This window comes from Schistocerca piceifrons, chromosome 8 (genome assembly GCF_021461385.2).
Source record: "Schistocerca piceifrons isolate TAMUIC-IGC-003096 chromosome 8, iqSchPice1.1, whole genome shotgun sequence".
In the NCBI taxonomy this organism is placed as follows: Eukaryota; Metazoa; Arthropoda; class Insecta; order Orthoptera; family Acrididae; genus Schistocerca; species Schistocerca piceifrons.
The window spans coordinates 12,854,588-12,926,676 of record NC_060145.1 but is presented as its reverse complement, the minus strand read 5'-3'; the positions used below and the strand labels follow the sequence as shown (position 1 = coordinate 12,926,676).

General features: G+C 41.3%; 1 protein-coding gene and 1 non-coding gene across 2 annotated transcripts; one reads left to right on the top strand and one right to left on the bottom strand.

Annotated features, from left to right (window-relative positions):
- Positions 1-42,567: 42,567 nt before the first annotated feature.
- On the top strand, positions 42,568-42,642 carry Trnas-cga. Its single transcript has one exon. It is a non-coding gene; the product is annotated as a tRNA-Ser (tRNA).
- Positions 42,643-43,765: 1,123 nt separating this feature from the next.
- LOC124711435 (3-oxoacyl-[acyl-carrier-protein] reductase FabG-like) lies at positions 43,766-61,818 on the bottom strand. The gene is made up of 6 exons (XM_047241507.1): positions 61,660-61,818; positions 61,441-61,580; positions 60,308-60,400; positions 59,858-60,037; positions 50,403-50,573; positions 43,766-44,340 (listed from the first exon to the last, which is right to left on the bottom strand). The coding sequence occupies exons 1-6, from the start codon at positions 61,691-61,693 to the stop codon at positions 44,182-44,184; spliced, it is 777 nt and encodes a 258-aa protein (XP_047097463.1). The 5' UTR covers positions 61,694-61,818; the 3' UTR covers positions 43,766-44,181.
- Between the last annotated feature and the right edge of the window lie 10,271 nt (positions 61,819-72,089).

Here is a 72,089-nt window from a genome sequence, read left to right as displayed (position 1 = left end):
TGATAAGGGATCTATCTTTCTATATATTCGAAGCACATTACACTCGTCTACATTGAGATTCAATTGCCATTCCCTGCACCATGCGTCAATTCGCTGCAGCTCCTCCTGCATTTTAGTACAATTTTCCATTGTTACAACCTTTCGGTATACCACAGCATCATCCGTAAAAAGCCTCAGTGAACTTCCGATATCATCCACAAGGTCATTTATGTATATTGTGAATAGCAACGGTCCTACGACACTCCCCTGCGGCACACCTGAAATAGCTCTTACTTCGGAAGACTTCTCTCCATTGAGAATGACATGCTGCGTTCTGTTATCTAGGAACTCTTAAATCCAATCACGCAATTGGTCTGATAGTCCATATGCTCTTACCTTGTTCATTAAACGACTGTGGGGAACTGTATCGAACGCCTTGCGGAAGTCAAGAAACACGGCATCTACCTGTGAACCCGTGTCTATGGCCCTCTGAGTCTCGTGGACGAATAGCGCAAGCTGGGTTTCACACGACCGTCTTTTTCGAAATCCATGCTGATTCCTACAGAGTAGATTTCTAGTCTCCAGGAAAGTCATTATACTCGAACATAATACGTGTTCCAAAATTCTACAACTGATCGACGTTAGAGATATAGGTCTATAGTTCTGCACATCTGTTCGACGTCTCTTCTTGAAAACGGGGATTACCTGTGCCCTTTTCCAATCCTTTGGAATGCTACGCTCTTCTAGAGACCTACGGTACATCGCTGCAAGAAGGGGGGCAAGTTCCTTCACGTACTCTGTGTAAAATCTAAATGTGATATACCACCCTAACTATGACCATTAAGGAAATGGTGGGCATTTCCCAATGGGTTTGACATGTAAAGCCGTCTGTAACGCAAACATCACGTTTTTTAACAGAATAGTTGGAGGGAGACTGCAGCGTGCGCGCGACTTCGACTTGGGCAGCGCAGCGCGCGTCATCTGCCATCATTTCCGGGGCCGACACCGGCAGGCAGTATATGCCCAGTATCTACCTGACACAGCGCCACCCCACAAGGCAGGCTGCCGCTGCGTGCTGACCCACCGCACAGCGAGTTTCCCGCGCCGGTTCAAGCTGCCTCCGCTACGCAGGTAACACGCTTTCTGCCTGTGCCCGTACAGTTAACAGCAGCAGGGCCTCTCAGCTGGAGGCTAGCACCCGCATGGCCAACGGTGGACATCTTTGGGGATCGTCTAGCGACCATAAAAACACTTGTTTTTGCTGATTTCTAACAATATCCTTATGACCAAACTGCAGTCGAAGGACATTAAAATAAAGCTGTAGTTGAGGAGGGGAGGTTATACAGGCTTGGGTAATTGCAGGAAAATTAACGTCGTCGGTTGGAATAGCGGTGCACAACGTACATGCAGTAGTATGCAACTGAGTACACTGACAAATGCAGTCAAGTGGTATTACATTTGATGTCACTAAAGCGCGCGTCATTTACGACGGCGGCCGAGTTTAGGTTCGTTCTGCGCATCTGATGCCACAAAACACAGTCAGCCAGTGAACAGAGAACGACGTTGCCAGAGCTTGACTGGAGTGCAGACCACGGACGAGTGCCTTCACTTTTAGAAACGTTCAGTCATAAATAAAGTAATTGAACAAAAGCAATGTCTTGATAGCAGACTTTCTTTTATAGAAAGCTTGGAAAAAGCATTCTTTATACCAATTGCTTCACATTCTCTTAATTAATTAAACCAAACAAGCAATAAGCCTCCTAATTCAGGTGATACCGAGGAAAGGTGTTTGTACCATTCTCACGAACCACTTTTTCGCAATAAGAACAGCGGTAATTGTTTATTTCCTATTGTACTTCGACGAAACGTGAATAATTCGTAGTCATACCAACAGTGTTTGTGGGCATTTTGCATGTTTTAAAGTCCTCCAGGAATATCCTTTAAAGATGGGCTGCGTTAGCGTGCTGGTTAAGGTGTCTGACTGCTAAGCGAAAGGTTCAGAGTTCAAGCTTTGTTTGGTGCATAATATTTTCTTTATTTAAAAACAATACCGAAGTGTCTTACTTCATGAACTTTATTCGTTTGATTGTAATTTTTTGAAATTTCTAGTTCTTTGTCTCTTCATTACAATCATAATAAGTTTTCGGTTTTTCTAATTTTGAAACTTCCTGGCAGATTAAAACTGTGTGCCCGACCGAGACTCGAACTCGGGACATTTGGCTTTCGCGGGCAAGTGCTCTACCAACTGAGCTACCGAAGCACGACTCACGCCCGGTACTCACAGCTTTACTTCTGCCAGTACCTCGTCTCCTACCTTCCAAACTTTACAGAAGCTCTCCTGCGAACCTTTTCTAATTTTGTCCTCCAATATTTGTTTTCACAACAATTAAAAACAATGAAAAGGCACACATACAATATTCATGTTATCTGTTTTGTTTGTGTATCTTCTCTTCTGCAGTCGCTGTTTTACTATTCATATTGAGATATATTCTTTTGCGACAGTATCTAAAGTATTATTTAGAGCAGAATTTCGGCTCGTACGTTGCAGAGCTACTTGATTGTCCGACGCAATTCTTTGCTTCGCTGCTTTGGCAACATTATCATATTCAATGTTTTCGTCAGCTGATAGATGTATTGGCAAGTATTTGCTGTCCGTTGTGACAAACACAAATTTTTTTGCGCATTGCGCCACACTGTCAATATATTTTAGTTTCTATGTTTTATTACGTCCACAATTCAGTTTTGTGTACTTCGCCAATTTTGTTTTAGTCAGAACTTTTTAGAAAAAAGCGAAAAGACTCTGGTATAAATAAAACTTTTATTACAGTCTCGAAAGATGGAACATTTCTCAATATTACATATGACACGTATCTGGTACTTAAATTAAATGAGATATTGTAATACAGTAAATTTTATATGAAATTTAGGTATCTTGCCCACATTTCATTCTCAACATTGTGGCAACTAAAATCGACCATACAGAAAGTATATACTATGGACTTTTACCTCTGCAAACTCTTCAAAATTTTGTGCAATGGTTTACTACTTTTGATGCTGCACAATAACTGCGTTGAATATCGAAACAAATTTAACTCGTTTATGGGGGGGAAGATATCAGTCAAGAAGATGTGTAAAAATCAAATTTTTGGGCCAAATAGTTTTTGTGAAATCAAATGATAAGTGTGTCAAAGCAGTGGGAACACCATGTCTCAGCACAGGCGAGCAGTGCAGTGATGACAAAATCGCGCACAGAGCGGAATGCGGGGAGCACGTCTCTGTAGCGGCGAAAGGGTTAATGCGGCCGTGGTGGCTTTACTTCATAAACTGCGCGCTCCCCCCTAAACGTAAGTTTGCGAACTATACTATACTATGGCGCTGCTTCTCTTGGCGCGTGCGTCGTTTGCAACTGGCAACGCAGCAATCTCCAGCACCTGGGCGGGCATGCGCGAGCCGCAAAGATAAAAGAATTCAACTATAGCACAGTACATAAGAAGACATCGATGATTCAGGTGCTAGAATGTGGAAATTTGCATAAAGACAGTCGGCTCTGTGAGCCTATATGCCTTTCCTGCAGACAGTGCAGTCCGCTTTGTGGACATAAACCACAATTGTGACGATGCCACACGGAAAAGTTATCATGTCATGAAAACGCAAAAATCCGTGGGTACAAAGACACTCTCATCATCAAATCGTCCGCCCCTGGTAGCTGAGTGGACAGCGCGACGGAATGTCATACCTAATGGCCCGGATTCGATTCCCGGCTCTGTCGGAGATTTTCTCCACTCAGGGACTGGGTGTTTGTGTTGTCCTTATCGTCATCATTTCATCCCCATCGACACGCAAGTCGCCGAAGTGGCGTCAACTCGAAAGACGTGCACCAGGTGAACGGTCTGTCCGAAGGGAGGCCTAGCCACACGGCATTTCCATTTCCATCGTCAAACCTCCGAGAAGCTGAACCGTTCAAATACAATGACTAATAATTTCGTTAGACTGGGCGCGTGATATGGACAGATGGGCAAAGTAGATAATTATCTCAGGCATCAAAACAGTTACTTTTGCACTAAGCAAAGGCCACAAACCGTTATTCTTCACAATTTGTTGCTGATTTTACAGTCACCAGTAACTCACAGAAATGTACCACATATTTTGTCACGTGCCAAATATCTTGCATACAAGAAACGACTGCAGAAAGCTGCTCTAACATCCAAACATAAACAGGCTGTATTGGAGTGTGCTGAAAAACACATGTCACTGATTTTAGCATGGGCTAAACGGATCTTCAGGGAAGACAAGAAATTTAATTTAGATGGACAGAATTGATTTCAGTATTACTGGCATGTTGTGAGAACAGAGCAGCAGGTAAGAATGAGCAGAAACTTTGGTGGTGGAAGTGTTACGATAAGGGCAGCATTCTGCACTAAAAGTAAACCACGCATTCCTTGGCTGAACACGAGAATGAACTGTAACATCTACACTGAGGTGCTAGAGACAGAATTGATTAGAATGTATGAGGACCTAGGGGTTGAAAGTCTAAAGACTCTCGCATCTGTGCATCTTTCTGCTATAACAAAAAAGTGGTTTGAAGATAAAGATATCGAAGTCTTGCCTTGACCTGCACGTAGCCCGGAATTGCAAGAGACAGCCGCTGCTTGTGCCTCGGCAAGCTCTTGCGCACACGATGCAGACGACGCTTTCTTGTGCGGGTCGACGCCTACGACTGCCCGTTTGGCTCCGAGACTGCATTGTTTTAGGCATTCGCGCCCTGCACCTCCATCCGTCACTGAGGAACGGCCCAGCCGAGCCTTACTTCGAGACTGAACACAATACAGCTGGACACGCGAGCTTGCCGCGTGGTTCTTCCGATGCCGGCCGACCGCCACATCACTCTAAGCGACTCCACACCAGCCTCGTTAGACCCTCCTCTTCTCCACGCTCCGCGCGCTAAGGGGGGGAAGACAGGGCCGGGTGCTCTGTGGCGACTATCCACAGTGAACCGAACATCTTCGACAAAGGAAGTGAAGATCTTTGCCTCTAGTTTGCTTTTCATCACTTCTGTGTATACATGTGCTTACTTGCAACTTGTTTGAGATACAAGTAAATTATTGAGTTATATCGACTAGTTGGATTTCTGTGTCAGTCTCCGCAGAATTTGGAGCTGGAACCGACGAACTACTCAACAAAATCATCGACTCTCTTCATTAATGTGTGGCTGGCCGGTGTGGCCGAGCAGTTCTAGGCGCTTCAGTCTGGAACCGCGCGACTGCTACTGTCGCAGGTTCGAATCCTGCCTCGGGCATGGATGTGTGTGATGTCCTTAGGTTACTTAGGTTTAAGTAATTCTAAGATGTTAAGTCCCATAGTGCTCAGAGCCATTTGAACCATTTTTTCATTAATGTGTCCAATGTAGGTTGATCAGTTTTGGTCTCTTGCTTACAATAACATTGTCATAATCTTGTAAGGATTCCAACTCCAGCCCTGCAGCAAACTCTCATCATGTTCCAGATGTCAAACAAAGTGTTAAAGTCCAATGTGCTTGTTCTTTTACACGTGCAGCATGCCTCACCAGTTTTACGTTTTGGTGATAAACGCATAAACATACGTTATGCGTTCCACCACCGTTTATAACAATGTGTAGGCAGTGGGGAGCAGGCGTGATAATTATGACGATAAATAGTCACTCACATTCCCGTCACTACCTATGAATACTTTTACTCTCGCAGCGTATACATAATGCATTTAATATAGAGCGCGTACTAGAGAGAACTGATCTGGCAAAGATACAGTTGTTCTTACTGCGGTAGGGCAGCGATATTATTGGAGGTAGAGCCAGTGGTTCTACATCTCCACAAATGCATTCTTTCACTCGAAGTTTATGAAACTTTGTAAAATCAATGTTATTGAAGGGGACAGGTTTCAGATTATGCAAAATGAGTCATTTGCCTTTCACACTCTTTCGTCATTTTCTGAAGGGACGGATAGACGGTCTCCCTTCTTAACAGGAATTTTACTCGATTTGTGTGTCTAGACACGAGTTTCTCCTGCATCACTCAGTGGCTGTCACAGAGCATGGAACCAGAACCGGGACCCAGTTGCAGATTGCGCATGTAACAGCTCTTCCAGGGGCAAGCAAATAGTGACAGAATTTGAAAATTTTATATGCTGTCATATTCTACTCACTAAGAGGTTTAATCGTATGTGAAAGGTTCAACACAGTAAAATGAGGCTTACGGTTCTGAGACTGAGTAGAAGTCTTGAGGCAGCGTAAGTCATCGCATTCAAATACCCCGACTGTGTTCTTCCAGTATCAGAAAATGGATGAGAGCGCTGACTTGCAACAAACTTCATACATAATTTCAAAGCTTTCTTCAACTTTTTCCCGCCGACACCTCCGAGAGATGCTGAAAGGAAACAAGTTTATCGCCGACTGCACTTTCGCTGTTAGTGCAATAAGACCGCCACGTCTGGCACGGAGTTCTCTTTATTGTTTCTTCACTGCAAACTGCGTTCACAGTGCATTTCACAGACAGTATTCACTCATAACACTGAAAGTACCGGCAAAATTGTAGTATGACACATACTTCAGGAGATACATCATGAACAGTGAGACGAATGAAAAACGAGTTTTTGCTTAAAATCATGTGCAAACTACCCACAATATATTCATCCAGTGTTTGATAATAACAGCATTTAGTGACTTCCAACAAACCTTAAATGTAATTTTAGACCTTTTCTAAACTTTTTTCCGTGCTTATGAGCTTAATGTCAAATAATTAACACATTATCTCATTTATAAAGTAATCAGAACCTGTTTTACACATTGGAGCTCAATTCTTCCCACTTCATAGCTTCCTTTTGACAAAATATACCACCTTCTTTTAATAACACCCTTGAATTCTTCACAGCATATTCAGCAGTGTTAAAAAATGTTTGGATTTTTCATTATTCCGTGAAGTTTGTGCTAAAGGTAAGTATTTGTAGATTTTCTTTAACACAACTTCTGGTAAATTTCTCTTGAAGTTTTTTCCACTACACTATTCAACACTACCATGCTCTTCACACACACTTTCCACTGTAACATGTAGCACTTCTGATGCTGTTTGCTGGAATTTTAATGCTAAGCAACAAGATTTTGTTGAGTTGTATTTTGGGCCCCTATCTTGTTTTCCTTTGATAACATTAAATGATGAAATTTCAAGTAATGCACAAGGAAAAATATAGATTCTGGATCTTCAACTCCTTTCATCCACCCATGGCGAGCTAAATAAGGTAGGAGATGAAATAAATTGCCTCATGCCATGTTGTAAAAATCCTAGTACCAGGTATAAGTTCAAGAATTTTATATTTTCTTGCCATGATTAAAGAAACAACTTTCAATGATTTCTTAATAGTTTGCTTACCATGCTTCTCAAAAGGGTCACAACAAATTTTTACTATCTTGAAATATTCCCAAATAGGACCTTTGATGAGAAGAACTAATACTGTCAGTATTTTCATAGGTACTTCTTAGCTTCTGTAAATCAATACCAGATTAACTCAGACTTGACGTATCTACCAAACCAATCTCTTTGCTACTACTCACTCATAGTGTATATACATTTCTCTGTAAGACACACTTTTAATGATTTTTGAATAGATTCAGTTCCATTAGTTCCTTACTCGATTTTGGTAGCTTATTGTAAAACCTTTTGCCTGCTTCATCAGGAGCACACATTTTCAGTTTGAGTTTTCGCTGTCTTGGGTAATAATTTTCCCTTCTTCTTGCGTGGTCACATATGTCTCTGTTTAGGAGGTGTTTATCACTTACTCTCGCTCCCATAATATTCTGATATACAAGGCTGTAGCAGAGCAAACTGGGACCCCATCCCATTTTGTTCTGTTGTTTGCCTTCTTAAATAATTTTTTTATTATTTATCTATTTATTTTTGCTTTCTTAATTATCATTAGTGTTAGCTGAGATGTGCCATGAGATAAAGCTGTTATTCTGTAAACTCTATATTTCAGAGTACAAGATTGGGCTGAACTTTGCTAAATTACATTAGTCAGAATAATTTCTTTATTAATTTGAACAATTTGAAGTAACTAGTTTTGCTAAAGCTCAGTTCAACTAACTAAAAGTAATTATTTTCTATTCCAGTCACATTATTGACATATAAATAGATGTAATTACTATATTACTAATAAAATTACGAAAATAACCCATAGAAATCTTTAAATTATTCATGTAGCTAATTTCAAGACATGGTAGGAACATCGACACTTAATTACTTTCCAATAATTAACACTTTTATGTATGATATTGTTTATTTTGCTATTTTTGCAGTTTTGTCATCAAGAACGCTTATTTCAGTGAAAACTGTTATTGTAAAATAAAGTTCAGACCAAAATCAATTTTTGTGCACTATTCAATTAATTTGAGATGTAAAATTCTAGTTGTAAATTATCGAAATTGCATATTTAACGATGTAAAACTTTAGAAACAATTTTTGCAAAACTGTGTAAGCACTGGGCCTGAAGCCGTGATTTGGTCAGTCTGCTCTGAGATTTTGAGTGTGGAACCTGTGTAAAATGGAACCGTAATAATGGTGCAATGCTGTGCTGTTGTGAATAAGTAGATGGACAGTGAAGTAGGACAATTAACAATGATTACTGATTAATACGAAAGTGCCACACCTATTGTTCATCTGAGTGGTGTTGTAGGTTGATTAAGTTACACTGCAGATTGACTATTTGTTGTATAATTAGAAGATGTAGTATGTGCAAACCTGGTAAAAGAGACTTAACTACATAATTTAAGACATGTACTGGTCGTAGCTAACTCAGTGAGATAGGTCTGATGTCTATGGAAGTAAAACCTATGAAACCAAATGCGTGTTTGTCGACTACATTATTGAATGCAGATAGTGCTCCACTGCCCACATCTACAACCAATTTGTCACCGTGATCACTGCCACCAAGGAACTAAAAGTTGATTTATGAACAGGTATGGCACAAGATGATTCAAAAGTCACATGACATATAACAACCCCATTGTTCGTGCAGATACAAAAGAGAGAAAAAAGAGATACAGGGCACAATTGTTGGCATATATTTTAAATCGTGACCTTCATGTTGAATTTTTTCTCTTTTTTGTCAGTAAACAACAACAATGTCTCAATACTCAATTCAGAAAAGGGTGGAGATGGTTGTTAGACCTGCTGGAGGTATGAGTCTACAGGAAGCTGAAGAGGTATATCACACATGGCATTCAGTTCAACCACCCACACGTGGAACAACCACTGTTTGTTTATGGGGGCAGTTCAAGGCAACAGGCAGTATCCGTGACAAACAAAGGGCAGCGCAGTCACATGCAGCAACCCTAGGTAGCGTACTAGCTAAGCTGATGGCCAGTCCAACATGAGTCCATCACATTTACCTGTTTTAGGTTGAAATATTAAACTACTGCACTGAAAATTACGATTATTTCACATTGCGCAAGACACACTTCTGTAAACAACTCGGTTATATTTCTTGTCTCTCCAAAGACTCTGCAGCAGAAGTGCTGCCAACCTCATTTCAAACTTAATTAAATACAGATATACATAACTGTAACTCCATCAGACCTACAAGATAACCCTTGACAGCTTTCATATCCATTTTGTGTCTTCTTTCAACCAGGATGTAAGCATAGCATGTAGAGCGTATTACAAATAAATGTTTTATTATCGGTGTCTTACATAACCACAACTCAAAAGGACTGATTCCTTCCACAGACAATTTTGCTGTTTGATTTAGAATGCACACTGACGCTCTAACCAATTCTGCCCACATGGCTGCTGGGAAATTAGCTTCTTTATGTGAGTACTTGATGGTTCTTGACATTTCAACTATAGTTCACATATCATGTTCACTTCCACCATTTTTCTGTGATGTGTAGGGTGTTGTCAGCCTTTGAGTAACACCTGCATGCAGTATGTCCTGAACTTCCTTACTGTCGAATTCTCCACCATTGTTACTTAGCAGCTCTTTGGCTGTATGATATGGAAATCTTATTTGGATCCTAAATTTGGTCTCAGTACTTAACTGTCCAACACAAGTGGATAAAGAGAGAAGGACCCTTATTGGTAACGTTTTCTTAGGTGAAGCTCAAGATAAGAAAATAACTTTTTACCTAGTAACAAATGCTTTCTCTGCTCATGATGCACAGTTTGGTAGGATAAGGAACTAAATGCCTTACAATATGGATACTCTTCAGTGGAAATCAGTTAGAATAATTAATGACTCCATTACAAATGTTTTTAAGAACAGTTTACAGGAGATGACATGGGATGTAATTTATAACAAATGAAGTGCTAACATTAAATTTAATCTATTCCATGATAAATTTATATCATTATTTGAAAATAGCTTTCCACGTATGCTAATCAGAAAGAACATAAATAGCCATGTAAAAAACAATGGATCACTAGAGGCATTAAAGTATCTTGTGAAAGGAAAAGTGAAATTTATTTTTTGGCAAGAACAAGCAGGGATCTCGCAGTCGTTTCACACTACAAAAGCTACTCAAAATTACTAAGAAACGTTATTAAAAAATCAAAGAACATGCACATAATGTCAGAAATCAGTTCTTCCAACAACGTAAAGATATATGGAATGTAGTGAAACGAGAGACAAGACAACCAGCCATAGAACAAGATAACATCACACTGAGCTGAACGGAAGGGCTATAAATGGTGAATCACAGGTAGCAAATGCATTTAATTATCATTTCTGAAATGTAGTTGAAAGCATAGGGCAGACAGTTTAGGAGCAAAATCACAGCAGTATGCTGAAAATGTAACTTTCACAAAATTCAGTCATATGAATGTATCACCAACTTCTCCTTCTGAAATTAAGAAAATTATAAATTCTCTCAAAAACAAAAGTTCATCTGGTTTTTATGGTGTTTCCAACAGAACACTAAAAATTTGTTCCCATGTAGTAAGCCCAGTCTTACCTGAAATATGTAATGCCTCACTAACTCAAGTCGTTTCCAAAGAGAGACTGAAATACACCATTGTTAAACCCCTCTTTGAGAAAGATGATAAGGAAGATGTCAATAACCACCAACTTGTTTCACAGCTGACATCATTCTCCAAAATTTTTGAGATGATGATGTATTCTAGAACAGTATCTCGCCTAAGCAACACTAGTATCCTTAGCATATCACAGTTTGGGTTTCAGAAGAGTTGCTCTACTAACAATGCCATTTACACATTCACTCACTACATTTTACAAGTATTAAATAATAAAACAGCACTGGTTGGTATTTTCTATGACCTCTCTAAGGCATTTGACCGTGTGAATCACAGAATTCGCTAAAATAAAATGATGTTTTATGGGATTGGTGGTACGGCCAACCAATGGATAATATCATATCTAACCAAAACAAGGCATAAAGTTATACTTAGGAATTCAAGCAATATAATCCAGGGACATAATTCTGACTGGGGAGAAATCGCATATGAGATTCCCCAAGGTTCAATCTTAGGTTCACTACTGTTCCTCATACATGTAAACAACTTTCCATCTAGTGTACAACGAGCAGAATTAGTTGTTTTTGATGACACCAGTATTGTAATCAATCCAAGCACACATACAGAAAATGAAGAAGTGGTAAACAAAGTTCTTAAAAGTATCATTGACTGGTTTTCTGCAAATGGTCTCACCTTCAATTTTAAAAAGAAACAACATATTCAGTTCTGCACATCTATAGGTACTATACCAATGATAAGTGTAACACATGGTGAGGAAATAATAAATAAAGTGGAAATTTCAAAATTCTTAGGGTCCATATTGATAAGAATTGAAACAGTAAAAAGGAAACGCATTTTGGAACTCCTAAAACAGGTAGTTCAGCCACATTTGTGCTTCACATCATTGTAGACATTCGTTTAAGGAGTTCGGCATTCTGATTGCTGCTTCACAGCATATTTATTCCCTCATGAAGTTAGTTGTAAATATCCACTACTGTTCAAAAGGAACAATGAGGTTCATAACTACAATACCAGAAGGAAAAATGACATTCATTACTCTACATTAAGGTTGTCTTTACCACAAAAGGGGATGCACAATGCTGCAACAAAAATTTTTGATCACTTACCCAGTATAATAAAAAATCTCACAGACAGAAAAGAAAAAATTGATAACAAACTGAGGAAGTGTCTCCTTGACAACCACTCCTATCCCGCACAAGAATTTTTATTGCTGTAACCACATAAAAAGTAGTGGGTAGGAATTCTAACATCTGTATATCTTTTTTCCCTTTTTGTAAAAATAAACAATTAATTAATTAAAAAAATAATAACTTAGAAATGTTCATAACATAATAATATGCACAAATTAATTTGCAATGTGAATGTGAAGTGACTCGTTCCACATCATTATGATCTATCGTGCAAAATGCTCCATGGAACATCTAACTAACTAGTTAGCCTTCATTTCTCTGATGAAACTGCAGTACTACTACTTTTTTTATTTTGTACAAAGTATTACACATTGCTTCCCGTTTTTCTGCCACTAACATCTTTTTTAATTGAATTAAATTTTGTGAGTTTATCTACCATTATTGCTCCCGTATCTTCTGCTCACTTCCTGCAGTCTTTATATTAATGTCTATCATGATGGCAAAATGATCTGCTAGTGTGGAATTTATCATCTAGATGTCACAATAGCATGAAGGAATATTTGTTATTGTCAGCAATAGTAGTTTCACTGTCCTTAATTTCTTTCGTGGGTTTATCTATTTTTATATTCAAAGTATACATTAATTCCAATAATATCTTACTGTTATGTATTTTTCCAGTCATTTATTTTCAAATCCCCAATAATTATTAAATAAGCATATTTTTGAGAGCTCTTAGTTTGTTCCTTCTAGCTGTTCATAGAATGTTTTTATTTTACTATTTTGTTATTGCCACAGGCCTAATACATGGTACAATTGCACTGCAATTTTCATTTCCACTGCTGTAGCTTCAAAGCTCACTCCTTCAACAAATTTTGGGATGTTCTGGATGCCTAAGGCCAACTTTTCTAAGATATGCGTAGGTGTTGACATCAAAACATGCCAGTACATCATCTACATTGATACTCCGCAAGCCACCCAACGGTGTGTGGCGGAGGACTTAGCACATCAGCTGGCTGTGAAAAATAGTCTGAAATTTCTTGAGACAGAGGGAAAGGCAGGTGTGGACTGGTTCTATGGGTTCATGAACTGTCCAGAACAGCATCCTTTAATTGTTATAATGTTTTGATTTTCTATGAAAACTTGGAAGAGCTCTACTGGACAGATCCTGAGTTTCCTGATGGTACTAGTGTCTCTAATTTACGTGAAATGAGTACCTCAATTATACAAGAGAGGCTTCCAAAGACAGTGGTACAGAAAGGAACTGAAAGGTTTCTCAAGCTATTAGTGGTAAAGTTGGTGTCGAGGTCACCACCTGCTGTTTAATTAGTGACAGAGATATGTTCTTGCTCCTGCAAATTGTATTTCCTCAAGTACATTTTAAGAAACATATGACATATCATGCACAAGCAGGCATCCAGGGTTAGTCAGAAGGATTGGCTGGATGAATAGAGGACTTTTTGTTCTTCTCATGAAGCATTTCATTCATACATCCAGTAATGGAAAAGACAATCCTTCGCTTTTGATTTTAGGCAATCACGAAAGCCATCTGTCTATTGATGTGATTGATTTAGCATGGGTCAATGGACTAGCATGCTAATTATAATCCCCCATACCTCACATAAAGCATTGCCTCTAAATGTGCGCATTTTCTCTTTGTTCCAGGAAAGTTATTATTCAGCACTAAATTTCAAACAACTGCAAAGTAAAGGTACTCTTCTTAATTCATGTCATAGTTGCATGCACTAAAATTGCTCATGACAGATCTATGACACCCACTAATGTGTACTCCGCCTTTAGGAAAACAGGATTTTTTTTCCTTTGATAAAGACAGATTCACCAATGAAGATTATGTACCATTGAGGTTGAAGGAGATATCGAGGTGGTAAGGTAATGACCACGGTTCTCTCTTCTAATCATCAACACTTTTATTACACGACATACGTACAGGTCCAAGACTAGGCCGGAACTGAGGTCCCGGAAGTATACAAAACAAAGATCAACTCGAAGACATAATAAACATATGATGTTCTGGCATATCGATCCGTGGATCAACGCCACATAGCCCCCCCCCCCCCCTGGAGTATGGAGTACGTACCCGAAGGTGGAGGGGGGGGGGGGGGGTTGGCGAATGTTTAAGTAGGTTACAGTGAGTTCCTCCGCATCTAACGGCACAGGCCGTGTGGGAGGAGAGCATGGAGCAAATCCTGGAATGCTGATGCTGAAGTCTTGAAGCGATGTCAGCGGTCGTAGTCATCGGCTGGTGCGGGAGCGCTGGTGTGGAAGGGTGTCGTCGGCAGGGAACCTAATGATCACCTTTCCACTTGGCCTAACGTAAGCACGTAGGTTGCGACACGTAGCACTTCGAGAGATTTTGAAATGTTGTGACACACCACCTAATGAGTCACACGAATCGTCAAATGCAAGCAGCACTAATGCGGTATCACCACTAACGATGACAGATAAACCACAAATGTCATTAGGATGAACGTGGGTAGAGAGCTCGTAAGTGGTGCCTGCTAACAGAGAGGTATGCTGAGAAGGCGGGGTGGGGAAACCGTAGCACGGTGAGGGCGGTGTGCTGCAAGTAGAGGGGTGAGTGTCAGACGGTGAGGTCTGAGTGGGTGTGGCAGGGACATGCGGGCGGGCTGCACCAGTCAGAAGAGCGGCATGGTGTGCTGTCGCACGAAGATGGAACTGTTATATTAGAGCCCTGGGAGCTGGGGCCTCTGCTATGGGAGCTGGGAGGTGGAAAACCCCGGAATGAGTGTGGGCTCATTGATGGGGCCAGTGTAGGCGTGAGTTTACTCGAATCGTGAGCAGAGGAAGAAGGCCGAGGGTGCTCTTCAACGGTGGGTGAGGTAGGGGAAAACTCGACGCGATCAGGTTTAACCCTATTGAGGGAGACAGTAGTTACTGAGCCCTTAAATACAATGTCCATTGTGTTATTGGTTCGTTTGACAACTCTATACGGGCCTGTGTAAGGGGGCTGTAACGGGGCTTTTACAGTGTCGTCGTGAAGGAACACAAATTACGCAAGTGTCGAGTGCCTTGGGAGCATATGTGAGCGGCGGATTTCCTCTAACCTTTACATAAATTTCCCTCTTTTTCTTACACAAGATTTTAATTCCCTCAGTATTCCATGGCTTACTTTTTTTAAATAGATTTTCTGGATAACTTTTTAGGAAAGCAACTGGACAAACTTAGTAAGATGGAAGCATACACGCAAAGAAAGTGGGAAAAGATAAAAAATGTTGTATAAGAAAATAAAACGTAAGGAAAACAAGAAAGGAGCGTCAAGGATGCCACAGGAAATTGTCACTGGCTGGCTATTCGTGTAAAATATGGGCAAGCCACTCACCCTGTGAACAAATTAAGCCCACTCCCTAAAATCTTGGTAAAAACATTGGACAAGTCACAGAACTAACCACATTCATTTGAGTATTTCCTAAAAGAGATGGCAGATCTACTGGCAAGTCAAGCCCCGACCCACTGGTCAGAAAATAAAACGCAATCCAATAAAACGTGGCGAACAGTGATCTGGATGCTACAAGCACCACACATTGCGGGGGTCCCCTCCCCAGAGCAAAATGCCATGTGTCATAGGAGTGTGGCCTATGTGAAGACGAATGAGGAGGACCTTGTCCCATCTATGTGGCTGGAAAGACGTACACCAAACACATGTTGTGGGCTTCACTAAATGGAGCTTACTGTCAGTCATTTCCAGCCACTCTTCCTCCCATCGACGCAAGACTCATGAGCTCAACAGTGAGGTGAGTGTGTGCAGGGTGATGGCACACTGAAATACTTGCAGACTGAGACACACCTCCTTGGCTACGAAATCTGCCCTTTCATTCCCAGCAATGCCGACATGCCCTGGAACCCAGCAGAAAGCTGCCACCTTCCCCAGTCATCGTAGTTGGAGGAGGGCATCCTATTTTAGCTGTTGGATACAAATGTTGCAACGAGTGAAGGGCACTGAGTGAATCGGAATAGACATGAAATTTAGGATGGGAAGAGCGTCTCATCCACTCCAGTGCCCCCAAGATCACAAAAAATTCTGCATCAAAGACAGTAAACGCTTGAGGCAGTCGGGCCTTGAGGACACGATCCAGAAAAACAGTGGAGCAACCAACGGAATCCCCCTATTTTGACCCAACCGTAAAGACAGCTACATAGTAGTGGTGCTCAGATAAAATGGCAGAAAATGTTGCATTAAAAATGGAAGCAAGAGTGCAATCTCTCTTGTACCGCACCAAATCTAAAATCATTCTGGGCCTCTACAGAAACCAGGGTGGCAGGTGGTTAAAACCCTGGATTTGAGGCCGGACAAGCTCGACACCGGGGAACTCGAACACATGTTGCATGTGGATCCAAAACGGCACCGGGACTTGGAGACGGGGTAGGAAAAGTGATGGTCCAAAGGCAGATGAGCAACAATATGGTGAGTGGGTGAAGCTGGAGCTGCAAGAAACTTACATACCTGGCGCACCAGGAGGAGCTGCTGTTGGATGGTAAGTGGCGGTTCCCCAGCCTCAGCACAGAGGCTGGGTGTGGGACTGGTCCAATAAGCACCCGTGACCAGTCGAATCCCTGCATCCCCGCATGGTGGACAGCGTAAAGGAACCACAAATAAGACAGCCTCACTGACCCATACACCACGCACCCATAGTCCAGCCGCGAACGCACAAAAGCCCAATAAAACTGGAGGACCTATGGCTAATGCACTTGAGGACGTTCAGCGCCTTCAGGGTTCTGGCTTTCAGGTCTCGCAGGCGTAGCAACCATGAAAATCTGCAGTCAAAAATGAGGCCCAGAAACCACACTGTGTCTCTAAAATGTAGGATGGTGTCCTCCACCTTCAAGGCAGGTAAATTAAAAAGATGACGAGAACAATCAAAACGAACACACAGCACACTTATCAGCAGAAAACCAAAAACCTGTGTTTGGAGCCCACTCCTCTAACAGCTCCACTGTAAGTTGCAACTGACAGCTCACCATAACAGCAGTGGAGGAGGAGCAGAAAACAGCAAAATCATCCACAAATAAGGAGCACTGTACAGGACTCCTTACCGTAGACACGATGCTGTTGATGGCTATGGCAAAGAAAGTAACACTTAACACACTGCCCTGAGGAACACCATTCTCCTGCTCAAATTGATCAGAAAGCGTAGCACCAACTCGGGCTCAAAAAAACCACTGAGACAGGAAAGACTGAATGAAAATGGAGAGGTGGCCACGAAAGCCCCACTGATGCAGTTGCGCGAGTAGACAGTGTCTCCAAGTAGTATCGTATGCCTTACTTATATTGAAGAAAATGCCAGTACAGTGATGCTTACGGAGAAAAGCCTGCTGAATAGCTGCCTCTAGGAGGGTCAGGTTGTCGACAGTGGGTCGATATCGGCGGAATCCATACTGAGAGTGGCTATGAAGTTGCCTGGTCTCTAACAACCAGACCAGAGACCGGTTAACCATTCGCTCCATGGTCTTTCTGATACAGCTCGTTAGGGCAATGCTCCAATAACTACTTGGACATCTACATCTACATGATTACTCTGCAATTCACATTTAAGTGCTTGGCAGAGGGTTCATCGAGCCACAATCGTACTATCTCTCTACCATTCCACTCCCGAACAGTGCGCGGGAAAAACGAACAGCTAAACCTTTCTGTTCGAGCTCTGATTTATTTTATTTTGATGATCATTCCTACCTATGTAGGTTGGGCTCAGCAAAATCATTCGGAAGAGAAAGTTTGAAATTTCGTAAATAGATCTCGCCGCGACGAAAAACGTCTTTGCTTTAATGACTTCCATCCCAACTCGCGTATCATATCTGCCACACTCTCTCGCCTATTACGCGATAATACAAAACGAGCTGCCCTTTTTTGCACCCTTTCGATGTCCTCGGTCAATCCCACCTGGTAAGGATCCCACACTGTGCAGCAATATTCTAACAGAGGACGAACGAGTGTAGTGTAAGCCATCTCTTTAGTGGACTTGTTGCATCTTCTAAGTGTCCTGCCAATGAAACGCAACCTTTGGCTCGCCTTCCCCACAATATTATCTATGTGGTCTTTCCAACTGAAGTTGTTCATAATTTTTACACCCAGGTACTTAGTTGAATTGACAGCCTTGAGAATTGTACTATTTATCGAGTAATCGAATTCCGACGGATTTCTTTTGGAACTCATGTGGATCACCTCACACTTTTCGTTATTTAGCGTCAACTGCCACCTGCCACACCATGCATTAATCTTTTCTAAATCGCTTTGCAACTGATACTGGTCTTCGGATGACCTTACTAGACGGTAAATTACAGTATCATCTGCGAACAACCTAAGAGAACTGCTCAGATTGTCACCCAGGTCATTTATATAGATCAGGAACAGCAGAGGCCCCAGGACGCTTCCCTGGGGAACACCTGATATCACTTCAGTTTTACTCGATGATTTGCCGTCTATTACTACGAACTGCGACCTTCCTGACAGGAAATCACGAATCCAGTCGCACAACTGAGACGATACCCCATAGGCCCGCAGCTCGATTAGAAGTCGCTTGTGAGGAACGGTGTCAAAAGCTTTCCGGAAATCTAGAAATACGGAATCAACTTGAGATCCCCTGTCGATAGCGGCCATTACTTCGTGCGAATAAAGAGCTAGCTGCGTTGCACAAGAACGATGTTTCCTGAAACCATGCTGATTACGTATCAATAGATCGTTCCCCTCAAGGTGATTCATTATGTTTGAATACAGTATATGCTCCAAAACCCTACTGCAAACCGACGTCAGTGATATAGGTCTGTAGTTCGATGGATTACTCCTACTACCCTTCTTAAACACTGGTGCGACCTGCGCAATTTTCCAATCTGTAGGTACAGATCTACCGGTGAGCGAGCGTTGTATATGATTGCTAAGTAGGGAGCTATTGTATCAGCATAATCTGAAAGGAACCTAATCAGTATACAATCTGGACCTGAAGACTTGCCCGTATAAAGTGATTTGAGTTGCTTCGTAACCCCTAAGGTATCTACTTCTAAGAAACTCATTCTAGCAGCTGTTAGTGTTTCAAATTCTGGAATATTCCATTCGTCTTCCCTGGTGAAGGAATTTGGGAAAACTGCGTTCAATAACTCCGCTTTAGCGGCACAATCGTCGGTAACAGTACCATCGGCACTGCGCAGCGAAGGTATTGACTGCGTCTTGCCGCTTGTGTACTTTACATACATGTACAGTCCTTTGCTGGTTTCAGGAGGGGGATCTGAATTGCCTCCCTCAACAAGTTGGGGAAGTTGCCTGCCTGCCATATTAGATTAAAACATTCGAGGAGGATTTCCTGGGATGCTGCTGGCAAATGTTGAAGCATGCAGTTCCAGATGTGGTCGTGACCAGGTGCAGTGTCAAGTCTCAGCCAGTGCCAATTTGAGTTCCTACATGGAGAAAGGGGAGTTGTAGGCCTCATAACTGTTGGACCTGAAGTCCAACTTTTCCCTCTCTACAGTTGCACGGTAGTGACAAAGCACTGGATCCTGGCTTGCATTGGTAGTAGTCTGTGCAAAATGCTCGGCCAGCGTTTGAGCCCCATGGGACATGATGGGTACTGAAGTCTCCCAGAAGGAGAAATGGCCAGGGGAGTTGTTCCAGAAGATCTGTGAGAGCCTTGAAGTCTACTGCACCCAGAGGAGGTAAATAAAAGGGGCAAACTGTAAGCCTCCGACATGAATCAATTTCAACAGCAACTGCTTGCAAGTTAGTATCCAGGGGGAGAACAGAGGAGTGGTAGCCATTATTGACAAGCACAGCTACCCCTCCTTTGGCTCTTTCCCCAGTCAGATCATCCTTGCGGTATAGCGTATAGCCCCGTAGTGCAGGGGCATCAGATGTGTTTCCTGCAGACACAAGCACAGAGGGCGTTGCTGCACTAGGAGTTTCAGTTCCTCCATATGTGTCCTGAATCCATTCATGTTCCATTGTATAATGGAAGCCACCTACCAGGGGGGTAGTACTTTCATTCTGACTTTCTGGTGGGGAGGGGAGCCCACAATGGGTGGAGGCCCAGTTTTGGAGCGAGACGGTTGCCCCAGTCCGACATCAAGCTCCATAGCCTCTAAAGAAGAATCGAGAGAGACGTGAAAGAGGTTGATGTCAACATCATCAGGCTGTTTTCTGTCCGATTCCACCCATGTGTGACGTTTTACCTTGGATTTTTTTCCCTGGGTAGGCTTTGCAGCCACAGCCGTGGATGCAGGTGTGGTAGCATTGGACAGTGTGAGACGGAACCTTCAGAGGGGCAGGGAGCTCCACAATGTCAGCAACCACAGCTTTTTCTGAAGTTCTCGTGGAGGGACAGGCTTAGAAATGACTGCAGCAGCACAAGTGTATAGACACAGGTACTAGTGCCGACATAGCAGCCTCCATTTGTGTAGCAGCATCAGCTTTCCACGTGAGCTGTTTAACAACTGAAGTGAAGGAAGTAGCAAAACATGGGGCAGCATGGCTTTATAGAGCTTTTTTGCCTCATTATATGGGATGCACTTCATAGTTTTAAGCTCCTGTATATTCTGTCCTTCCAGATACATGCTGCAGTCCCTACTCCAGACAGGATGAGATCCAGAGCAATTCACACACTTCAGTGGATACAAACAATGGACACCTTCATGGGCGGCCTGACCACACTTGCCACAAGTAGCTTCTCCATGACACCCAAGAGTAGTAATCCCAAAACACTGGCATTTGAAACACCGCATGGGGTTGGGTATTGAATACATAAGGCTGCAGACTTAAGCGAAGGAAACCTGCCTTAATATGCTCAGGGAGTTTTGTGCTATTAAACATCATGATAAAGGAGTCGGACTTAACAAGAACCCTACCCAACCTCTTCATGATATTTTGCACATCAACTATTCCTTCTGGAGCCCACTCATCTTTGAGTTCCTCTTTGGGAATGTCCACCAGATCCCTGCACGTCACAACACCTTTGCTGTAATTCAAAGTGGTGTGCAGCTCAGTTTCGATGGCATATTCCCCAAGGGATTGCACATTCTGCAGATTCTTGGCTTGTGGGAACTAGCCGTTTCCACCAACAGCGTCCCATTGCGCAATCGTTTAACAGATTTCAAACTGCCAGCAATGCCCTTGAGCCCTTTTTGAACATAGAAAGCTGAAACTTCCTCAAAGCTGCCCTCATTCCTTTTAACAATTAAAAACACATTCTGACTGCCAGTATGTGTTCTGTTACTAGACATGATACAATGAGATTTCGCTCCCGAGTCAGGAGGACTGGCTACGCGTGCCCTCTTGTTGGATTGGGTGTTGGTACCTACCGGCAGCCTACCCTTTCTGCTGGGAGAAGGCAAAGGAGATTTTGAAGGATCCATCCCAGTCTCACGAGCAGCTAGGGAACTAAAAGTCTACCCAGATAGAGCCCCACATGCCTAGGTAAGCCTTATACAACTTAGGTGCAGCAGGTTCCCCATAGGTTGCCCGCTAACAACTGTTCCACCTCAACAGCCAAGTATCTCATCAGTGGACAGCAGACCTTGAGATTAAGGCTTTTTTTTATATAGAGTCTTATTCCATCCTCACGAACTGGGCAGTCAAACCAAGATCCCCATTCCCTCACACACACAACATTCCACCGTTGCACTGCATGGGGCTCGCTGAAGTATGCCCAGAGCTTACGGTGACAGAGGGCTGGTGGCACTTACCAGTCCCCAGCTCAGGAACCCCAGGGTCACCAAGCTCGTACTCAGCAAACAAATGACAAGCCCCTGGGGGCAAATATGATATTAACATCTCCTTCCATGTGTACCCCATCCCATACCACCTCTATAAATTTACACCTAAAACATTGTATCCTTTTCTCATTAAGAACCCTCACTGCTTTGTATGACCCTGCTTCAGGAATATAAACGATATTGAAACTTCCTGGCAGATTAAAACTGTGTGCCCGACCGAGACTCGAACTCGGGACCTTTGCCTTTCGCTAAAGTTTGGAAGGTAGGAGGCGAGATACTGGCAGAAGCAAAGCTGTGAGTACCGGGCGTGAGTCGTGCTTCGGTAGCTCAGATGGTAGAGCACTTGCCCGCGAAAGGCAAAGGTTCCGAGTTCGAGTCTCAGTCGGGCACACAGTTTTAATCTGCCAGGAAGTTTCATATCAGCGCACACGCCACTGCAGAGTGAAAATGTCATTCTGGATAAACCATATTATTTATTCCATTAACTGTGTGCACAATGAGTAGATAGTTCATTAATAACTGGGTACACATTAATTGTTTCAACCTGAGTACTGCCTATAAAAATGTTATCAGTCACTGTCTACTATCCTATTGCACACGAGATGGAAAATTAACCAGTAAAATTAAACTGAAACACCTAAATAATAATTCCAGTCCATTTTTCCTATCCGCATATTTTAAGGAATCTACATTGAAATCTTCACAAATTACTAATGGTTTCTTCTTGTCACACAGGTGCCTGAATAATGCATTTCTATTTCTCAAAAGTAGCTGAAAGTTTCCTTGGGAGGGATCCGTAAACTGTTACAGTTATCAGAGAAGCATTCGGCAGTAACAATGGAAAATTACATCCTTGTAGGTTCTGGTATACACATAAACTGCTTGAATCAATATTTTTGACTTTTATATGTGTTGCAACTCTTCCTTTCTCCATGTCCACTCTTCACAAAATGATGCTAGTTTATAATCCCTTATAAGCAACAAATCACTGTTTCCCCGTCCTGTGTCTAATTCACGATATAATCAAATTAACAGTCAACGGATGTCCATCTAATCGAGTCCTGTGTGGAAGATGGCATTCTGGTCAACAGACAACCACACCAATGATGACGTCTGGGCACCTACCAAACAGGGTAGTGTTTGCCTGTTAGTCCCACACCCACAATCAATGTGTACACAGTCACAGATGGTGGAGTATGGCAGGTCTACCAGGGATTTGTTTGGCGACATCATGGTGAACGCACATTGGAAGCATGTATTCGTCATCGCCATACTGGCGTATCACGCAGCTTGATAGTATGGGGTGCCATTGGTTACTCGTCTTGGTCACCTTTTGTTCGCACTGATGGCACTTTGAACAGTGGACGTTACGTTTCAAATGTGTTACAACCCGTGGCTCTATCCTTCATTTGATTTCTGTGAAACCCTACATTTAAGCAGGATAATGCATGATCGCATGTTGCAGGTCCTGTACGGGCCTTTCTGGATACAGAAAATGTTCGACTGCTGCCCTGACCAGCACATTCTCCAGATCTCTCACCAATTGAAAATGCCTGGTCAATGGTGGCCGAGCAACTGGCTCGTCACAATACGCCAGTCACTATTCTTGATGAACTGTGGTATCGTGTTGATGCTGCACGGGCAGCTGTACCTGCACATGCCATCCAAGCTCTGTTTGACCCAATGTCCAGGCGTATCAAGGCCGTTATTACGGCCAGACGTGGTTGTTCTGGGTACTGATTTCTCAGGATCTATGCACCCAAATTGCGTGAAAATTTAATCACATGTCAGTTCTAGTATAACGTATTTGTCCAATGAATACCCATTTATCATCTGCATTTCTTCTTGGTGTAGCAATTTTAATGGCCAGTATTGTATTTGATAAGGATGTCAGTATAGACTGAACGTATTTCATTATAAAATTAGGATCATTTTAATACATTAGTATGCGGTGATGTTCTTGAAAATACAATTGTGGCCACCTCCTGGACATTGGCTGTCAGCTGATTCCTTGTAGTGACATGTTTTGTCACATGCAGCATTCTCTAGATAACTTATTGACATGAACTTGTGCTGTCTTCAATAGATTAAGAAACACTTAATAATATACATTCAAATAACTAATCATTCCTTACCTGACATCATTCAGGTGGGAAAAGGCAGTGGTGGTTCAATTTATATTTTGAAACACTATAAAGTTAAATACATGATCATTTAACATTTTCATTTTAAAGATTGCACAAAAAACAGTTGAAGTATAATGAAAACTTTTCTTATAACTTATTGACAGGAAAATACAAGAAGAGAGTGGGCCTGGACATGAAGCATGGATTCAACCAGCGTGGACAGCACTGATTGCCATTCACTTAATGTATTGACTGAGGATCAGTAAGCCCCTAACTGTCTTCAACCCAGATAGGGTTGAACATCACTGACCCGCAACTTTGTGTTTCATGACAAAACAAGGTTGTTTTATAAATTTAGAAAAAATCCATGAGCTCTATACAACACATGTTCTCTCAAGATGTGTAAAACATCATCACAGTTTTGACTTTATGTTTCGTAACAAATTAATCAACAGAGGTTTTGTCATAACATGGTATGTGCGCTGATTTTGAAACTTCCTGGCAGATGAAAACTGTGTGCCTTTCGCGGGCAAGTGCTCTACCAACTGAGCTACCCAAGCACGACTCACAACCTGTCCTCACAGTATTACTTCAGCTAGTACCTCGTCTCCTACCTTCCAAACTTCACAGCAGTTCTCCTGCGAAACTTGGCGAAAGTAAAATTGTGAGGACGGGTCATGGGTCATGCTTGGGTAGCTCCGTTGGTAGAGCACTTGCCCGCAAAAGGCAATGGTCCCGAGTTCGAGTCTCGGCCCAGCACACAGTTTTAATCTGCCAGGAAGTTTCAGAATTCATTTTACATAAAAAATGTATAACATTGCTAACGGATCTTACATCTGATATTTTTAGTTTTCACAAGTACACACGTAGGAAAATTATTGTTTTCTTGCCAGTAAATGCAAATATGAGAGGATAATTCACTATATTCTGACAATTAAGTATAAAATGAAATTTCTGAAGTTTCCAGTTTGATTTTTAATAGAAATACAATCAGTCAATTTTGCACATGTACTAAAAAGAAAAGTTTGACTGCAGCGAAGTTTTACATTTTTTAATCAGAGGAATGTATATGTTTCCATGAGTCAAATATAGCCATAATTTTTAGACTTCGCCAAAAAATGACATAAGGTGACATAAGCAAACATGATTACTATTATTATTACATTAAATTATTTTATTTCTACAATTTAAATCCTAGGCAATTATTGTACATTAAAAGTTGCAGTGAAAGAAAATTACAAGGGTCATTCAACAATTAAAAAGACAAATTGGCCTGGGGAAAAAACTGTTTGTACGGCAAGTTTGGTACTTTCATGGCTTTAAGTTGGCATCCCTGAGATGAGCCCTGATCAGCCGATATATCAACATTGCTTTGTTTATAACCTCAAAAATACATTTCAAGATGGGAGTCCTCTTGAAAAAAGTTATGTTATTCAATTTTTACTTGTTGAAGGTGAGAAACCAGTGGATATATACCGTAGAGTGTCTAAAGTTTATGGTGAAGGTTGTATGAATTGTGCAAATTTTTACATGTGGGTAGAGCAGTTCAAAAAGGGTTGCGACTCAGTGACTGAAAAACACTGTTCTGGCCGACCAGCTGCAATTTCAACTCCCTCACTTGAAAGTCGAATTGATGCCATTACTCGTGTTGACCACCATGTGACTGTGGAAATGATAGTTGATAAGGTTCAAGTTAGTACTGGTACAGTTTATAACATTATCTGTAAAACGCTGAAGTACCGCAAAACATGTGCAAGATGGGTCCCAAAGGAGTTGACGGGGCTACACAAGGAAACAAGGTTGAGAGTGTGCACAGAGCTAAAGAAACGTCATGCAAGAAGTGAGCACTTCCTCAACAAAATTTTAACTTCTGATGAAATTTGAGTTCACCATTATGAGTCAGAATCAAAATAACAAAACATGGAGTGGAAGCACACCAACTCACCTGTCAAGAAAAAGTCATGTTGATGTTGTTTTGGGATGCTGAAGGTCCAGTGTTTTGCAATTATCTTGAAGAGCAGCGTATAATGAACAGCCAATACTACTCGGATTTGCTTTTAAACAAGGTGAAGCCCGCCATGAGAGAGAGAGAGAGAGAGAGAGAGAGAGAGAGAGAGATCGTGGATCTCACAGGAGGGGTGTGATTCCCCAGCAACACAACACACATCCTCATATTGCTCAACTAACCCATGAAACCAACAACAAAATGCACTGGGAAGTACTGCCTCATCCCCCTTACAGTCTTGATGAAGTTCTAGGACAACGAGGAAGTGAAAAATTTTGTGGGGGAATTGGTTCAAACACCAAGATAAAGAATTCTTTGCAGCCGGAATAAAAAAAGCTTGTAGCCCGTTGGAACAAGTGCATATATGTTCAAGGGGATTATGTTGAAAAGTAGAAAAATTATTGTTTTGTAAAAATAAACCCCTCTTTCTCCAGAACAATGTCTCTTTAATTACTGAATGACCCTCGTATATGTTCTGGCAAGGGGGTGGGGGAAGGAGTAAGTAAGACATCTCTTCTTCCCCCCACCCCACCCTGCTCTGCTCCTGACACGAACACAGTAGGGACAGGCAAAGTCCACTCCCATTGTCCAGTTACTGTTCTGATATCTCCAGGAAATTAATTAAAATGCAAGCAGGATATGGCTGGAAGAATATAATCGTCCTCAAGATAGTAGAGCTAGAGTCTACTTAATAAATAATTTCACACATTTGTGTGGCATACTGATAGGCTTTCCTTGTTATCAACAGTACACCGCTTGAGTGATAATTACAATTCGTTGCAAGATAATCTAGAGCTCAGAGAGTTGATGATGTATACAAGCCAGTGAAATGCACTTCGGAATATACGAGTATTATGAGTTGGTGAACTCTTGCAAGGATTTAGTAAGTCTTGCACATTTTGCTGCAGTTCAGAGTTAAGAATCTGCTAAAGCTATTGTGGAAACTTTATCTGTCACACAAAAGTTTTCGTTTATGTTTATAAGTATCTGATATGCCACACACACAAAATTTATAACAGGGATATCTCATTTAGTGCTCACAGATGACTGTCAGGACCAACATGGCGGCATTCATTAAATGGTTTAGCTATCAACCTGTCATTGGCAAATAAACGTCTCACAACTCACTTTCAGTTGTGACATAGAACAAAATGCCAATTCTTGGGAAAATCTGCATGTAATCTCTCACCCAATGGGCACCATTTTTAGTGAATAAAAACTATACTAAAACTTATTGCTAAAACAAGTATACACTCCATGCAGCCATAGCAAAGACTCTGATTGTAGTAAAGAATGCTAATTCATTTTTGTGTCAATGTTGAAGACTGTTCTCTGGAACTATTTATAGAATGGCAAACAAATGATTATGATTTCTGCATTAACTACTGCTGCAGTTCATGGTGTGTGCTTTCTCCCATTTATTGGGCCATCTCACTGATCTTCTGAAACATGATTTAGGAAGTTATCTTACTACTTTTTGTAAGCAGTGTTTAATAACATTCATCTTGTATGTAAATAGCCTGCCATCTTGTTCTCTGTGCATACTGCATTTTACTGCAATGGCTTTTCAAGAACTGACCACAATGGGTCTTATTTAGTTTACTATTTTCTGCTTAAGATGTGGGAGAAAGGATTAATTCTTACTTTTTTTTATCATTTTGACGCAATTTGTTGATTTATTGTCTATGTAATGAGCTGTACGACTCAAGAATTCTAATGATGTAGGCATACGAAGTAAGAGAAAAGACAGTACACACACACATTCACACACAAAAAGACAATTATTCTCAAATCTTACTGAATGTTACTGAGAATTTCTATTTGTATCCAGCAGTATTATGGATTTGGCATTGGACAACTAATCTTTCAAGTTCATCCTTCATCTAAAAAGATTGTAGCATATCATCCATATTTGATCAAAACGTACTCCAGGGTAGAAGTGAGTCACAACAGAGTCAGCCACAGGTTGGTGAGAGAGTTATGCATTGTAAAGAAAAACACAGCTGACTGGCACTGCGAAGCTCATGGTGTAGGAACAGCCGATGCTGCAATACGCTAGTGGAAGGACGGAAGCCTTTCTTCACTTGACACCACAGAAGTGCTTAGAGTACATGGACATAGTCTGGAGTGTATAAGTACTCAGCAATTTATGTACTAAATCATTTTCATGTCAGTACCACAGCCTACACCACGAGCCTTTGACTTCCACAGCGACATCCAGGAATGCAGTACGCTCTTCGAGCACGGGGCAGGGCACCTTGCTCTCAGGCACAAGGGAGCTGCCTTCTCACTGGAAGAAGTTCAGCAGCAGTCAGCTGTGCCATCACACTGCTGTCATGGTCACAGCCAGCAGCGTTGCTGACAGTGGCATTTGAGTGATGCCAAGCTCGGCCCTGCTTTTTGTGCTTTCAGCAATGCCAGACTTCAATTTTTTCGCACGAGAGGCAACTCAATGCCTCCACGGAGCCATTCCTAATTTACTACAGCAGAGGGACGGAATATAGAAATTAATTGAACAAATCTATGTCATCCTGATATCTCAATTTGCTCTCACGGTTGACAATTCAAGGGTGTCACAGCACTACCATCACCCTCTTAGAGCAACACCTGAACCTGTAGCCTATGATACAGTGAGTCCAAAAATTTTTGAGCGTATTTTGGTCATCGAGAAAAGGCTTGAATGTTGTGCATTTTGTAAAGCAGATTTTATTGTGAGTAGAGAACCAGTGAATTTATCTAGTTTTAGAGGTAATGCAAGTCATGATTGGTTAGTGCCTGTTAGATGTACACAGTGTAACCTAGAGGGTCACTCAGCACCATGTACGAAATCAGCTCCAGTAAAATGTTATACATGTAATCATTGGGGGCATACGGCTAGGCAATGCTGGGGGTCGAGATGGCTCACGATTAGACATAAGAATTAAGTTAATGTATTTTGTTTTCTTGTTTTGTAAATGTCAGTTCTCAAAATGAATTGCCAAGGACAAAGCTTCAACAGAGCCAGAGACGCATGGTGTGTCAGAACCGGTAGCAGTACGCGTATTGTTAGAAAAGGTAGCCCAACTATCAAGGGACAATACAGAACTGCGTGAATGGGTTGTAGATCTGTCAGTTGTACGTTTAATTGCTCCTTTTTCTGATAAGACAACAGAGGATGTGCAAGCCTTTGTGGCAGACACTGGAGATCTGGCTCAGTTGGAAGGTTGGTCTGATAAGGATTTATTGAGTGTTGCAAAATTGAGATTAACAGGGGAAGTGAAAACTTATGTAGGCTATACAGAAGTTCTTAAGGGAGCCACAACATTAAAAGAATTTAAAGAAGGGTTAATTCAGAGATACACAAAATGGAATAGTGCCAGGCACTATAGGGAACAATTTGGGATAATAATTAAGAAAAACATAGAAACTGTGGAACAATTTGCAGACAGCATAAGGAAAATTACTGGATATACCTATGAATTAGGACAAGATGAAGCAGTCACTGACATTTTGCAAGAAGCTGAGCAGAGGGCTCTCGATGCTTTCTGAAGAGGGTAGCGTGAGGAAATGTCAAGATGGGTGTGGACAGGGGGTCAAACAGATTTGCGCACAGCAGTGCCGTTAATTAGAGTGCGAGGAGATTGATTTGTCAACTAGAATGCAGGGTAAATGTACAGTGTTTGCTGCTAATATAAAATGTTTCAGATGTGGACAAATAGGGCAGGTAATGAGGCAATGTTGCCAGCCTCTAGGTGATGTGAATAAAGTGTGAGAAAGTAATAGTTTTAGAAGTAGTGGACTGGGGAAGAATAAGATGTTAAACACCAAAGGGAAGCCTGCAATCATTCCCAGTAAGACTGGATGTTACAAAATCGAATGCAGAGCTGGATTGTGTGATAAGAGGAACAGTAGGAAAGAAGGATTGCAGGATATTATTGGAAACAGGGACATGTGTCGGTCACCAGTAGCAATCTAGTGAAACTTAAAGCAATGGGACCTGCCACTGCACAGATTGTGTGGAGTGGGGGATAAAGATATTGCACCATTAAGATCAGTAGACATAGAATTTTGTTTGAATACGGTTTAATTTACACAGTGTGTAGTGATTGTGCCACATGTGAGGAATGGTTGCCAGGCCAAAAGAAATCAATGGACAGAACCTGAAAATATACGTTCTTTTGTGATTACACACCCAATTGCAAAAACCATAACAGATGCCTACTCGATCCCAAATATCACAGAAATCTTGGATCATTTAGGACAATGCAAATACTTTTCAACGATGGATTTGAAGAGTGCTTATCACCAGACAAAGGTTGGATCACAGGATCAATGCAAAACAGTGTTTTCGGTACCCTGGGGGCACTACCAATTCGGAAGAATGCCATTCGGATTAAAAAATGCACCTGAAACATTTCAGAGGTTGTTGGATGACGTACCCAAAGGTCTAAAACCAAGGTAATGTTTAGTGTATCTCAATGATATGATATGATATGATCATCAGGAGTACTGATATGGAAAAACATATACAGCAATTAAGGGAAATATTCCTAAGCTTAAAAGCAGAGACATTGACCCTGAGTACGGAAAATCGTAATTTTGTAATGGAAGAGGTAACATACCTAGATCATGTCATAAGAAAAGATGAGGCTAAGACAGACCCAAGATTAATTAGAGCTGTATGTGAATTTCCTGTACGAGAATCTGTAAAGGAGCTACAATCGTTCTTGGGACTCGCAAAATATTACCGCCAGTTCGTAAAATGATTTGTGGATATTGCTAGACGATTGACACAATTGATAAAAAAAAGGGGTAATAAATTTGTGTGGTCAGAAGAGTGCCAGTATGCTTTTTATGAGCTAAAAGAAGTTTTAACATCAAGTCTGATATTGTTATTTCTGGATTTTAATAGAGAATTTGTTTTACAATGCACTGCATCAAACCACGCACTTGGCTGTGTGTTGTCACAAGAGGTAGACAGCATAAGAACATCTGGTGGCTTATGCATCAAGGCAACTAAATTCTGCAAAAAGAAATTACTCCACAATGCAGAAAGAGATGTTAAGCCTTATTTATGGAATCACACATTTCAGATGTTATTTGTACAGTGAAAAGTTTAGAGTGATAACAGATCATGCGGCATTAAAATGGTTGCTGGAGTTAAAGGATCCTTCCAGTAGGTTGACACGATGGGCAGTAAGATTAAGTGAATTTGATTTTGAAGTTATGCATAAACCTGTGAAGAAGCACAGAAATGTGAATGGCCTAAGTACAAAGGTAGCTATATTACATATTGGGAATAGTGAGCATAAGGAATGGCAAGCTGCACAAAGAGCGGATGATGAATGTAAGCATTGTTTTACGAAATCACAGTTTTGTATGCAGGATGGGTTGCTGTGCAGAGAAACCAACTTGGGATCATGGGTATTGGTACCAGCGAAGCTAAGGAATAGAGTGCTACAAGAAGCTCATGATCACATATTAGTGGGCCATGGAGGTTGCAGATCTACCAATGGATGAGTAGAGGAAAGGTATTGGTGGAGGAATAGGCTGACAGATGTAAATCAGTGTATGCACAACTGCATACAGTGCACACAGAGTGCAGATTTGTGTTGAACAATAATACCATTGCAAAGGTTACCTGAAGCTTAGCACCATTCGAATTTCTAGGGACTGATGTTTTAGGTCCACTCAATAGAACACCTGTAATGGATAAGTAAGTATTCACAATCATAGATCATTTTTCAATAGACGTAGAAATGGTCACAGTGCCAAATCAGCAGGCAGCAACAGTGGCACAAGCAGTTCTGAATAATTGGATATTGAAGTTCGGAGTGCCTGAAACAACATCATCAGACCAGGGAACAATCTTCACATCAGATCTATTCAAGGAATTGTGTAAGTTATTGAAGGTGAAGAAGTTAATGACGAGTCCTCTCCATTCACAAACCAATGGAAGAACTGAAAGAGTGCATAGGACAATTGGGAACATGCTTGGATACTATGCTGACTCACATCACACCAACTGGGATGTCTATTTGAAGTACGTAGTCTCTGCCTACAACTCAAAGCGGGATACAAATACAGGATTATCACCATATGAAACACTATAAGGTTGTAAAATGCCCTCACTGTTCTACATACTGAAAGTGAAGACTTTAAAGTCTGTTAAGGAATTTGCTAGAGTGATTAGAGAAATTTAGAAATACATGAGCACTGGAGAAACAGGGAGAAGCTGTGGGCCATACAACAAAAATGACAGTATAAAGTTGGTCAGTGGGTGATGCTATCCATTTTGTATACTCCGAAGGGAAAGATAAGTTTTTTGCAAAGTATTTGGGGCCATACCAAGCAGTAGAGACTACGTCGCCAGTAAATGTCAAGATTCAGTTGCCGAAGATAATGGTAGCTGTGCGTGTAGTGCAATTAAAACCTGTTAAAGGAAGTCTAGGAGTTACTCCAGGGATAGGAGATGTGGACCAGAAATGGAGAGTAAGGAGAAAGGAATTGGGAGATAAACAAGAGGTGGTGAATGAAACGGTAAGGAGAAACCTGTATTGATTAAGGCCTACGAGATAGTCATTTAAAAATCTTTTTAGGTTAGCAATGTATTTAAGTGGGAGGGAAGTAATAGGTTTTTCTGCCCATAGGTAAGGTTTGATGAAGGGCATATTGAATAATACACATCTACTACAACAACTTACCAGAGCTGCAGAAGAGGCAGTTAATCAGAATATCAGGGAACTACAAGCTGAAGTAATAGTCTTAGATAGTGAAATAGTCGTGACAAAATGGTTGCAGTCCATAGAAGACAGTGTTTGGGAAGCACGAGGGAAAGCAACAGAGCTACAGGAGGCTATGCAGCATGCTGTAAGAGGTCAGCTAGGGGTAAACTTGCTGTTGCCAGAGCAGTATTTATAGGGTCTAAGGAAAGTACAGAAGGAACTACCCCTAGAGATGACTTGGTTTTAGAACGCGAGCACAAAAACTTACTCTTATTTCAAGGCAGCCACAGTGTCGGTCAGAACTGATGGAGCGAAAGTTTACATTTCCATTTCTATACTAGTAGCAGCAAAACAAGCACATTATGATTGCTACATATTTCACGTATATCCTGTCAAATGGGAGATATTGAAGAAATTTGTAAGAGTAAAAACACAGCGACTGCTATTAATTGCAAAATACAAGGGAAGATATGTAGACGCGGAGGAGGCAAAGCTACAAAAGTGCCACTGAGGGGAAATCCTAGTCTGTCTGAATATGGTAATAAGAGAGGGGTAGGAGTCCTGCACAGTGAAATTGCTAATGGGACAAAAGGAGGTAAGAGAATGCAATAAAGAAGTGATTGCAACAGAATCGTACTTTCTGCAGGTCGAGGCGCACTGGTTGTACTCTACCTTTGACAAGATGGTAGTAGTAGCTAGTTGTTTCGAGCAGGAGACGCTTATGTCGGCAAAAAGGCTAGAATTAAACAGGAGTGGTTTGTTTTTAATATGGAACAGGGTGCGAGGTAATGCAGCCTGCTTTCCGTCTGTCCACCATAATTTCAGGGATAATACACATGAATATTTCATAGCCTCATTTGTATTGCCCAGAGGAGTTCACGTAAGTGCTACCTGCTGCAGATCTAACCAGCTTAAGTCAGACTACGACTCGAATTAAAGCAGTCTATTAACAAACTTCTGAAGCAGCAGGAGGACAAGTCTCCCTGGAAATCTTATTGCAACATGTAAATTCATATTGGGAAAATCAGTACCAGAAAGAGAGAGAACTGACTATCATCGTACCAACCACCACAGCGGCACTTATTCTGCTGAGCATAGTCCTTGTTTTGTTAAGTAGAATATGAAGCACAAGACTGAGCTCTGACCCAGCTGTCATTCACATACCAGTGGATTGGATACCCCGAGCATAAAAGCTGCAGAAGGAAGCTGAACACACAAGGGGGAAGTATTAAGAATAATTTATTCACTTTAGCTTGTAAGTTGGGAATAGAGAGTTAGAAATTATTGTGCAAGAAGCCTAGTAATGAAACAAGTTCCATGGTGTTTAAGTTGAGGAGCAACGCAAGGGGCCCTGTTGAAATGTGTGAGATCATGTGTGAGGGCTAAGGGAACTAACTGTTAGAATAATTAGGGTCACAAGGGCCATCATCAGGAACTCTAATGTAAATGATAATCTAGTTCTGTTGACCCGAGAGACCACGTGTCAGAAAGAAGGGTGGTGTAGTGTGTGAACGATATTCGATCAAACGATATGCCACAGTGGAAGCGAGTTGCAACAGAGCCAGCCGCAGGCACACATGAGTGTTTAGCGTTGCAAAGTGGAGCCAGCTGGGTGCAGTACAGCAACAGCTGATGCTGAAACATGCTAGCAGAAGGATGGAAGCCTTTACTTGTATGCCATCATGGGAGTGTTTAAAGTATATGTCTTAAGCCCTAAACGAACATAGTCTGGAGCATGTAAGTACTCTCCCATTTGTGTACTAAATCATTCTCATCTCAGTATTAAACTCAACATCACAAGCCTGTGACTCCCACACTCCCCGGAATGCATTATGCGATCCGCTGTTCAACCAGGAGACAGGGTAGCCTGCCCCAAGTCACGAGGAAGCTGCCCGCACACTGCAGGAACTTCACGGTCATCACCGCTGCGCCACTGCAATGTCATCACGGTTGCAGCCGAAGTCGCTGACAGTGGCATTCCAGTGACATCACACTTGGCCGCACTCTCTGCATTGTCAGCAATGCTGGACGTCTATTTGTTTCGCATGAGAGGCAACTGGATACCTCATGTACTACAGCCGAGGGCCAAAATTAATTGAACACATCTACTCTCATCCTGACATCTCATTTCACTCTCATAAGTGACAATCCAATGGTCATTCAACAATAATATAATTTTGGACATGTTCATACTGTGCACTGACACTGTTGATTCCTTTTGTATGCCTTTATTACTTATATTTTTGATTAATGTTAAGTGATGCAATTATACAAGGGTTGGAACTTAAATAATGGCAATTATTTATTCACAACAGATACAAAAGAGTTACATGTTTGCACCTGTTACTGTCCTTCGAAGTAGTCACCAGCGTTGTGTAGAACCTGTTGCCAATGATGTGGAAGGCGTAGTATACCGTTAGCACAACCTGCTCTGTTGATGGTGCGAATGGAGAGGTCTAAAGTTACGGGGATTCTTGTGTACGACTGTGATGGTGTTATCCTAATGCATTACATTCCTCCACAGCAGACCATCAATAAACAGTATTACTGTTCTTTTTTGGAGCATCACCTGCGACTAGCTTTGCGAAAGAAGCGGCAACACTTTCTGCGCAACCCACCCATCATTTTGCACAAAAATGCGCAGGCGCATACAGCGCAAGGTGGGGCTGCTCTTTTTGGCCAATGGGACTGGGAAGTACTGTACCATCCACCATACTCCCCAGACTTAAGTCCTTGTGACTTTGATTTGATTCCGAAGATGAAGGAAGCACTTCGTAGCATTCGCTTCAGAATTGTTCCAGAGATTCGACAGGCAGTAGACCGCTCCATTCGTACTATCAGCAGAACAGGCTCTGCTAACGGTATACTACGCCTTCCACATCGCTGGCAACGGGTTCTACACAACGATGGTGACTACTCTGAAGGACAGTAACAGGTGCAAACATGTAACTCTTTCGTATCAGTTGTCAGTAAATAGTTGCCACAATTTAAGTTCCAACCCTCATATTATTATACTGTATGAATTTATTATCCAAATGGCATACTGATTTGCTTGTTTTCCCCAAGGGCTATCTTTTGTGTTCCAAGTGTTTCAGACGACGCCTCTCCTGACCATCTAACTTTAGCCAATGTGTGTTATCAGAAAACTACCAAATCTGGAACACCATTCAGATGAGCCCGACTGTTGCAAAGGCCAGCATGTGGTGCATTTGTTATTTGCCTTTTCTTTCTGATATTTTAATGCAGCATTTTTCGACTTGTGGACCGCAACCACCAGGGGGTGGCAAAGTCTTGCTCGGGGGTCACAGTTGCCGGAGTTACTTCAGTTTAATCACTTTAAATGGTGCAACCAGAATTTGCAGTATAGCTGATAACATATGTTTCATGGCGCTCATCTGTTATGGTAGAAACATCACACGGAAATGACGAGGCTTTGTGAAAGCATATTATAAAGTCTCACTCATTCAGATGTGGTACTTTTTAATATAATAAAAGTTTAATTAAACCTGTTGAACACTTCAAATATAGGAAGACTTGCGGCGGTGAGAAGTGACATGAACATACGTCTATCGAACACTTCCGACATCCTAAGAGCGGAAATAGCACAGTGAGGGTCACAAGCTCTGTAGGGAGAGGGGAAGGACCACAGTAACTTCAGATGGACTCTGCAGTGTATGGGTAGTGTCTTGTTCCGTATTGACACCTTAGTTTTTCACGCCGATCATCTGCTGCGGTAAAAATATCACATGGAAATAGAACAATTCATGTAAGTGAATTTAAAAGATGCTCACACTAAAATGTAGTACAAAATGTCTGCAACAACACACACACAGCTCACATGCAAGTCTTCACAACATGGTTATTAGCATTCATTTAAGTAACTGAGCTTTGAACCAAACAACAGATTGCTAGGACTGGAAGCAGTGAGAGAAGGCACGAAGTACAGCAATATCTACTGAGGTGACAAGACGTTTGAGCTCATCTCGGACTGTAACTGAAACATTGTGTGTTGACATTGTTTCTGTTTTCATAGTTCTGTGGCTTTATCATGATTCCCACAAAATCAATGTTGCTTGCCACCTGTTTCATTTCTCATTTCTTTCATGTTCTTAATAGTGAATACTATGAAGTGAATCTCTGTTTTCTTGGTAGTGCTTTAAAAAAGAGCTGAAACATATCTTCCAAAAACTAGTACAATAATTCGCAATAAAATACACCAATACTCTTGCAATTAATGAAAAAGTAATTTTTGTCTTCTCTGAAACTGAGTGAAAGTAAACGAAACAACCAGCCCATTGCATGACTGATTACTAGGGGTTCTGTAATACAGAAACAGGCCTAAGAAAAGTGAAACTTAACAGTATAATGAGGATAGTTGCTACTCATTATATAGCGGAGAAGCCGAATTGCACACAAAAAGAGAATGTCACATAATTAGCTTTCGGCCAACAAGGCCTTTGTCAAAATTAGACAACATACACACATGCACACACTCACGCAAATGCAACTAACACACACATGACCACAGTCTTTGGCACCTGAAGCCAGACTACCCGCAGCAGGGCATTATGGAAGAGGCAACCAGTTGGGGGTAAGGAGGCTGGGGCAGGGAGGGGGTGCGATAGCAGGGTAGGTATAGGGGATGGTCAAGTGCTGTTAGGAATATGCAGGGACAAGGTGGAGAGAGAGTCAGGCAACTAGGTGCAGTCGGGAGATTAGATGGGGGTTAGCAGAAAAGAAGTAAAAAGACTGGGTACGTTGGTGCAATAGAGAGCTGTGCAGTGCTGGAATGGGAACAGGGAAGGGGCTAGATGGGTAAGGGCAATGACTAATGAAGGTTCGGACCAGGAGGCTTACAGGAACATAGGACATACTGCAGGGAGAGTTCCCATCTGTGCATTTCAGAAAATGCTGGTGATAGTGGGAAGGACCCAGACAGCATTGGCTCTGAAGCAGTCACTGAAACAAAGGATGCCGTTTTGGGTGGTGTGCTCAGCAACAAGCTGCCCAGTTGTTTCTTGGCCACAGTTTGTCGGTGGCCATTCATGCGAACAGACAGCTTGTTGGTTGCCACGCCCACGTCAAATGCAGCAGTGGTTGCAGCTTAGCTTGTAGATCACATGACTGGTTTCACAGGTAGCCCTGCCATTGATGGGATGGGTGATGTTTGTGACAGGACTGGAGTAGGTGGTGATTGGAGGATGTACGAGACAGGTCTTGCATCTACGTCTATTACATGGATATGAGGCATGGGGTTGGGAGCAGGTGTTGTGTAGAGATTGACAAGGATATTGTGTATGACATTTAGCATTTCAGGGCACGATGAGAGGTAGTCGAAACCCGGGTGGAGAATGTAATTCAGTTGCTCCAGTCCTGCATGGTACTGAGTCACGAGGTGAATGCTCCTCTATGGGCAGACGGTGGGGCTTTGGAAAGTGTAGGGTGACTAAAGATAAGGCATGGGAGATCCGCTTTTGTACAAGGTTGAGAGGATAATTACAACATGTAAAGGCCTCAGTGAGACCCTTGGTGTATTTCGAGATGGCCACAGGTGACTAGGCTGCACTGGAGGGACTTCTTAATACGGACTGGCTGTCAGGTGTCGAAATGGAGGTATTGTTAATGGTTGGTAGATTTGATATGGACAGAGGTACTTATATAGCCATCTTTGAGGTGAAGTCAACATTGAGAAATGTGACTTGATAGATTGAGTAGGACCAGGTAAAGCGAATGGGAGAGGAGGTGTCGAGGTTCTGGAGGAATGTGGGAGTGTCCTCACCCTCAATGCAGATCAAGAAGATGTCATCAGTGAATCTGAACCAGGTGAAGGGTTTGACATTCTGGGTGTTTAGGAAGGATTCCTCTAGATGGCCCATGAATAGGTTGGCATAGGATGGTGCCATGCGGGTGTTGATATCCATACCTTGGATTTGTTTGAAGGTAGTGTCTGAAGAAGAAATAATTGTGGGGGAGGATATAGTTGGTCATGGTGACTGGGAAGGAGGTGGTTGGTTTGAAATGTTGGGCACTGGGAAAGGTAGTGTAGAATAGCAGTAAGGCTATGGGCATTAGGGATGTTAGTGATATCATTTATGTAGGAGAGTAGGTTGCGGGTAATAGGCCAAAGATGTTGATCTACGAGAGCAGAGATTCTCAGTGGGAGCACAGTAACCGGCCACAATGGGGCACCCTGGATGGTTGGGTTTATGGACTTTAGGAAGCATGGAGAAGGTAGGAGTGTGGGGAATGTTAGGGGTGAGGATAGAGATGGACTCCAGGAAGAGGTTTTGATATGGGCCTAATGGTTTGAGTAGAGACTGGAGATCGTGCTGGATGAATCTGACAGCTGGTGGAGTCCTTCTGCCAAGCAATCCTTGTGATTCAAAACAATGGTGGTGGAGCCTTTGTCAGCAGGTAGGATTATAAGGTCAGGATCAGTGTTTCTGAGGTGGACTGTGGATCTTTCTGCAGATGTAAGGTTGGTTTGCATGTTGAGGGATTTGGAGAATGATGGTGAGACAAGGTTTGAGGTTAAGAAATTCTGCAAAGTTAACAATAGGTGATTTTGGGGTACTGGGGGTGAATAACGGTTTGGTGAAGAAGTGAACCGAGTCAGCTAGGATTCAACATTGGTCTTCGGTTGAGTCCAATTGGTAGAGCTGGCGGTGAGAAGGTGTTTCCACTGTAGGGACTGGGAAAAAGAGACAAGGCCTCTATCAAGTCCTGCATGATTGAAGTTTTGGGTGGGGCAAAAGGTGAGGTCTTAGGAAAGGACTGATACTTCTGCAGTGATACAGCTTTCGGAGGAACATTTCATGACTTTTTCAGGTCTGTTTGGATTCTATATTCGGTGTGGTGGTGGGAGGAAGTTTTAGAGCATGTGGTAAATGTAGTAAGTCTGGTAGACAGGGTTTGTCAGCTAAGAGGGGATGTGGGGGAGGCTTCTATATTGTGGTAGAGGTGGTGGACAGTGGTAGCCCAAGGCAGGCATAGGAAGTGAGCAGGTTGGAGAGTTTTTTGAGGTGGTGTTGTGCGTGTGGCTCTAGTTCCTGGAGGGAAAGAGTTTCAATGTGTGTTATGGGATCCAGGAATTTTGGATAGCATTGCAGGAGAATTTTATGAATGGAGAGAAGGTATTGCAAGGAAGTTTGGGGCTGATTGACATGGTTTTGCTGGAATATGTTGGTGAGGGCTAAGGATTGGCAGAATGTGAACAGATGGAGGTCATTGTGTAAGGAAGGGTGGCAGCCGGAGATGGGTACTTTGATGGTAAGTCCATTTAGGGGGATTCCATGAGCCAAGCAACAACGCAGTTACAGTGTGTGGGACTGGGTTCTTTACTGATGCAAATGGAAGGAAGAAAGATCCATTGTGGTGGAAAAAATGAGAAAAAATGTAAATAACGCAGAATTATGTCCGAAGAAATTTGCAAAAATACATTCAAACCCATAGGAAAAATTACAAAAAGGAAGGACTGGATCAAATAGGGGAGAAACAAGATGAAATTTGAGGGAGTAGACCGATAGTGAAAGGCAAAAACCAAATGAAATTGGCGTGAAGTCACAATGAAATCAAATGAAAAATAAATGAGATCAAATGAAAAATAAATGAGATCACATGAAAAATAAAAATATTTGTAATGTGGGATGCAGTTCTGTGGGTGGATAAGTGTCAAAAGGGAGACAGCAGCAGTGATTAGATTAAGAATATTTTTTATTCAAATTATGTAATTACGTGTTTAACATTCATTTGAACTGAACAGAAAGTAGACTTTCACAGTAACTTGACCATGTTAACGATGAATAAATGCAAATCCTACAAACTGGTTTAGGGACCGATCAACAACTAAATGAACAAAATCCAAAAAGTAACTTTGAGAAATCTGAAGAAAAGGTTTCCTTTTTTTACAAACTGACTACACAGTGGGGCCTCCCAAAATGAGTGTAATTCACTTCAGAGTCACACCTGCACTGTGAAACACTCATTATACAGGACATATTTCTCAAACATCTCTCTAGGTATATTTAATATGTGCTGGTTTATGACGACGAATTTAAAATAGAATTCGTAGACAGGTATTTCAAGGGCATGGATTAACATGAGTCTTCAAGGTGAGAAAGGCTTGCAGTATCATCATGAAGGATTTGCAGCATCGTTGAGGCCCTCAGAGCAGTGGTACCGGAGACAATAGCTGCACCATGAGGTGTGTCGCTATCAGTACAGCTGAATACTGCAGTGTCAGCGGCATTGTCATTTATCAGAGCTTCTATAATATAAGGCAGGAGGTCACAGAAAGTGTCTTTTTGCCCAATTATGGCAGCTGCAGAAGTTGGTGGTTTTTAAAATGGTAAAAAAAGGGGGGGGGCCACTCATTACGCAAAACATTTCTTGTTAAGCAATTCAGCCTTTTGCAGAGTTGCAATATTGATCTACAGCAGTGGCAGAACACACACACATAAAAGAAGGTTATAATTAGCCAAGCTTTAGAGCCAGTGGCTTCTTCTTCAAGCAGACAGGTGTTGAAGGGAAAGGAAGAGGGGTGAAGGAAACGGATTAGGGAGGTCTAGGACAAGGGATAGATTTCGGGAAAGTCACCCAGAACCGCAGGTCAGGGGAGACTTACAGGACGGGACGAGAAGGAAAGACTATCCAGTTACATTACATTGCTAAAACTTGATTGTTTTCGTTGTTATACTACATACTGCTTGTTATGTAATTCTCTCTTTATGGAAGGTGCTTGTTTAGTGAGGTCGGTCTGTGCTTTGTTCAGTGTAATAGTAATACTGATGTAAACATTACACTATTTATTCTTCTGCATTTTCTGTTCTCTTATTGTCATTTCTTTCCTGCAGAGCATAAGCCATACCATTAAGAGTAAAGTCAATAACAATAATTGTAGATTCAGTGATTATACACAAATGCACAGTACTTTATTGGGAAAACAAGGGTTTTAGGTCCTTTACTGCAGTAAAAGGACAACAATTTCAGCAAGAAGACTATGGCTGTTTATTTATTAATAATTTGTCAATTTGTGGTTCTATTTTTGACACTCAAATTACCAAATTATTTTCTAATTGAAGATTATTTCTCTTCTAAGATTTTGTGTTCACCTCTGACGAGAACACAGTCACATAAATAGGTAGTGTCGAATGGCACTAATAATTTCAGAGCTTCCCTTGGCAGTTGTGCATATTGTTCTTTTTTCTTCATGCAGAAGATATCAGTCTTTTGCAAATTAAATTCCATTTTAAGCAAGCCGTCTGCAGCAAAATCTATAAATGTTCCTTTCATCCTCATGCTCATATCAACCAGTTGTCCTGAAATATCCAAACTAGGATTTAGTACATTTATTGTCAGCTTCAGACTTCAGTTCTGGAAAGTAAGTTAATACTTTCTCTTCCAAATTATGCAAGCTCTGTATAATGTAAGAAATGTGAGAACTTAATATCATCAACTGCTCCATTGCAGTTTCTCCACAATCTTCCAAATGCGTGGGAAAGGCTCAAATGTCATCTTTTGTAAAAACAATGACCAGACACAGAGCTCTGCAAGGAATTCTTTTATTTTATTGTAGACTGTTATAATGTTTTCTTCTCTGCCTTGGAGGCTCTTGTTTAAAATATTTAGGTGGCTAAAAAGGTCAGCAAAGATTGCTAATTCCAATAGCTAAACAGGTTCACAATAATGAGATTTTCACTCCGCTGCAGAGTGAAAATCTCATTCTGGAAACATCCCCAGGCTGTGGCTAAGCCATGTCTCCGCAATATCCTTTCTTTCAGGAGTGCTAGTTCTGCATGGTACGCAGGAGAGCTTCTGTGAAGTTTGGAAGGTAGGAGACGAGATACTGGCAGAAGTAAAGCTGTGAGGACCGGGCGTGAGTCGTGCTTCGGTAGCTCAGTTGGTAGAGCACTTGCCCGCGAAAGGCAAAGGTCCCGAGTTCGAGTCTCGGTCGAGCACACAGTTTTAATCTGCCAGGAAGTTTCAGGTTCACAATATTTTGCATATCCCGATTTAAAATCCTGTAAGAACATTAACAATTCAGCTTTTAGTCCCACAACTCATGCTTATACCATTCCTCTCAAAAGCCACCTGACCTGTGTGATAAAGGCGATTTTGATGGAGCAAACCCGTGTCTTCACAAATGACTGTAAGCAGTCACTTTACCTTTAACAGAGTTCATAACTTTGATCACCGCTTTAAGCACATCATTTAGATTACAATGTAAAACCATGGCTGCCAGAGCTTGCCTATGAAGAAAGCAATGTTCCCATGAAACATTTGGCACTATTAATTTTAATTCTGCAACGAGTCCACTTTTACAGCCAGTCATAGCTTTAGCACCACCATTACAAATGGCGATGCATTCTGACCAACCAGTCTGGTTGCTGCAGTGCTCTTTATAAACATGTTGTACCAACACTGGCCAGTAGTGCTTGCAATTTCAACCATATCCATGGCAACTGGCAAACAGATTCTCGGCATCTGTAGCTCCCCTGCTTTAGTGTTTCGGGGTGTGACTCAGTAGCTAACTAACAACGATTTGTCACCGACATGGGATTGTCACCTAAAAATCAGATAAAAAAAATATTGTTCAATCTGAACTGTTTAAAGTTTTGAAATATTCCAACATGTCCCACATGTACACTACATAGAGAATTTATAAAATTTGAGAATAGAACAAAAGGGAAAAATACTTATTCAAAAGAGTCATAACAGATGGAATACTTCCAACTTCCTATGTCACAATCTCTGGTGCAAGTTCATTCTTACTGCCAAATCAGTACACACGTTAGGACACTACGACCGTTATTATGTTGTGCAATATGTCTGAACGGCCATAATCTGGACTGGGCACTTCAACCACATTCATTTGTGTCTGCTACTTCCATTACAATTTCATGACCAAAACACTTGTTTCTGCATGTTACCCTACAATGTTCAGCACATAACTTCATAAAAACTCTAATTGCTGATGATGATCTACTCTACTTAGTGTTCACACTTACCAGCATGGATAAACAAAGAGCATTTATAATTCTCATGTTGATTTTACAAAATGGTAGTGAAAAAAGACACAGTGTAACATATCAGCAATCTTTAATAGACACAACTCACATACAGTTAACAGTTCAATTCTTTCTAATGGACAAGAATACTGTTTTACACAATATGAACTGCTCAGACAATCCATAATGCTAGAAAAATACTTCTGTAACATTCTTTCTTCAAGAGTGCCTTTAAGGCTATTGAATCATTAAGTGCAAGGCTTTGTTAAACATCGTAAGTACACATTATAATTAATACTTCAGTATATCGTATCACAGGAAGCAGTTTTCCTCAACACAATAAACAATGTTTTAAAAAATACTGGTTACAAATACTTTCATAATTTCTCACATTTTGAAAAATATATCACATCACTCTACGAAAATATATTGTTAGAAATTTCAATAGTTCAGAGAACTATTTTCTGAATAAGTTTATGGTATACCATATTTATCGTGGGCACATGCATCCTCTTCCTCCATCAACTGGAAGGGTGACACCAGTGATGAAAGACGCATCATCTGAAGCCAGGAAAGCGATAGTACCAGCAACTTCCTCGACATTCCCAGGTCTCCCCAGAGCATGCGTTGTCTTACACTTCTCAAGGAACTGCCAAAAAAATTACAGTGCTACTAAATGTCATGCTTTCAGCACAACCACCACAGACTGACAGTTGACAAATACATACTGAAACCGGATTTCAATACTTGATAATAAATTCAGCTGAGAAGAGTAAGCCACAGAATTGCTGATGCGCCTAAACAAGTCTGTATTTGCAGTGAGAATGATTTCAGGCATAGGAGGTATACAAATATAAAAAAAATTGTGTATTTTGCTTACTTTCATTCTATTATGTCATACAGGATCATATTCTAGGATAACTCGTTAAACCAAGCAAATGTTTTTAGCGTGCAAACGAGTGTAATAAGACTCATTTGTGATGTAAATTCAAGAACATCTTGCAGAAACCTGTTCAAGGGACTAACCACTGATTCTCAGTACATTTATTCCTTAATTAAATTTGTTGCAAGTAATATATCTATTTCCAACCAACAGCTCAATACTAAGAGTAACAACGGTCTACATAAAGACCTAAAATCACTTACCTTGGTCCAAAAAGGGGGTCCAATATTCAGGAACACATATTTTCAATAAATTGCCAGCAACCATTAAAAACTTAGCTTCCGATAAAGCACGATTTAAGCAGACCTTGAAAGACTTTGAGAGGTAATTCCTTCTATTCTACAGAGGAATATCTTAACAGGGACTGTTAGACCAGCTTCAGTAAAAATGTCAGTTACATTTCAGTTTTGACAGCACTATGTTTCATCCTGAGAGGCTACTGATTCTGTAAATATTAGCAGTTCCGGTTTACTGTAATGTATTCACCTATTTTGACAATCTCCTCACAAATGATCAGGGTAATCAGTGTTATATTCAAATGTTTCATGTTTTTCATGTTATACTTTCTGACTTGTTCCACAACCACGAGATTCATCTCACTTTTAAGTCTATGGAACGAAAACTGAATCTAATCTACACAGTTATAGTCTGAAGTTACATGTAAATAAGTGTGCAGCATTGAGTACCCCCCCCCCCCCCCCCTCTGCCCTTTCAGACACACATGTAATTCTGAACAATCTTCCTTCTCCTAGGATTTAAAAACATAAATAATTAACTACCAGCTCATGATATTGAAAACTTTAAAAAAAGGCTGTCCATGATGTGTAATCAACTTGTCCAAAGTGAATGGTTTGTTTCTTTTTAGACACAGAATAATGGCAAGTGATACCTATATCAGACTATCAGACACAGGGGCACATCTACAAGCTAGGGGTCCCACACAATTAAAATAGGTTTCTTTTTTTCTTTTTTTTTTTTTAATGCTGTAGTGCAGACTGCCTTATAATCGTAAAAGACACAAATATAATTATTTTGTATTAGCTTCCTTGACCGAATTTTTCAGTTGGTAGCACCAGCATTCACCTCTCAAAATCCATTCTCTCTCGCATCATCAAACTCCTAGTTGTTCCCAGTCAAATATATGGCATTTAAGTAGCAAAGTCACTGAGACATAAAAGGCTCTTTAATGGAAATCTGGCAGTTTGAAATTAGAATGTATGTAGCTTCATTACAATGAAATTAATTAGACAGCAGCAATGTCTAAAACTTTCATTTTAATGAAGGATGTCTGGAAAGTGTTATCTGAGTTAAATGCAATTAAATTTGCTTTTTTGCTCAATTTCTTTATCATTCACCAATCAAATATATTTGCTTATACATATAACATTTCTTTTTAAAATTGAGACTGATTTTTGCATGGCCATAAACCTCTACTTTTGTTCTCTTTTAAGAAAATAGTCTTTATGTTTTTAATTTTTTAATGTTATCAATTCATTGTACCACAAATTATGTAGTAAAATTTACTTCAATGATACACCTCCCATGCTGCATTATAGGCTTTCAATTAAAAATCACTCTAAAATGTTTTTTGTGGGTTGGTGATTACCAAATTTCCTTTGGTACCACCTGTACCACAGGTTCAGCCTAGGTGTACACACATGTTAAACACAGCCTGTATTGCTCTGGAATCTATGAACAACTGAATGTTTCAATGGCTGTGTATTTGTACACCTGAACATCAGCTGCAGGCCGACAGACTGTCATAGTTAAGTAAGATCAAGTAAGCTTCATCACAAGTACCAGGAAGGTATACTATGCATTATCATCTTTGGAATCAATAATGTACTTGAAAATGGGCTTATGACCCGAAACCTAGGTTGTGCAGTAACCGTAACACAAGCTTCAACCATAATACAATTTGTGAAACAAGCATAAAACAGTGTTCGTTTAGTTAATTTACAATGTTTCACCAAGAACCCACAGTTGATTCAATTAACAGTATAAAGTCCATTAATCTGGCAAGAAATGTGAATGCACATTCTCAATAAGATGTTTTTGGAATTTTTTTTTTATTTCACATGCCCCTTGTAACACTATTACATCGTGGAAAAATGGAACAATGTAGTTATTGTTGTTGTCTTCAGTCTGATGACTAGCTGATGCTGCTCTTCACACTACATCTCGTAAAAGCCTATTGCTGTCTCTTAGTAATGTTGTGCCACAAATTTCTTTATTACCAACTCGATTCAGTATCTCTTCGTTAATTACTTGATCTACCCACCTGCACTTCAGCAATCTTCTATAGAACCCCCATTTCAAAAACCATTTACTCTTTTCTTGCCTGGATTGTTCATCGTTTAAGTTTTACCACCATTTAAGGCTACACTCCAGACAAATACCTCCAGAAGAGACTTCTGAACATTACATTTATCCCAATTGTGACAAATTTTCCTTTTTCAGAAATGCTTTTCGTAGTATAGACAGTCTGCATTTTATAGCTTCTCTATTTAAGCCAGTATTAGTTCCTTTGCTGCCCCAAAAAAAAAACACTACTACTCTTAGTTTATTATTTTTTAACCTAATTCCTTCAGCACCACTTCATTTAATTCAACCACATCTCTTTACCCTTGTTTTACTTTTGTTGTCTTTCATCTTATAATCTCTTTTCAAGACATTATTCTTCCATTCAACCGCTCTTGGAAGTCCTTCACTGTCAGTGACAAATTTCATCTACAAGAGTTCATTGAACCACTTCTCACTCCATTACTCTACTGTTCCACTCTGAACAGTACATGGGAAAAATGAACACAAATCTTTCCGTGCGAGCTCTGATTCTCAAATTTTATTATGAAGATCATTTCTCCCTATTTAGGTGGGTGCCAATAAAATATTTTCATCCTCCAAGCAGAAAGTTGGTGATTGAAATTTCATGAACAGAACCTGCTGCTAGAAAAATGCCTATGTTTTAACCATCACCACCCCAACTCATGTACCATATCCATAACACACTCTTTCCCTCTCCTATTCTGCAATAATACAAAACTAGCTGCCCTTCTTTGAACCTTTCTGATGTCCTCTATCAATCCTATCTGGTAAGTATTACATCTTCTAAGTGTTCTGGCAATGAAACACAGTCTTTGGTTTGCCTTCCCCACAACATTATCTATATGATCATTCCAATTTAAGGTAATTGTAATTGCAATTCCGTTGAATACAGAAAAAAAATCCACTCACCAAGTGGTGGTAGGGGAACACACACACAAAGGTATGAAAGTTTCCAATCTTTTGTAGGCTGTAGCTCCTTTGAGGACTGGTCAAATTTTGGAAAAGGGGTGGAGTTCAAAAAAAGTTTCCCAGGGCACCGGTGTCAGGGGAGACTTACCAGATGGGATGAAAAGTGAAGATCTCCCCTTCACATTCCCAACAGGGAGTCTCCCTTGACCCTGGACAAGTTTTACAGACTCCACCCCTTTTCCTAAATTTGACCAGTCCTCTCCTCCACCCCTCTACCTTCCCCTTCCAGTCTTCTACCCAGAGCAGCCACAGCCTCCAAAAGCTTGGAAACTTTAATACCTTTACAAGTGTGTTGTCCTGCCACAGCTTGGTGAGTAGATCTATCTATCCTATTACATTGAATATAATAGAAAGAAACATTCCACATGGGAAAAATATACAGCCTATTACATCATATTTTCAGACACTGCTTATTTTTGCTGATATAGATATTTAGTTGAATTGATGGCCTTTAGATTTGTACGATGTAACCAAGACTTAACACATTCCTTTTAGTACTCATGTGGATGACCTCACATTGGTTTATATTTTCTAATGACTTTACAAGGTGGTAAATGACAGCATCATCTGCCAACAGTCTAAGGGGGCAGCTAAGATTGCCTCCTAATCATTTATATGGATTAGAAGCAGCAGAGGGCCTATATGACTTCCTTGGGGAACAACAGATATCACTTCTGTTTTACTCCAAGACTTTCCATCAGTTACTACGAACTGTGACGTCTCTGACAGGAAATCATGAATGCAGTAGTGCAACTGATAAGATACTCCATTGGCATCCAATCTGATTAGATGCCACTTGTGAGAGATGGCATCAAAAGCCTTTTGGAAATCTGAAAATGTAGACTCAATTTGATATCCCTGTTGATAGCACTAATCATTTTGTGAGAATAAAGATAGTTCCATTTCACAAAAATGACATTTACAGAATCCATGCTGACTACATGTGAATAGACTGTTCGTTACTTTTGAGGTAATTCACAATGTTTGAACACATTATATGTCCGAAAATCCTACGACAAATCTATGTCGGTGATATGGGTCTGTAATGCAGTAGATTACTGCATTTCCCTTACTGAGTACTGGTGTGACCTGCGCATCTTCCCCGTCTTTAGGCATGAATCTTTTAACGCGGTAGTGGTTGTATACAATTGTTAAGTACGGAGTTATTATATCAGCATAATCTGTAAGAAGTCTGGTATACAATCTGGACCCGACGACTTGCCATTATTTAAGCGATTTAAGCCGTTTTGCTATATTGAGGATATCTACTTCTAAGTTACTCGTGTTGGCAGCAGATCTTTATTAAAATTCTGGAATATTTACTTCATGTTCTTTGGTGAAAGAATTTCAGAAGACTGTATTAAATAACTCTGCTTTGGCAGCACTTTCATCAGTACCATATCCATCATTATCAAATGGTGAAGGTATTGGGTTGGGTTGTTTTGGGGAAGGAGACCAGACAGAGAGGTCATCAGGCTCATCGGATTAGGGAAAGAAGTCAGCCATGCCCTTTGAAGGGAACCATCCCGGCATTTGCCTGGAGCGATTTAGGGAAACCACGGAAAACCTCAATCAGGATGGCTGGACGCGGGATTGAACCGTCGTCCTCCCAAATGAGAGTCCAGTGTCTAGCCACTGCGCCACCTCGCTCGGTTTTGGTGAAGGTATTGATTGTCTTGCCACTAGCGTACTTCACACATGACCAGGGTGTCTCTACATTTTCTGCCATATTTTGAGACAACAGTTCTATAGTGGATGCTGTCAAAAGCATCTTACTTTGAAGATCATGCTAAATTTCAAGTTTCTGTAAAACTTAACCAATCTTGGCAATTTTGTGTGCTTTTAAGTTTGGCATGTTTTTTGTTGCTTCTGCAACAGTGTTCTGACTTGTGTTGAGTACCATGTGGGATCACTTACATTTCTTATTAATTAATTTGGTATAAATCTCTCAATGCCTGTTGATACTATTTCCTAACAAAGCCACATCTGGTCTACACTTACATAGTTTGGAAAGAATGGAGGCAGTCTCTTAGGAAGGCATCCAGTGAATTTTTATCTGCCCTTTTGAACAACGTTTTTTGCCACTGCAATTTCATTTTCAAACATCAAACTGTTTACTACTTCTCCCTGAACTTTAGTGCCTTCTCCAAATTTCTCCTTACTTTTCTTAACTGCTCAGTCAATTTACAGACTGAATAACATGGAGGATAGGCTGCAATCCTGTCTTACGACCTTCTCAACCACTGCTTCCCTTTTATGTCCTTCGATTCACACAAATGCATTCTCCTTTCTGTACAACCTGCAAATAAGCCTTTGCTCTCTAGTAAGAAGGAAAGTTTTGAATGGAATACAATAGATTTTCTCCTTTTTAGCACATTTTCCTGGCACAATTTCCTTGAAATTAAATCTACCTTCACAGTTACACGTGTTATTTGTAGGTTGTAATTAGTTTTTAACAGTATGCTAACCTTTACCTTTTCATAATCTGCATCAGACATGCCACCACGTTTGTGCACCTCAGTAACAATAACACCTGGGTTCACAGCGTTCACTCTGATTCCACGATCAGCAAGCTCTAGTGCAAGGCAATGTGTAAACTGGTCCAAAGCTGCTTTGGACATTGCATATGCCAAGATACCTGGAAACTGCCAACAATTTCAGTTAAAATAAACCTGCTCCACAGTATTATAATTATTCTATAAATATTTTAAAAGAAACATTTTTATATTGAAAGATGAAACACTTTCAGGTTTGTGCTCACTCATGTAACAGTGTGTCCCACCACATGCATCTATTTGGTGTTTAACAATATTATAAGAAGGAAAGTTGCTGTTCACCATATAGCAGAGATGCTGAGTCGCAGATAGGCACAACAAAAAGACACTCACAATTATAGCTTATGGCTGTTAAGGCCTTCAACAACAACAGGCGCACACACTGCCTTACAGTGAAAGGGTATGACCAAGACAAAAAGTGGAAATATATGTTTCTCTATTGCCTTTCACAGCTGAAACACTTGATTCACCCACCGGTAATATCTTAAATTGAACTTCTTTGGTTATGCGTCATTAGGCACAACATGGTTGCATATCTTGTTTTACTGAACTTCTGTGCTGTAAGTCACTTTCAGTAGCTATTGTGTTGATCTCAGTCCATCACGAGATACCTAATAAATGTTTGGTGTTGACTACTCATTGTGATGTTTTGTTAACGTGAGTGTTTCAATAAGACCAGAGAGTCAGAACAGATGCATGTCGTAGGCCAAAAAAGGAAAGAGCAAGAACAGGTCTTTACAACAGACAGGAGAAACTACTAAATGTTTTCCATAATCAAAGTTCCAGCTTCAAAACACTGCAGAAAGAGAGACACTTCTCAGAATGACACCAATTTTGAACAGCGTATTATTCACACATGGGGAAATGTCCTCAAACGTTGAAGAACTGCACCACAACAGTATAGTTAAAGCTATTAAAACACTCATCATAGAAGTTAAGCAACATATATTCATTCCCACACAATCTACATCTGCTTTAAAATATATGCCTCTGATAATTTCATCCATATAAAGTGTGTGATCAATCTGTGTTTACTTTACCCTCTTGACATTTTCCGAAAATTCGAGTTCTTGTTGTTAAACTTTACTTCTTGTTTGCTGTTATTGAAACATGATTCTACACGAGAAAGTTATAAACCTTTAATACCATACAGTTTATCGAGAAGAATTTTTTAAGACAAATTCCTTACACAGAACAAGCAACAGAGTATCAGATTATATTGATTCAAAAGCCATAAGTATCTGTGAGACAATACTTTCCACTTGTCAAGAATTTAACCTACAACTATTGACAGTTAGAAAAGAGTTTACTTAGTTTTTGGTACATTCACTATTCTACTGCTTTTGAAAAATTCACAAAAAAGTAACACCTTTCATAGCCCCTGAGATATACACTTAGCAGTAACTAGATTTCTCTGCTGCATTTATGGGAACACAATTTGCCAGTTCTGTACGCTCCTTGCATCTATTGGTAGTCCGCTGCAGTTTGTTGTGAAATGTAGGTTTTAGGGCCGTGGGAAGTATAAATTCCAGGAAATAAGGTCCTCAGGAAGTATGCTTACCACCAAAGTAGTTTCTCGAAAGGGGCTTACGAAGTATACTTACCACAAAATTAATATGCCTTTTTGGTTCTTAGGAAGCATACTTACCATCAACTTTAAGTATCCCAATACTTTTGGGTATATACCTTACATCTGAATTTGCCCGACATCCTATGGCAGTAGCCTGCACCATTTCTATTAACACTGTCACAACACTCAGTTTCTACGCCAGAAAATCCAGGACGGAATGTAACAATATTATGGAAAGGATAGTTGCTACTCACCATCCAGCATAGATGCTGATTCGCAGACAGACAACAAAAAGACTGTCAAGGAAAAAAGTTTTCAGTTTTGTCGGAAATTTCCGACAAAGGCATTGGTGGCTGATAGTTCATTTCCTGATGACAGTCTTTTTGTTGTGCCTATCTGTGGTGAGTAACAACTATCCTTTTCATAATACTGTTATAATCAGTTTCTGTTTTTCACAGGATCCTACTGTTGCCGGAACAAATTGCTTTGTCCTTTAGATATTATGTTTATCAGAAATGTTCCAAGACAGGCTATTTTTTTTTCTTTTAAAACAGAAAACTGCACTTACCAACTAATGATACTAGCTCCCCTTGGTTATCTACACACAGTTGCCAACATTCCTGGAGGTCTTGGAAGCAAGCAGGGAAATTTTGAACTGTGTTTCTTGTACAGTCATTTGTCACAGCCTGTTGGATGTCTATGATATCTCAAAGCTTTCCTTTCGGTCGCCTTCTCACTCACACGAATATCATGGATGCGGGACGGCCAGATACTAGGTAAGAGATAAAGTAGTATGCGGTCATACACCGTTATGCAGTAAGACCCACTCCTGAGAATGCCACAGATCAGGGCAACTTGAATAGCTGGTTGCAAGACACTGATGTAAAGAGCTTGGTTCACTTTTTGACATGAAGGAACTTACTCGCGGTGAACTACAGCTGGAGGCACACATTCTGTCACTTGAATTTAGGCTCATTCTGCACACCTACGTCACATGTTCTCCAATAGCCAATGAGCATTCAGCATATTTCACTATAAAAATACAGCAACCAGCCACCAACCAGTGGCTGGTTGCTGTATTTTTATAGTGAAATATCATCATCCACACCCACGGAGCTCAACAGTCCAAATAAAATGGACAAATTGTTATTGAGCATTCAGCAGTTTTATGGGCACTGTTAAGAATGTTGGAACCATTTAACATGATCATAGCGAGTTATTTAGTGAATTATTATTCCATTTGTTGCAAGTTGTCATAGCTGAGGGTAGTGGTAAGTGAGAAAGTCTATATGTGCAAGAGAGAGTCACAATTTAAGGGTTACACACTTTCATCAAATGTGAAGCACATGTTTATGTGCACTGCAACTGTCATTTGGAACCGCCAACAATGCAATCCCCATCCTCGTCTTGACCTGTGTGAACCTCCATTTGTGGGTCAAGCTATAATCGTTTACTATCAAAGAACATGATCCACTTTGTCTTTGTTCTCAAAGATTGCCATCTGACTTTTCGAGACTGGTGATCCAGGACTCCGCCATTCAGTACTTTGACATTTCATGTGAGGGTCTTACTGATAGCACAAACTTTCTTCCCCAGCAATAATCTTTGTCAGAAATCTGGGTTCATGTCTGGCTTTTTCCAGTAGTTCAGCAGAAATTCTTTGCCCTTTCTCTTCCTGTTTGTTTGTTAATGTGTGAGGGATGAGTTTTGCATCACGTTTCCATTTCCCTAAATCTTTGCTTAAAATCTTACGACACACATCACGATTAAAATTAAGTTGTTCTGATATCACACACACTGTTATGTGATGGTCTTCTTGAAATAACTGTGTTACCTGCTCCACTTTTGCATCAGTATGTGCTCTAAATGGGCAACCAGCTCTGGGATCGTATTGCACTGAATCTGTGCCTTCACGAAACCTTTTGTGCCACTCGAAAACACAAGTTCTTGAAAGTGCTTCGCCTGCATATGCTTGCTTAATTGTCCACATTTCATTACGGATTTTCCTAAGCTTAACACAGAACTTTATGTTCATTCTTTGCTCACAATCTCCTTCCGTTGTCCTACCGTAACTAATATGCCAAAACGACAAACAGTGTGTTGCTAAGTACAGCCCTGCCACCTAGTGAGATCGCGTGTAAACATGGCAGAGGTCATATCCAGAGTGCACACATTCCATGTAACAAAAAAAAAAAAAAAAAAAAAAAAAAAAAAAAAAAAAAAAAAAAAAAAAAAAAAAAAAAAAAAGGGCATTTGTTCCTTTTTAGTACTGCAACTTTTCTGACAAAGGGAGCACATTACTGTGACTTACCAGCTCATCTCAGTCATTCATTGCCTTTTGCAGCAAAAATGTCAAAAAAGCAAGTCTACAGAAAGAAATACAATCCAGAAGAAGCATTGGAATTACTTGTTTCACTACCTAGCAATCCTGAGGATAATGAAATAAGGGAATGAAGTAACAGAAGGGGAATTAGTTTCAGATATTGTGCAGCAACGTAATCCATATTTCGTTCCACATCCAGATATTAATATTAGCAGAAACAGTTTCTGTGCTATGGGTGCCAAGATTTTTAGTGACTGTATCATAAGTGAAGAAGAGCCATCTGCAGAAGAGGACCAGTCAGATGACACTGCTGTTTTTGACTTTCTCAACACTGATGCACAAGGAGAACAAGTTGTGAATCGTCCACTGCAAAATACAGCACAGAGGCAGACAATTTCCTCCTTTCTGAGATACTGGAGCATATGGTGCAGCAGACAAATTTGTATGCAGAGCAACTGAAACAAGAATGGCCATCTGATTAGACTGTAAAAGAGGTGACAAATAACTGGGGAAATTTCTCTGCAGACGAGTTACAGGCCTGGACTGGTATGAATATCTTGTTTTCCCAATAAAACTGCACTACTGGAATTCAAAACCTGCACTTGGTCAGCCTTATATATTGAAGCCGATGACATGCAAACCATTCAGATAAATGACAATAGGCTGAATCCTGCAAAAGGGCATTCAAATCATGATAACCATCACAAGATCAGGCCTTTTATAATCTTTAAGACCAACACAATTTGTAAGCCATACACTTTCAGTAAGGTATTGACTGTGGATTAAGCATAATACCTTTCAAGGGACAGACACCTCTTCAGCAGTATATGGCTCTGAAACCAAATAAAACAAAACAAGGATATTGGGTGTCGTGTTTAATGGACTCCGAGACAGGCTATGTCACAAAGTTAGATATTCATACACAAAAAAAATCAGACAGTGGAGCAACAGAAAATTCTCTGAGAGCGTGTAGTCATTAGCCTGATCCAAGACCTGAAACACTGTGACATTGTGGTAGCATTTCACAACTTATTACCATTGTGAATCTAATGTAAACGCTGTTGAATGAAGGTACTTTTTTTCTATATGCACTGCGAGAGCAAATCAGAAAGGACTGTCTTCAATGATAAAAGAGAAACTTAACTTGAAAATGAGAGAATTTCATTGCCAATGCAAACATGGTATTCCAGCTATAAATTGGACGGACAACAAACCTGTCACTATTTTGGCACCACACTTGTCTCAAGGAAGAATAAGGATGATACTGCCAGCCATATTGCTTGTCCAACAGCTGTAACAACATAAAATAATATAACGGAAGGTGTAGGTCACATCGATCAACTTATTCTGCAGTATGTCAACATAGTAAGTGGTGGCATCAGATTCTTTGTTTCTGTAAATGCCTTTATACTGTACCAAACGAACAAAGAGAGAGACTGATACAAAGATCAACTGAACTTTTGATTACAAGTCACAAAACAATAGATAGGTGGCTTCACATTCAGCACAAAGAAAGGCCATCCATTAACCACTCCAAGCAAGAACAACACTGCACCAGATCACATTCGACTGGAGAAAGTAGGTGATCATATCTCCTTATGGGAAAAGCATACAGACAGGGCTAAAAGTGTTCTACAAAAGTTAGGTAGAAGAGAACAAAATACATATGCTGCTCCTGCAGAGTCCTGCGTATCGAACCCCGTTTCCACCAGTTTCACGGAAAATAAAAAAATAATTTACACTGAACTGTTAATGTTTACTCTAAACCACTTGTAAATGTTACATGTGAATACTTCTGAAATACAGTAAAACAAAAAAAAAGCTGAAAAAATTAAGCTTCTACGTAAATGCAATCAAAAGATATGGCCATTTTCATCACATATTTTGATACTCCCATACTCTTCAGCAAAACCTACAGATGAACTATATACATACATACATGATTACCTTTGTACAAAACACTCTGACTACAAGTCTTACTTGCACATGCCAGTTTTAATTTCATTTTATATTTTTATTTAACATGTAATGTGAACAAACAACAGCTCACAAAAGGGAAGCGGGACACTGACAAAACCAAAAAAACAAACACCTATACACAACATTCCACAGTCTACCAACTTGACCTTGTGAATTCATTTTGTTATATAGTTTCTGGAAGCAGTTATGTTGTGGTTGTTTTTGAAATACAGTTTACATCTAGGGACACTCACTCATCTGAATATAGTGATGATTTGGGGGGAGCAAATGACAGAGGGCGAAAGGGGGGGGGGGGAGAGGGGGGGGGGGGGGAGAGAGAGAGAGAGAGAGAGAGAGAGAGAGAGAGAGAGAGAGAGAGAGAGAGAGAGAGAGAGATAGATAGATATGGAATATGGATAAGCATTTTTCCTCGAGAATCACATTTTATGAAATAATTAAATCTATATTTTAAGCTGTTGACAGGCGTTGATATACACCAACGGGGACAGTTGAAAATATGTGCTCCAGTCGGGGCTCGAACCCGGGATCTCCTGCTTACATGGCAGACACACCTTCCATCTGAGAACCGAGGGCACAGAGGATAGTGCAACTGCAGGGATTTATCCCCTGCACACTCCCCGTGAGACCCACATACCTAATTTAATGTTCACACACTACATTCAAAGAGCCCCTGCCCATTATACTCATTACTCGTGGCAGACAATCTTACCGAGTCCCGTAAGAGTTCGGGCAATGTATGTGCATCCAGCATAGAAGAAGGTCAATGGCCAGTTAGCCTTAACTATATGAACATGGTATCTGTTCTTTCGGAGATGTCAGATGGATAGTGTGTCTCCCATGTAAGCAGGAGATCCTGGGTTCGAGTCCCAGTCAGGGCACACATTTTCTACTGTCCCCGTTGATGTATATCAGCACCTGTTGATAGCTTAAGGTCTTAAATTAATTATCATTTCATTCTAAGAGCTGCATTGTCACCAATGGTCTCTCTTCTTTTGGACATGTCCAAAACATCTTCATATAATCATATTTTAGTTCTACTGTACCCTCAGTCCAGACTATCAGTTTGCTTTTCCAGGTAAAAAAGTGTTACCTGGAGGGAAAAAAAAAAAAAAAAAAATGCCACAGCCACACACTATTACTTCCAGCTTCAGATGGTAGCACAAAATCTTGCCAAGAAACCCAGGAAGTTCTGGCCCCATGTGAAAATCACTTTTGGATCGAGGATTTCTCTTCTGTCATTTGTTGATCAGTCTGGTACAACAGAAAGCAGCTAAGATTCAAATTTTGTGTTTAAAATATTATTCATGCAGGAGGATTATACAGACATAACATTACTCGAACATCCACAAATTTATGACTAGAGGACTTAGAAATAACTATGCCTGGTGTTGAGAAACAACTAACAGAGTTGAAAACAATGTTGTCAGTTCCGGATCAAATCACAATTCAGTTTTACAGAGAGTATTCTGTAGCACTGAGCCCTTACCTTGCATTATCAAATAAAATTATCTGCAAAATTACAGATCATTATGTTCAACATTAGGTTGCTGCAGAATTATTGAGCGTATTCTGTTAACTTGTAAGTTTGAATATAATAAATTTCCTTGCCACAGTAAATCTCCTGTTCACAAATCAAATAGATTTGGAAAGCATCACCATAATGCAAACCTTGCTTGGCCTTTTCTTGCAGAAAATCTCAAGAAACATGGATAATGGACAACAGGAAGATTCCTCATTCCTAGATTTCCAGAAAGCATTTGACAGTGCCATACTGCTGACTTAACGAAGGCCCAAGCATAGAGAATACACCATCAGTTGTGAGTAGCTTTGAGACTAAGTAATACAATCTAGTGTGTTGCCCTGGACACCAAGTGATCATCCAAGACAGAGGTACTGTCAGGAGTGCCCCAGGCAAGTATGCTGTCACTGCTCTGTCGTTTATACACATTAATGATCTGACAGACAGGGTGCGCAGCAATCTGACTGCTGATGGCACTGTACTGCATGGGAAAGTGTCATCTTGAGTGTCTGTAGGACAATACAGGATGACTGACAGTATTTCTACTTGATGTGAAAAATGTCGGCTTGTTCTAAATGCGAAAAGCTGTAAGTTAATGCAGACAAGTAGAGAAAACAATCCTGTATGTTTTAATACAGCTTTAGTGGTGTCATGTTTGACACAATCACATCGATTAAATATCTAGGTGCAACATTGCTAAGTGACGCAGAATGGAACAAACACATAAGGTCAGTTGCAGGGCAGGCGAATGGTCAACTTCCACTTATTGGGAGAAGTGTAGGAAATTGTACCTCATCTATCAAGGTGAGCACATACAGAATCCTTGTACAACCCATTCTTGAGGAATTAATGGAAGCTTTCAACACGACTTCAGGCGTCACACAAACTTACCTTTCAACCTAATCTAGGCCTCTGGCTAGGCAACAGCAGTATTTCACTGCAACTAAGGCTACATTTTCACATTCGTTGGCTTCACCATCTCAGAACCAAACTATCACCTGTCAACCTATCCTGTACCTCAGGCTACACTACATATTTGCCACCATAACCTACATTAAAAATATATATATAAGAAAAAGGTCAGTGTACTGTTCTCTTCCTGTATATTACAACACACAAACCCTTAACTTGAAAGGACAAATCAGGCATCTGGTATTGGTAGGTTCAGTTGTCCTCCTTAACTGAGGATTGACATTTTTGGTCTCCCCACCTCATCAGGCTGAAGGAATGCACCAAAATAATTTGAATGGATGTTATATTTGTCACCCTTTGGTCTGATCAGTACAAGAGTGGTAGGGAAATTTTCTGTGAGCTTAGATGAGAATCCCTGGAGGAAAGACAATGTTCTCCTGAAACACTGTTGAGTGAGTTTAGAGAATTATTATCTGCCGTCAACAGTGGAATGCTGCTACTGCCACCAATCTACATTTTGCATAAGGACCATAAACAATATACGAGAAATCAGGTCTCGAATGGTATCATATAGACAGCTGTTTTTCTCCATTTCCATTTGTGAGTGGGAAAGGAAAGGGAATAATTAACAGTAGTACAACATACCCTTCACTACACACCATGTAGTGACTTGCACAGTATATGTGAAGATGGAGATTATTGTTGTGTGCACACTGTTACAGTGCTGCTTGCTGCTAATATCTTGCTTCAACATGAAAACATGCAATGTGAAAGCTATGAGCTCTTAAATAACTGTCATGTTTTCTACTAAAACTTGTACAAAGGATGAGTTAATCTTCAATAAACTTTGAAGTTATTTTATGAGTTGAACCCTAATGCTTAAATAAAAATTTGGTTTTTATAAGGTGTATATTTATATTATTTCACAAAGGCATCAGTCAATTTCTACACTTCTAGTGTCCAAGTATTAATGAATTTTACAGTTAGGAGAGTGTGGGTGTTCTGCGTATGAAAAATGAAGATGCAAATCTAGCAAGATGGCAATAAAACAGGAAATGAACTTTACTTACAGATCTGATACCAGCTATGCTGGAAACATTGATGATAGTGCCTTTTGTTTTCTCAAGATGAGGAACTGCTAGCTGAGTAAGCACGATAACTGACCGTACATTCACATTCATGGTGTTATCATACTGCTCTAAAGTCATGTTGTATATTGATCCTGGGGTTAACTGTCCAGCATTGTTCACCTGAAAATAGAAGTTAAGTAGGCCAATAAATATACACAGTTTACTTTGCTGCAAATTCTCTCATACTACAACCACATTCCCCACCCCATGAGAGGGGAAAAAACTATACATTATACAAACATAATTGCCACAGTAGCTTGAAACTTTTAACTTTTCACAACGTATTTTCTAATTTAATTTTAGAGTTTGTACCAGTAGACAGCGATACAACAGTATTTTTATTATTTTTTAAGACACATCTGCAGAAGAAATAATTCTTGAATATCTTACCAGTACATCCAACTGTCCAAAGTGGCCAATAGTTTCATCTACTATGCGCTTACAGTCATCTACACTGGTCACATCTCCCACCACACACAACACCTGGAGCATAAAGGCAATTCAGCTACTTATTCATCTCCTGTGACAATGTTAGAATTTTGTGACGTAATGTTTAAATATACAAGATTAAAAAAAACTTACTGGCACGTTAGAACTGTGTGCCGGGGCAAGACTCGAACTCTGGACCTTTGCCTTCTGCAGGCAAGTGCTCTACCAAGTGCCCGTGGAAGGCAAGGGTCCAGAGTTGGAGTCCCGGTCCGGCACACAGTTTTAATCTGCCGGGAAGTTTCATATCAACGTAAACTCCACTGCATAGTTAAGATTTCATTCTAGATGCAAGATACAGTCTCCAGAACACTAAGAAAATTACTTTTTATTTGCATGGAATCAGTAACAGAATAAACTGTAACAATATAATTGTTTAGCAATTATTTCACAAGCAATAAAGAAGTTGGGCGGCAAATATACATTTTTAGACATATTTGTTAATATACTCAAACTTTTCAACACGATTAGCGTCAAAGCCCAAGAAACAAATACTGCCTATTTTGTGAATATGACAGTCCGAACAGCACTTCTTATAAGTTGTCATGTAAAACTGAAACATTAGCGAAAAATTTGGGACTAGTGTAGCATGGGATACAACCCGTCGGCTTTGGACAATGTCGTCACAAGTCGCCAAACGAGAAGCGATTCATCTTAGTGTTGTAGCTCCCTTCAGCAGCTGATAAGTGTTTTTTGGCTTTTAAAAAAACAAATCTCACGAGATAGAATAAACAGATCCACTTAATTAAGCAATCAGTAAAAAAACGAAACTGAAACATAACAGCAAAAGCAAAAATGGTAAACTGCTCTCTGGCGACTTGTGACGTCATTGTCCAAAGCCGACGGGTTGTATCCCCTGCTACACTAGACCCAAAAATTTAATAGTAACGTCTACAGATGCTGTTGAAAGCTTGTTTGGAACTTTCATGCGCTAATGTCACATAACGATACCTTTTGTTTTTTCAAGTAACATACAATACTGACGAGCCAGAACTGAAGTTGCACTGTGATTACAGGCTAACATTCAGTCATCTTACCTCGTCTTGAGGCAGACCAGCTTCGGTACACTGCGTTGCTGTCTTCTTCAAATTAGTCTCGTTACGACCACAAAGAACGAGGCGGCAACCCAATTTTGCCAGTCTAATAGCAACACCAGCTCCAATGCCGGAACTAGCTCCTAATAAAATTCGGAAACATTGGTTACATGAACGTATCACAAAGAAACAAAACTCTCAACTTCGCGAGGAAACCCATACCTGTAATAACAACCACTTTCGACTTCAATGACATGACTGTCTTCGTTTAACTTTCTCACCCGCTAATCAAACACTGACTAGTCAGTAGTGACTAGTGACTACTGCCTACCGGCAAAACAAACAAAAGATTTATATCAAAGATGTTAGTGTTTCGTAAAACTGTCCAGTATGACCAACTTTCGCGTGAGAATTTCCTGGTCCTTTCTTATTTGACTTCATTCTTCTCGTCTGCTTACTCTTTTTTTTTCTTCAACATAATTTTGAAGTAAGTTTTCAATCACCTAGAAGTACGACACTGAAATATTTAGCTATGGAATATTCCGCCCATACGTGGAGGAACATAGACACATTAGAAACTGAAACGCACACTTCTGACTGTGAGGTCCTAGAAAGTCGAAAGCCGGTTTATATCAACAGTTAAATATTATTGTGGAACCTTAACAGTGTGTGATTTAGTTTTTTTTAGATATTGGTTTATGGGCAAGGACTATTTAAATGAAACTAAATTTAATTTCTTCTATAGTTTCATAATCAACTGAAGGCAAAGTTTGTAGGATTTTTGGTCACATAATACTTCTCTTCTGTTTCTTCTTATTAAATAGATCTTTCGATCTATCTGCTGTGATCTTCTGGTGTTTCCAGTTACATGAAAACCACATGATTTGATAATCAATTTAGAGAAGGAAAAGTGTCAAATTACGTGAAAAAATTGAAATTGCAACAAGAGTGAACAGTATGCTAACAAGCATTACATATCAAAAGGACTATCGGTACATCAATTGATGTGTCAAAGTGTTACTGCGACTACCATCATGTGTTTGAGGCCCTGACCGTTTTTATCTTGGTGAAAGGACAGTGCCGAGAATGTGATCTACTTGGACTGAAGAATTATGCTGTACCATATGTAGGATATCGGCAGTTCAATAAGTAGTCCAATCAGGTAGCAAACACTGTGACACATGACAAAAAAGGATGATGATGTGAAAAACAGCAAATATGTATGAGCGTACCAAGATCCTGGCACAGACCTCTAAATATTGGGACAGCGTTATAAGGGAGGACATCGAAATTCGCACCAGAGAAGATCTTATCAACCGAGATTGCGGCTACGATCTCAGCAATGCTTGGGACCCGGCACTGAATGTAATTAAAAAGACTCTCAGCAAGAAGTACAAACTGTGGACCTGGGCGGACGTAGCAAGCACATCGACGTTACCACAGATTCCGACGCCCACGTCTTCGCGACCGCCGGCGCGCGGGGGGAGGGGACTTAAATCGGCAGCCCGCCCTCAGGAGCTCAGTTCGTCAGCGCACCTGACGATGGCGACATGTCTGATCGCCGAAATATTGTGCCCGTTGGACACTACGAACCGGCAGTATACCCGAGGACTGTTCGAGCAACAAATGCGCCGGGAGAAACTGAAGAATCACATGTACACACATTTATTAGTTTAGTTGTTTAACGCAGTTGTCTACAACAGAAGGTAATAATACTCAACTTACTTAAAATAATTAAAATAAAAAACAATTCCATATTAAGCTAGTAAAATCTTCGGCAAATTTCAATTTTTGAGATATAAACAGTTTCTAACTTCTAAGTATAATCTGTTTCTGAATTTCGTTAATCTTTAATTTGACAGTTCAGTTAACTTTCAAATAATTAGCAGTAATGACTGTAAAGTATTGTAATCATTTTATAATTCTTAAAAAAAGTTGATTTTAACGCACACGATTCCAACATGCATATAATTCCTTTCACTTGAATTTGTAAATAATATTCATATATTTTAATAATTTTACTTACGAGGGTTGGAGCTTTAATAGTGGCAATTATTTATTTACATCTCGTACAAAAGAGATGCATGTTTCAAAGTTTTACTGACCTTCAAAGTAGTCACTGGCATAAAATCTTGTCGCATTCCGTTCACGCGTCGTTTCATCCCTTCTCCGATTGGTGCTAGCGGTCGTAATTGTAGGTATATAAGCGGGAACTAGTGCCAGCCGGGTCAAATGGTTCAAATGGCTCTGAGCACTATGGGACTTAACATCTGTGGTCATCAGTCCCCTAGAACTTAGAACTACTTAAACCTAACTAACCTAAGGACATCACACACATCCATGCCCGAGGCAGGATTCGAACCTGCGACCGTAGCAGTCCCGCGGTTCCGGACTGAGCGCCTGAACCGCTAGACCACCGCGGCCGGCCAGCCGGGTCAGCCAGTACTTTTACTCCTGACGACGATGGCAGAACTAGCAGTCGAAATGTCGAGAATTTTTTTTTTTTTTTGCAACTGACGCGGCTTGAAAAGCCAGAAGATGTTATCCAAACACGTTTGTAATCGGATCTTGCACAGTCCACTTGGAGTATCGGTAGAATAGGTCGGAGTCAGGTGCAAGGACATGGCGGGCGCAAGAAACTGTAGTGTACGTGACGTCACAGGCTTGTACACTGAGGTGACAAAAGTCGCGGGGTTGCGATACGAACATATACAGATGACTGCAGTATCGCATACACGAGGTATATAAGGGCAGTGCATTGGCGGAGCAGTCATTTACACTCCTGGAAATTGAAATAAGAACACCGTGAATTCATTGTCCCAGGAAGGGGAAACTTTATTGACACATTCCTGGGGTCAGATACATCACATGATCACACTGACAGAACCACAGGCACATAGACACAGGCAACAGAGCATGCACAATGTCGGAACTAGTACGGTGTATATCCACCTTTCGCAGCAATGCAGGCTGCTATTCTCCCATGGAGACGATCGTAGAGATGCTGGATGCAGTCCTGTGGAACGGCTTGCCATGCCATTTCCACCTGGCGCCTCAGTTGGACCAGCGTTCGTGCTGGACGTGCAGACCGCGTGAGACGACGCTTCATCCAGTCCCAAACATGCTCAATGGGGGACAGGTCCGGAGATCTTGCTGGCCAGGGTACTTGACTTACACCTTCTAGAGCACGTTGGGTGGCACGGGATACATGCGGACGTGCATTGTCCTATTGGAACAGCAAGTTCCCTTGCCGGTCTAGGAATGGTAGAACGATGGGTTTGATGACGGTTTGGATGTACCGTGCGCTATTCAGTGTCCCCTCGACGATCACCAGTGGTGCACGGCCAGTGTAGGAGATCGCTCCCCACACCATGATGCCGGGTGTTGGCCCTGTGTGCCTCGGTCGTATGCAGTCCTGATTGTGGCGCTCACCTGCACGGCGCCAAACACGCATACGACCATCATTGGCACCAAGGCAGAAGCGACTCTCATCGCTGAAGACGACACGTCTCCATTCGTCCCTCCATTCACGCCTGTCGCGACACCACTGGAGGCGGGCTGCACGATGTTGGGGCGTGAGCGGAAGACGGCCTAACGGTGTGCGGGACCGTAGCCCAGCTTCATGGAGACGGTTGCGAATGGTCCTCGCCGATACCCCAGGTGCAACAGTGTCCCTAATTTGCTGGGAAGTGGCGGTGCGGTCCCCTACGGCACTGCGTAGGATCCTACGGTCTTGGCGTGCATCCGTGCGTCGCTGCGGTCCGGTCCCAGGTCGACGGGCACGTGCACCTTCCGCCGACCACTGGCGACAACATCGATGTACTGTGGAGACCTCACGCCCCACGTGTTGAGCAATTCGGCGGTACGTCCACCCGGCCTCCCGCATGCCCACTATACGCCCTCGCTCAAAGTCCGTCAACTGCGCATACGGTTCACGTCCATGCTGTCGCGGCATGCTACCAGTGTTAAAGACTGCGATGTAGCTCCGTATGCCACGGCAAACTGGCTGACACTGACGGCGGCGGTGCACAAATGCTGCGCAGCTAGCGCCATTCGACGGCCAACACCGCGGTTCCTGGTGTGTCCGCTGTGCCGTGCGTGTGATCATTGCTTGTACAGCCCTCTCGCAGTGTCCGGAGCAAGTATGGTGGGTCTGACACACCGGTGTCAATGTGTTCTTTTTTCCATTTCCAGGAGTGTATATTCATGTGATTCACGTGAAAAGTGTCCGAAGTGATTGTGGCCGCACGGCGAGAGTTAATGGACTTGTAATTCGGAATTGTTGGTGGAGATAGACGCATGCGACATTTCACTTAGGAAATCGTTATTCCGCGATCGATAGTGTCAAGTGTGTGCCTAGAACACCAAATTTCAGGTATTACCTCTCACACACGGACAACACAGTGGTCGATGGCTTTCGTTCAACGACCGAGAACAACGAGGCTTGAGTGGAGTTGTCAGTGCTCACAGACAAGCAACGCTGCGTGAAATAGCCGCAGAAATCGATGTGGGACGTACGACGACCGTATCCGTTAGGACAGCGCGTCGAAATTTGGACGACAGACGCCTTTGCTAACGGCACGACATCGTCTGCTGCGGCCCTCTTGGGCTCGTGACGATATCGGCTCGACCCTAGGCGGCCGAAAAACCGTGACCTGCTCAGGTCACTCCTGATTTCAGTTGGCAATATCTGATGGTAGTGGTCGAGTGTGGCGCGGATCCCAGAAAGACGTGTACCAAAGTTGTCAACAAGGCACTATGCAAGCTCGTGGTAGCTCCACAACGTTTCGGGCTGTGTGTATATGGAATGGACTGGATCCTTTGGTCCAACTGAACCGTTCTTTGAGTGGAAATGATTATGTTTGGTTGCTTGGAGACCATTTGCAGCCTGCCGCGGGGTAGCCGCACGGTCTAGGGCGCCTTGTCACGGTTCGCGCGGCTTCCCCCCAAAAAATTTTCAAATGTATGTGAAATCTTATGGGACTTACCTGCTAAGGTCATCAGTCCCTAAACTTACACACTACGTAACTTAAATTATCCTAAGGACAAATACACACACCCATGCCCAAGAGAGGACTCGAACCTCCGCCGGGACCAGCCACGCAGTCCATGACTGCAGCGCCTAAGACCGCTCGGCTAATCCCGCGCGGCTTCCCCCATCGGAGATACGAGTCCTCCCTCGGGCATGGGCGTGTGTGTTGTCCTTAGCGTAATTTAGATTAATTAGTGTGTAGGGACCCATGACTTCAGCAGTTTAGTACCATAGGAACTTACCACAAATTTCAAAAAAATTGCAGCCTTTCACGGACTTCATTTTTCCAAACAACGATGGAACTTTTATGGATAACAATGCGCCCTGTCACCGGACCACAGTAGTTTGCGATTCGTTTGAACAACATTCTGGACAGTTCAGGGCAATGATATCGCCAGCCAGATCGCCCAACATGAATCCCATCGAACATTTTTTATGGAACGTAACAGAGGTCAGTTTGTACACAAGGTCATGCGCCGGCAATACCTTTGCAATTCTACATCTACATTTATACTCCGCAAGCCACCCAATGGTGTGTGGCGGAGGGCACTTCACGTGCCACTGTCATTACCTCCCTTTCCTGTTCCAGTCGCGTATGGTTCGCGGGAAGAACGACTGTCTGAAAGCCTCCGTGCGCGCTCGAATCTCTCTAATTTTACATTCGTGATCTCCTCGGGAGTTATAAGTAGGGGGAAGCAATATATTCGATACCTCATCCAGAAACGCACCCTCTCGAAAGCTGGACAGCAAGCTACACCGCGATGCAGGGCACCTCTCTTGCAGAGTCTACCACTTGAGTTTGCTAAACATCTCCGTAACTCTATCACGCTTACCAAATAACCCTGTGACGAAACGCGCCACTCTTCTTTGGATCTTCTCTATCTCCTCCGTCAACCCGATCTGGTACGGATCCCACACTGATGAGCAATACTCAAGTATAGGTCGAACGAGTGTTTTGTAAGCCACCTCCTTTGTTGATGGACTACATTTTCTAAGGACTCTCCCAATGAATCTCAACCTGGCACACGTCTTACCATCAACTAATTTTATATGATCATTCCACTTCAAGTCGTTCCGTACGCATACTCCCAGATATTTTACAGAAGTAACTGATACCAGTGTTTGTTCCGCTATCATATAATCATACAATAAAGGATCCTTCTTTCTATGTATTCGCAATACATTACATTTGTCTATGTTAAGGGTCAGTTGCCACTCCCTGCACCAAGCGCCTATCCGCTGCAGCTCTTCCTGCATTTCGCTGCAATTTTCTAATGCTGCAACTTCTCTGTATAGTACAGCATCATCCGCCGCGAAAAGCCGCATGGAACTTCCGACACTATCTATTAGGTCATTTATATATATTGTGAAAAGCAATGGTCCCATAACACTCCCCTGTGGCACGGCAGAGGTTACTTTAACGTCTGTAGACGTCTCTCCATTGAGAACAACTTGCTGCGTTCTGTTTGCTAAAAACTCTTCAATCCAGCCACACAGCTGGTCAGATATTCTGTAGGCTCTTACTTTGTTTATCAGGCGACAGTGCGGAACTGTACCGAACGCCTTCCGGAAGTCGAGGAAAATGGCATCTACCTAGGAGCCTGTATCTAATATTTTCTGGGTCTCATGAACAAATAAAACGAGTTGGGTCTCACACGATCGCTGTTTTCGGAATCCATGTTGATTCCTACAGAGTAGGTTCTGGGTTTCCAGAAACGACATGATACGTGAGCAAAAAACATGTTCTAAAATTCTACAACAGATCGATGTCAGAGATATAGGTCTATAGTTCTGCGCATCTGCCCGACGACCCTTCTTGAAGACTGGGACTACCTGTGCTCTTTTCCAATCATTTGAAACCTTCTGTTCTTCTACAGATTTGCGGTACACGGCTGTTAGAAGGGGGGCAAGGTCTTTCGCGTATTCTGTGTAGAATTGAATTCGTATCCCGTCAGGTCCAGTGGACTTTCTTCTGTTGAGTGATTTCAGTTGCTTTTCAATTCCTTGGACACTTACTTCGCTGTCAGCCATTTTTTCGTTTGTGCGGTGATTTGGAGAAGGAACTGCAATGCGGTCTTCCTCTGAGAAACAGCTTTGGAAAAAGGTGTTTAGTATTTCAGCTTTACGCATGTCATCCTCTGTTTCAATGCCATCATAATCCCGGAGTGTCTGGATATGCTGTTTCGAGCCACTTACTGATTTAACGTAAGACCAGAACTTCCTAGGATTTTCTGTCAAGTCGGTACATAGAATTTTACTTTCGAATTCACTGAACGCTTCACGCATAGCCCTCCTTACGCTAACTTTGACATCGTTTAGCTTCTGTTTGTCTGAGAGGTTTTAGCTGCGTTTAAACTTGCAGTGAAGCTCTCTTTGCTTTCGCAGTAGTTTCCTAACTTTGTTGTTGAACCACAGTGGGTTTTTCCCGTCCCTCACAGTTTTACTCCTATTCCTCTTGCTAAACAGATAAACCTTCCTCACTTTTTTATATTCCTATTTATTTCCATATTCAGGGATGCTGCAACGGCCTTATGATCACTGATTCCCTGTTCTGCGCTTCTTGTTGTTGTTGTGGTCTTCAGTCCTGAGACTGGTTTGATGCAGCTCTCCATGCTAATCTATCCTGTGCAAGCTCCTTCATCTCCCAGTACCTACTGCAACCTACATCCTTCTGAATCTGCTTAGTGTATTCATCTCTTGGTCTCCCTCTACGATTTTTACCCTGCACGCTGCCCTCCAATACTAAACTGGTGATCCCTTGATGCCTCAGAATATGCCCTACCAACCGATTCCTTCTTCTAGCCAAGTTGTGCCACAAACTTCTCTTCTCCCCAATCCTATTCAATACATCCTCATTAGTTACGTGATAAACCCATCTAATCTTCAACATTCTTCTGTAGCACTACATTTCGAAAGCTTCTATTCTCTTCTTGTCAAAACTATTTATTGTCCATGTTTCACTTCCATACATCGCTACACTCCATACAAATACTTTCAGAAACGACTTCCTGACACTTAAATCTATACTCGATGTTAACAAATTTCTCTTCTTCAGAAACGCTTTCCTTGCCATTGCCAGTCGACATTTTATATCCTCTCTACTTCGACCATCATCAGTTATTTTCTCCCCAAATAGCAAAACTCCTTTACTACTTCAAGTGTCTCATTTCCTAATCTAATTCCCTCAGCATCACCCGACTTATTTCGACTACATTCCATTATCCTCGTTTTGCTTTTGTTGATGTTCATCTTATATCCTCCTTTCAAGACATTGTCCATTCCGTTCAACTGCTCTTCCAAGTCCTTTGCTGTCTCTGACAGAATTACAATGTCATCGGCAAACCTCAAAGTTTTTATTTCTTCTTCATGGATTTTAATACCTACTCCAAATTTTTATTTTGTTTCCTTTACTGCTTGCTCAATATACAGATTGAATAACATCGAGGAGAGGCTACGACCCTGTCTCACTCCCTTCCCAACCACTGCTTCCCTTTCATATCCCTCGACTCTTATAACTGCCATCTGGTTTCTGTACAAATTGTAAATAGCCTTTCGCTCCCTGTATTTTACCCCTGCCACCTTTAGAATTTGAAAGAGAATATTCCAGTCAATATTGTCAATAGCTTTCTCTAAGTCTACAAATGCTAGAAACGTAGGTTTGCCTTTCCTTAATCTTTCTTCTAAGATAAGTCGTAAGGTCAGTATTGCCTCAGGTGTTACAACATTTCTACGGAATCCAAACTTCCCCGAGGTCGGCTTCTACCAGTTTTTCCATTCGTCTGTAAATAATTCGCGTCAGTATTTTGTAGCTATGACTTATTAAACTGATAGATCGGTAATTTTCACATCTGTCAACACCTGCTTTTTTTGGGATTGGAATTATTATATTCTTCTTGAAGTCTGAGGGCATTTCGCCTGTCTCGTACATCTTGCTCACCAGATGGTAGAGTTTTGTTAGGACTGGCTCTCCCAAGGTCGTCAGTAGTTCTAATGGAATGTTGTCTACTCCCGGGGCCTTGTTTCGACTCAGGTCTTGCCATGAAATGAAAAATTTACACTAATTTAAAGCCGGCCGGTGTGGCCGTGCGGTTTAGACGCTTCAGTCTGGAACCGCGTGACCGCTACGGTCGCAGGTTCGAATCCTGCCTCGGGCATGGATGTGTGTGATGTCCTTAGGTCAGTTAGGTTTAATTAGTTCGAAGTTCTAGGCGACTGATGACCTCAGAAGTTAAGTCGTATAGTGCTCAGAACCAACCAACTAATTTAAATTTTCTTTATAATGAAATGGTCCACTCAAAAAAATTATTCATATGTTATTACCTTAAAATTGTTTTATTAAAAACAATATTCGCCATTAATATATACGGTGAAATAATAACAGATGCACAATTGTTATTGGTAGAGGGCACTTTTTACTGTTACCAATCAGGTTACTCTTAAAAACTGCGATATAAGGTTTTAACAGATTGAAATTTACTTTACTTATAATAGCGAACCGAGTGTTCTGTACGGACAAGTTACTCTGTAACTACAATATATGGTATGTTGGCACTTAATAATTCCAAAATTTCTTTTTTGTAAACTAAGATATTTCTATCACTAACTGTACCTCTCTTATTTGTATTTTTAACTTTGTCTAACAGATCTGAAGATGGGCAGCTAGCCCGAAACCGGTAATTAAAAATAAAGAATAGCAATCGAAGACTGAAACGCCATATTTTATCCCATATCTTCACTCGGTCGGTAAACTAATTACTGGATTCGCTAGAGGGTGGCTAGATGCCTTTCCTCTCGGCACAACTTCCCCCTGGGACGCATTTTGTGTCCCTCACGGTATTCAGCTTGTGGGATGTTGGAAACCATCCAAAATCCACATCCACACTGGCCTCCATACAGTCGTCAATTCGCTGGGCAGATTCCATCCGCACCAGCCTCCCTTCCAGAATCCCCAACGCGGGGTGCTAACGCGCGCGGCCATCCAGGCGGGTGGAAAAGTCACCTACAGCACAGTGTCTACTTCATTATTTGAAAAAGCGGCTGTTTTCTCTCGTGTGGAAAACATGTTGAAAGTCTCTGGCTTCGTAACATACAGGTCGTACGTTACACCTCACCTGCGGCTACATGCTGAAAATTTACGGGTTGTGAGGAGTGGTGTAAAAGTAATAATAATGAGCACTTAACCAGAATGAGATTTTCACTCTGCAGCAGAGTGTGCGCTGATATGAAACTTCCTGGCAGATTAAAACTGTGCGCCGGACCGAGACTCGAACTCGAGACCTTTGCCTTTCGGGGGCAAGTGCTCTATCATCTGAGCTATCCAAGCAAGACCCACGCCCCGTCCTCACAGCTTTCATATCAGCGCACACTCCGCTGCAGAGTGAAAATCTCATTCTGGAAACATCCCCTAGGCTGTGGCTAAGCCATGTCTCCGCAATATCCTTTCTTTCAGGAGTGCTAGTTCTGCTAGGTTCGCAGGAGAGCTTCTGTAAAGTTTGGAAGGTAGGAGGTGAGGTACTGGCAGGAGTAAAGCTGTGAGGACGGGGCGTGAGTCGTACTCGGGTAGCTCAGATGGCAGAGCACTTGTCCGCGAAAGGCAAAGGTCCCGACTTCGAGTCTCGGT

Coding starts and splice junctions, on each gene's coding strand:
- LOC124711435 (XM_047241507.1), bottom strand. CDS start 61,693: ATGTCATTGAAGTCGAAAGTGGTTGTTATTACAG. Junction 61,581..61,659: donor GAAAGTGGTTGTTATTACAG/GTATGGGTTTCC, acceptor GAATTTTATTAG/GAGCTAGTTCCGGCATTGGA. Junction 44,341..50,402: donor CTGATGCAGATTATGAAAAG/GTAAAGGTTAGC, acceptor TTTTTTTGGCAG/TTCCTTGAGAAGTGTAAGAC.